The sequence below is a fragment of the Juglans microcarpa x Juglans regia genome, chromosome 4D (assembly GCF_004785595.1).
Source record: "Juglans microcarpa x Juglans regia isolate MS1-56 chromosome 4D, Jm3101_v1.0, whole genome shotgun sequence".
NCBI classification, from domain to species: domain Eukaryota; kingdom Viridiplantae; phylum Streptophyta; class Magnoliopsida; order Fagales; family Juglandaceae; genus Juglans; species Juglans microcarpa x Juglans regia.
Genome location: NC_054600.1, coordinates 23,206,140 through 23,261,712, shown reverse-complemented (window position 1 = coordinate 23,261,712; position 55,573 = coordinate 23,206,140). Strand labels below are relative to the sequence as shown.

General features: G+C 36.1%; 5 protein-coding genes across 21 annotated transcripts; 4 read left to right on the top strand and 1 right to left on the bottom strand.

The window, feature by feature from the left end:
- The first annotated feature begins 9,796 nt into the window (after positions 1–9,796).
- Positions 9,797–12,112, top strand: LOC121259689 (NADH dehydrogenase [ubiquinone] iron-sulfur protein 5-B-like). The gene is made up of 2 exons (XM_041161392.1): positions 9,797–10,039; positions 11,847–12,112. The coding sequence occupies exons 1-2, from the start codon at positions 9,890–9,892 to the stop codon at positions 11,949–11,951; spliced, it is 255 nt and encodes an 84-aa protein (XP_041017326.1). The 5' UTR covers positions 9,797–9,889; the 3' UTR covers positions 11,952–12,112.
- A 3,423-nt stretch (positions 12,113–15,535) lies between these two features.
- On the top strand, positions 15,536–21,613 carry LOC121259688 (serine/arginine-rich-splicing factor SR34-like). 11 transcript variants are annotated; one of them, XR_005939620.1, is made up of 16 exons: positions 15,536–15,693; positions 16,054–16,145; positions 16,603–16,668; positions 16,746–16,820; positions 16,914–17,025; positions 17,115–17,161; positions 17,302–17,383; positions 18,117–18,166; positions 18,281–18,337; positions 18,421–18,548; positions 18,631–18,744; positions 19,955–20,042; positions 20,135–20,311; positions 20,602–20,635; positions 20,960–21,048; positions 21,235–21,299. XR_005939620.1 is itself a non-coding variant. In XM_041161388.1 (14 exons), exons 2-14 carry the CDS (start codon positions 16,059–16,061, stop codon positions 21,236–21,238), a joined length of 918 nt encoding a protein of 305 aa, XP_041017322.1. In that variant the 5' UTR covers positions 15,536–15,693; positions 16,054–16,058; the 3' UTR covers positions 21,239–21,613. The 11 variants fall into 11 exon arrangements, 8 of the variants coding, with proteins under 8 accessions (XP_041017322.1, XP_041017319.1, XP_041017317.1 ...); XR_005939619.1 differs by having other exon boundaries at positions 20,135–20,635; positions 21,235–21,613; XR_005939621.1 differs by lacking the exon at positions 20,135–20,311.
- A 2,592-nt stretch (positions 21,614–24,205) lies between these two features.
- Positions 24,206–25,604, top strand: LOC121260911 (phytochrome A-associated F-box protein-like). The gene has a single exon (XM_041162988.1). It carries the CDS (start codon positions 24,464–24,466, stop codon positions 25,454–25,456), a length of 993 nt encoding a protein of 330 aa, XP_041018922.1. The 5' UTR covers positions 24,206–24,463; the 3' UTR covers positions 25,457–25,604.
- Positions 25,605–34,480: 8,876 nt separating this feature from the next.
- Positions 34,481–40,769, top strand: LOC121260382 (beta-glucosidase 11-like). 5 transcript variants are annotated; one of them, XR_005939709.1, is made up of 13 exons: positions 34,481–34,782; positions 34,984–35,047; positions 36,335–36,390; positions 36,633–36,708; positions 36,816–36,887; positions 37,038–37,125; positions 37,239–37,497; positions 37,632–37,747; positions 37,983–38,203; positions 38,475–38,503; positions 38,609–38,696; positions 39,313–39,425; positions 40,272–40,403. XR_005939709.1 is itself a non-coding variant. In XM_041162237.1 (13 exons), the coding sequence occupies exons 1-13, from the start codon at positions 34,639–34,641 to the stop codon at positions 40,513–40,515; spliced, it is 1,548 nt and encodes a 515-aa protein (XP_041018171.1). In that variant the 5' UTR covers positions 34,483–34,638; the 3' UTR covers positions 40,516–40,769. The 5 variants fall into 5 exon arrangements, 3 of the variants coding, with proteins under 3 accessions (XP_041018171.1, XP_041018170.1, XP_041018172.1); XR_005939708.1 differs by having other exon boundaries at positions 38,594–38,696; XM_041162237.1 differs by having other exon boundaries at positions 34,483–34,782; positions 39,335–39,425; positions 40,272–40,769.
- A 672-nt stretch (positions 40,770–41,441) lies between these two features.
- On the bottom strand, positions 41,442–53,556 carry LOC121260564 (E3 ubiquitin-protein ligase RFI2). 3 transcript variants are annotated; one of them, XM_041162497.1, is made up of 7 exons: positions 53,194–53,556; positions 53,059–53,151; positions 50,524–50,696; positions 44,317–44,375; positions 43,054–43,079; positions 42,572–42,953; positions 41,442–42,110 (listed from the first exon to the last, which is right to left on the bottom strand). In XM_041162497.1, the coding sequence occupies exons 1-7, from the start codon at positions 53,261–53,263 to the stop codon at positions 41,660–41,662; spliced, it is 1,254 nt and encodes a 417-aa protein (XP_041018431.1). In that variant the 5' UTR covers positions 53,264–53,556; the 3' UTR covers positions 41,442–41,659. The 3 variants fall into 3 exon arrangements, with proteins under 3 accessions (XP_041018431.1, XP_041018432.1, XP_041018430.1); XM_041162498.1 differs by lacking the exon at positions 53,194–53,556 and adding an exon at positions 50,780–50,916; XM_041162496.1 differs by having other exon boundaries at positions 53,059–53,556.
- Positions 53,557–55,573: the final 2,017 nt, after the last annotated feature.

Genomic DNA, 55,573 nt, shown 5'->3' with positions numbered 1-55,573 from the left:
AACGAACGAGTTTCTAGAGAGAGAGGGTCTGGTTTCTGTCGAGAGAGGCTTTGATTTCTGTCGAGAGAGGTATGGCTTAATCGAGAGGGCATCAAAGGGTTAAAATCAGTTAAAAATTTATGTAATTTTTGACTCATGAGTCATGAGCACTTTTAATACTAAATTTCAGGCGGACATAAAATAAATTAAAGATATAATCAAAATTTAATAACAAAATCAGAAGAAATATTTAAAGTATTGAAAACTCTTGAATAAACCAAATATGTGTAGATAGTTCACTTGTAAAAAAATATATATGTCGCTGATTTCCGAACAGAGGTCAGAAATTTCATTCGGAGTCGGAGCTCCGACCACCGTTCAGAGTTCCGATCGGATGTAGGAGCTCCGACCTCCGATCGGAGTCGGAGTCGGAGGGGCAATTTGACTCTGACTTTTGTCAGAGTCGGAGGTTGACCTCCATCGGAGTCGGAGCCCACCCCTAAAATGAAACGTAAATAACAACGGTAGAAACTCCTGGACCATTAACAAAGAGCCGGCAGGAATATAATTGATAAAACTAAAGTTCAAACTGTTTGGTTGAAAAACGGACGATAATGAGCCAATAAAGTTGAGCAACTGAAACACTAAATACAACCGATTTAAAGAGATAAACGTTATTGATAAATACTATTTATTAAAAAATACCAACAGATAAAAATATAAATTGAATTTTATAGTATTCTCGACCGAGCATAATAGATAAAAATGTAATATATAAAATATTTCATTGTCTATGACAAATAACCTCTTCATAATTTATAGTGAAATTATAAGATTCCGATGATAACATTAACAATTTTTTTTTGAAGTACAAATTTAAATGGAGAACTTAGCAGAAGTCTTATAAAAATAAAATTTACAAATTGATATGTTTAAATCGATTTAAATGGAAAACTTAGCAGAAGTGTTATAAAAATAAATTTTACAAATTGATGTGTTTAAATGGGATACATTAGATTTTTTATATAGTAAAAGGAGATTTATATGATGTATCACAATAAACTATATCAATTTATAAATTTGTTTTTATAAAATCTAATGGAATAGTTTTCGTTTAAATGTGATTTTAAAGAGAGATGAATTAATGATATTTTATATTGATTTTTTTCTATGTATCGTATCGACTTGAAAATATATCAATTGTAACATCTACTGTGATCCACGTCTCATTGCCCTTTAACTTTTCTTATTTTTAAATTGACAAAATACATATCCAATTTTGGGTGTTTTTCATTTTTTTTAAGGTAAATGTTATTTATCATATGTATGTGTTTAGATAAAAGTGATAAATCATATGTTGATCTATGGTATAAAAGATAATACATAGAATTTTTCTCTTTTGAATGATCGGAGAAAACTATAAACTCCCTCTTGCTTTGTGAACCTCGAGCCCTCTTGAAGTCCAACCCATCTCTACGAAACTTCGCGAGAAAATGAGGGATCAGCTTCTATCGCACCTTATACGTTATCATTTTGAGTCATGTTAGATATAGTCATAAATTATACAAGCGCTACAAAATCTTTTTAAAAAATAGCAGAGTCTATTATTAAAAAATTATTTTTTTCATGTAGATCTCATATTTATTTTAAAAAAAATATACATTACCTATACACTCTATAACTATACATATCATTTCTCTAGCCGACATACTATAGCCATTGAGCTATGCGAGGCCCACATGCAAAACACACTTGGTTTTTTTTCCCCTAGCCAATTGTCTCATTTATCAACATGGACTTTATTCATAAGTTTTCCTCTTCTTTTAATGGGAGCTTTGAATACCAAAATAATCTCAATTTATCTCATTTTATTTTATCTAATTTTTATATATTTTTTAAATTAAAATAAATATAATAAACAATTCAATTTTTTCAAATTCTAAAACAAAAATAATATTAAAAAGTAATATTCTGACAATATTTTTTTCAAATTTTAAATTTTAACTTTCATCTCAACTCATCTCATTTCAACTCACTATTCAAACCTCCCCCAAAATCTATTGTTGTCTGCAAATAAGCATAACTTGTAGAGAAATTATATTTATAGTTATAGAGTGCATAAATGCTACAGACTCTTTTTAAAAATATGAATAAATATAAGATCCACATGAAAAATTAGTTTTTTAATGATAAACCTTACTTTTTATTAAAAAGAATGCACGACACTTGCATAATCCATAATTATATCTAGCATTACTCTTACTTGTATTAACCAACAGCAAACTCTAAGGCCCGATTTGGATATAAAAGTCTCTACAACTCATCTCATCTAATCATTATAACATTTTCAAATTTTTACACAAAATATAATAAACAATTCAACTTTTTCAAATTTCAAAATAATAATAATATTTAAACAATATTTTATTTAACTTTCAACTTCTATCTCAACTCACTATCAAAACTCCCATTAAATTCTTAAGGCCTCGTTTGGATATTTAGTTGAGTTAAGATGAATTGACTTTTTTATGAATAGTACTGAGTTGAAATGGTAGAATGAGTTTTGTGGGGTCCATCTAAGATGAGTTTAGACGTGTTTGGATGTTAAGATGAATTTAAATATATTTATGAAAAGTTAAAAAAGATTATGGGTCCCACATGTAAATTGGTTTTAAGCTGAGATGAGTTTAATAATTTGAGAGTTAGGTGTTTGGATGTTAGACTCATCTTAAAATTGGACCGAACTAAGTTAATTTCAGTTGAGTCTAACTTCCAAACGGGGCTTTGGGGTTTGGATTGAGAGGGGTTCTCCACTTATCTCATATCATCTCATCTCATCATTACAACTTTCACAAATTCATACACAAAATATAATAAAAAATTCAAGTTTTTCAAATCTCAAAATAATAATATTAAAAAATATTATTTTAATAATATTTTATTTAATTTTTATTTCAACTTATCTAATCTCAATTCACTATCTAGATCTACTACATTTTCCGTTCAACGGAGTAATCACACCTCCAACTTACTCCACCTTAAGAGTTTGTGGATGTCACATGAAAGTGATGATATCACATTGCAGGATGAGTTTTTGTCCTTTAACTGGGGGTGATAAATCGTGTTCTCGAGTCGTGTTCGTATCGTATCAAATCATTAATATTCAATTATATAAGTCAATCCGAACCTAGCCAGTTAAGCTAAACGTGTCAAATTTTCAAACTTAGAACTCATTTTGACCCGTTTAATAATTAATTAGAAATATGTTAACACAACACAACTCATTTAAACTCATTTATTTCATGCAAATGGGTTTGAACTAAAATGCATAACTCATTTCACCTGATTAACATAATTTTATATAAAAGTTAAAATTTATATTTATTAATAACCACAATATCTTAAAAAATATATACCAATATTTTTCAAAATTTAACAAATAATAAAACTAATATTATAAACTATATAATAACAAATATGAGTATAAGTCTAAAATTACAATCTTAACAATAAAAATATAAGAATACTAAGAAATATCAATATTATAACTTAACAATAATAAAATTTTAATTTTGAAATAAATTATAAATAGGTTAAAATTAGTTGATTTCATATTAAGAAGATATACTTGTTATTGACTCGTTTATAAATTATATTTTAATGAGTCAACTTATTTTAACTGGAATTGATTAATATCTAATTCAAACTCGTTAATTTCAAATTATGTTTCACATATTATCATCCGTACCTTTAACTATCCTCTGTCAAAAGCTATTTCCAACACCTGCTCTTTCAGTCCCACAAGCCTACAATCTAATCCATATATAGCATCACTTACCCCGGCCTGTAGTCCCTCAATTCCTATGTCAGATAGTGGATGCTATATAAATTATTTATTACTATTTTTCTCAGCATATTCATTATTATTTTAATTGATTGTCAACTAAAATTAGTGTGACGTGGTATTTTTCTTAGTCAAAATATAGCAATAAGGGAAAGAAAATTAATGCTATATACAGTCATAAAATATATAAATACCGTACAGTCGCTTTGTAAAAGAGTAAAGTCTACTGTTAAAAAATTAATTTCTTTTCATGTGGATCTCATATTTATTTATTTTTTTTAAAACGACTACACGGTACTTGCACACTTACGATTGCAAGTATCATTTCTCAAAAAAAAAAATAGGGTCGGGCAAGATCTTCTTTTAGGTGTAGTTGGGTCTAATGCCTCATCCTATTCAGCTTCTCAGCTTCTCAACTTTTCAAATATCTTTTATGGTGCATTTTTGCTTGATAAATCTAGCTTGTGAAACTTTAATCAAAGATGATTTGTCTTTTTATAGTATATAGTTTTTTTTTTTTTTTTTTGCTTAGATTAGATAAATGTATGGTATAATATAACGATCCGATTCAATATTATTAGAAATGATATGAAAAATCTAATGGGTCTAAAACAAGTTTAATAGGCCATATTGGAATAACCCACGTGCAATTAAAATTTTAGTTCCACTTCTAACTGGTTGGGTAGATATTGGGCGTTTCAGCCCCCAATCCAAACAGTACACATAGGAAGTTTTATAATAGATATAGTACATTTGATCTCATCTAATTAAACCTATGAAAGTAAATTTTGAGAACGTGAAGAACTGAAAACATTCGAACAAGTCTTGTGAAGAACCAGTCTGCCACAACACGAAACCCAGACCACCGCTAAATCAAACCAGGTTCGTCGCCTCCACAATCGGAAGACACCGTAGCACCACCAAGCTCCGTCGCCCCTATGAAGCTCTTTCTCCACTAGCTTGCTCCATCACCCATCACATCCTTCGCCCATCACAACCGTCGCCACCATCATCTAATTTTCTCACAATAATAAAGTTGATAGCTTTTATGTTCTTCGAAAGTTATTGTGGACAGAAGAGAGAGAGAGAGAGAGCTCTTCTGACTACTATCATACAACAGTGGTTACATCCCGCATAAGGTTCTATGTATTTGTGTATTGAAACTATAAAAAAAAAAAAAAAGAAATAGATAAACAAAAGATAAAAATCAGTGAAGAAGAGGAAAGGGAAGAGAATCTCATAATTTACAATAAATAACAATCACCACAAAAGAAAGAGTTCGTGAAAACTTAGAGTGGAGCAAAAAAAAAAAAAAAAATCAAAAAATCTAGAAGATTGGTGTTTCTATGAAAATTGGTGTTTGTTCAAGGAGGGTAAGTTTGTGCCATTTAATGATGGGTCGGTGATACTTTTTGTGTGAACTAGTTGGTTTGTTGGCAAGTGGTGGTTATTTTGAAGATTTTTGCAGTGCGTTGGGGTTGATTATTGTTTTGGGAACATTTTGCGATTAAGGTTGGGATTCCTTTTGTGGGAAAGTCACTGGGGGATAATTTGTATCAGCCAGCTTCAATGCTAGGTTGATGACAGTTTTTCTTTTCCATAAGATCCTTGGTGGATTTGTTGTAAGTGGGGTGGTGGTGGGTTTGAGTTAATAAGGCATTTTATCGATCCTTAAAGTATAAAAATTGGGAATCTCTTCCTTTGAGTGTGGATTATCTGTCAAAGAAATTGAATTGTATAGTTTTTGGGTGTTTCTGCTCTAATTGAGAGCCTGCTTCGACCATTTTTGTGATTTGGGTGTTTCTAGTTCTGAAAGGGAGAGAAAGGGGCTTCGAGGTGGAAGAGGGGGAGGGGGAGGGGAAGGGGAAGGGTTACGGGAGGGCGGGGTCATGGCTCGGGGTCGAGGGACGTCGTTGATGTTGGTTTTGAGAGAGGAGGAAGGTCAACTGGAAAGGAAGCAAACCAGGAGCTTCGGTGGAAGAGGGGGATGGTTTTCACGAGGAAGGAAGATATTTTTTTTTTTCTCCGTTATCAGCTGTAAGCAAGCATATGGGATGTGTAATGGAAGAGCTATATGGCAAATACTCATTGGGGGGTTGTTAGTTGAGGGATAACAGATGGATTGGTGAGAAGATTTTCTCTTAAAATTTTTGAAGTTATCGGATTTTTATGGGCCATATTAGATAAGCTGCTAGTTATTATTTATTAGGGTTTAATTAGGCCCACAAAATTTTATTTTTAAGTCGTTAAGATTAGTTGAAAATTTTAAAGAAAATTAATGGGCCGATATTTTAGAAACCCAATTGAAATTACTGAATTTGTATCCCATGAAATGAACCCAAATTCGTTAGGTCCAATGGAATTCTCTCCCAACAATGTTACAACTTTACAAGTCATCTTCACGTTAAATTTCTTATATTGAGTCCAACTTGAACACTTTGGTGCCCTCTCCCAACATCTCTATATATATACCTCCTGTTATTCACCTAGACTGTAGCACATCGTCTAAGTGCAGTTGTTGTAAGTCCTTTTCTTCCCTAACCATCTCATTTCATGCATATGATCATCTTCCCCTAGAAGTGGGGTTCTGTCTGCCTCCTTCCAAGCTACAATCGTTGTCACACCAGACTCAAGAACATCCCCCCACGTTAAACCTCTATGAGCGCCACCCCACGTCCTCGGCTAGAAAACAAAACGAGAAGCCTAGCCTTCCCCAGCATACGAATTGTGAGCAGTAGCCCGACCACCATGATGACACCGTGAAATCCACTGCACGAACAACCCTGTTTCACACTACTAATCGTGCACTAGCACCCAGGCGCCAAGCCAACCACTGTCGCACATCCTCTCCATGACACAATACAAGTAGGTTGTGTTTGGATAGTAGAATGATCTGAGATCACTCCACTACTATTCAATATATTATTACTTTTCACTACTTTTTATTACTATTCAATATTTTATCATTACTTTTTCACTACTATTTACAGATCATCTGAGATCAACCACTGCCCAAACTTAGCCGTAGAGGATGTCAACCGCACCCCTGTTTTGTACACCAAAAGATAGAGCATGACCAAGGTATAACCACCCAACACTCACCGTAGGTCAGCCTCAAAGCCCACACCGGAACAAGCTTGAACCACCCAAAAACCATGCCCAACAGACGTGAACCTTCTCCACCTGTGTAAGCTCTCTCCATACCCCTTAACGTCAAGCTCACTCTACCTCGGTTAACCTCCCTCCCTCTCCCTCCCTCCCTCTCCCTCCCTTCTAATTTCCCCTAGCCAGTGCCGAGTGTCTAGTCTTTAGGCATCATGAACAACTATCATGCCCACACCTCTAGTGACTACTCACCATCGTCGGAAGCACACAGCCAAAACTCCACTACCCTCGTTAAGGCTATCCTCTACTCTATAATGTAAAACTTGTACGTGAAAAAACCAATGATGTGTTTAAGGCGAGAATAGAAAATTACCCATTTCCAAGTCAGTGTTGACCATAGAATTTAGTATTTATGATTATTTCCTATGATAAAATCAAGATAATTAGATGGTTGGGGTGGATAATATTTTGGAGTTTAATCCATTAGTGGGAGAAAATAAGTGGATATCAATTACTTGGGAGGTGATGATATTTTAGAGTTACGAGGATTCTTTATTTTATGCAAATATACATCATCTAATCATCCCAAGTTTAATTATGAATTACAGGATTTATTAGAGAATTTATGTAAATTATGTGTATTTTATAGGAAATCAATCGTGCTCTGAAAATATTGGATTAAAATTAAGAGGTAAGTAGCATGATCACACCCTTACACATATGTAAGGTAAACAAAATATCTTTTATAAAAGTACGCTCCCATTGAAAACTCTTTTTTATGTACTCAAGTTACGATGAATTTATAAATGTCATGATTTATCACAAGTTCCACATTAGTTGCAGAATATATGCATTAATATATTTTATGAAAAGCCATGCATGATTTATGTGAAGATTTATGTATTAAAATATTTCTGACAAATCATGATTTTATGTGAGGAAATATGTATCACGATATTTTATGAAATAATGCCATTTGATTTGAAATCTATGATATAATAAGGTACGATTTCACTTGAAATTTATGATATGACAAGTATGCAAGTATGATTATGACGAAGTATGAATGATAAGATACGTAACGACATATGCTATGATATGGTTACTATATGTTTTGTGCATATTACATTGCCAGGTTCACGTTGGTAGGGCACTAAGCGTGTCTTTCTTATGTATAAATTCCACAACCTGTAGCCAATGGCAAAATCAAAATCTATTTAGATTCGCTAATCCTAACTCACGGGGGGTCAACAATTAATACCGACCTATGAAAAGTGAAAGACAAATTAATGCATTTCATGTACACATTAGGTCATGTTCATGTTATTTATGTATGTATCTATAAGTATGCATATTTTTCAAAAAACCTTATGTTTATTATATTTACTGTATGGTGTGTTGCTTATTGAATATTCAACTCATCTTGTATGTTTTTATGTTTTAACCTCCCCAGGTAAAGATTTTTATGAGAATGGAGTTGCATGGCAGGATTTGGCTCAGAGAAGCGAGACAGAGGTCTAAACAGTTTATGTTATGTTTAGTTTTATGATTTTTAGTTTAATAAGTTATTTTGATAAGCGCATGAGATTTTATTGATTTTAAACAAGTGCTTCCCAAACTCTTACTTATATTTTAAGTATTTAATAAAGATTAACTTTATTTATTTATGAAATTTTTCGTATCTAACGTTTCATTGAGAAGAAATGTTGTTAAGACAAGTTTAGTAGTACATTGCTTCTGAGATTTCTAAAAATGACTTTATTGGAAACATGGTGTTACACATCATTTGCTTACGTTAATATTTGTATGGTTCTGGTTTTGAATATTAAAAATTTAAAATGGCATTACAAATCGGCATTCTTTTGTGACAAACTAGGGTTATTTATTTAGCAAAAAATTAAAACTAGAGTTATTTGTAAAAGTAGTATATTTTTTTTACAAAAAATAATTTAAATAATGTCGATTATAATATGAGAAATGCTATTTTTTTTATAGATAATTTTGTTGTCTTCAATTACACTTATCATTTTAAGTTACCAACATATAAATTACTTAAAATATGACTAACCAATAAGTATAATTGAGAATGATAAAATTAAAGCATCTCTCTTACAACTATTTAACAATCAATTAATACTATTGTGTCGTTTTATTAAAAATAACTTTAATTTTACATAACTATCACTTATTAAAAATAGTTATAAAATAAGAATAAATTTATATTTTTCAAAAGAGTAATATTAGGTATAAGTCTCATATATGTCATTTATAGGTAGGTCACACTAATAAATAATATTTTTTTTACACTTTTTTAGACGAGATCCCTTTTCCTACAATAACTTGAATGAAACTTTTATATTTAAAACTTGTACAAATAATTTCTTTTTTAAAATGAATATTATCGTGACAATAGGAAACGTTATTAGAATGAGGGATGTCTCTCATCATCCCACACTATACACTTTATATATTTTAAAATTATTTTTTATTTTTTTATTTTTTATTTTATTCGATTATTGTTAAACTAATTAAGTTATTCTACTTATCATCCATACACCACATATTTATTATAGGAAAAATGAAAAAAATAAGTGTGGTGTGTGGAGATAATAAATATAATAATAAAATACTCTGACACAGACCCGACCCATTGCCGTCTGTTTAAAAAAAAAATTGCTTGTCACTTTTTATGGCATTGCGGTAATTTAGGTCTGTTTGGATAGTAAAATCATTTCATCTTATCTTTATAACTTTATTAAAATTTTAAATAAAATAAAATAAATAATTTAATTTTTTAAAATTTTAAAATAATAATAACGCTAAAAATTAATATTTTTCTCAACTTTAATCTATTTTAATTCACTATTCAAACGGCACAAAAGAATCACAGCCGGAGGCTAGAGCTTGTTTACCCCTAAACACCGTCGCAAAATCCAAGTTTGAAAGGGAGAGTGAGAGAGGATGGCGTCGGGATGGGGTATCTCAGGGCACAAAGGCCGATGCTACGATTTCTGGGTGGACTTCAGCGAGTGCATGTCTCGCTGCCGTGAGCCCAAGGACTGCACTCTCCTCCGCGAAGACTACCTCGAGTGCCTTCACCACTCCAAAGAGGTTTGCGCTATTTCCCTTTCTACCCTTTCTTTCATTCATCAAATAATGCTCATCATAATGGCCCTTTCCATTCACCGATTGAAGTACGAGGCTCAAGGAGCCTTAGATCAATGTGCTTGATTTACTTGTCTGAATTTGGTCTTGTTTGATCTGTCGTGTAAACCCTAAAATCAGTGCGTTCTATTCAGATTCTAATCTTATTTTAGCTCATATCTCTATTTAAAGCATAGAGTAGTTTTAGCTTTGTACGCTATATTTTTCTCAAAATACGCGTGCAAGGGCTTTTCTGAATCGGATGGGGGATTTTTTTTTTATTTGCAAATTGGCAATACAAGTTTTGGAGAAATTTGACAAGCCTGTTCTGGAAAGCCTTGTGTTGCTTAAAACATTTTCTTTGTTTTGGTGCTAGGCATTATTTACGGTACTATAGCTAGTCAATTTAAGAAACGAAACACACATTGATGTTTGTATATGATTTGACATGCCTATGTTCTGCACACTAACATTGTTGGGCTCTTAAGAAAACAATATTATTACTAGTTGATTACTCAGTACTTTCGTCGGATATTCTACGAATTTCCCATTTAGTGCCTTATGTTTATAGAATGCCTTGATTTGGCTTCGTTAGCGTTGATTAGGAGAGTGGAGAGACTAAAAATTATGAATATCAGAATAAACTTCTGTAAGGATAATTCTAACTACAAGAAAGATCTGATATGCGTTCTGGGAATCGAAAACAGAGGATAATGCCCATTACAGCTGCCACTGAATTAAATCCTATTAAGATCCAAATTTGTCAATTGTCATACCATCTGCATAACTTTATCAACTGAGCTGTGCCTTTTGCCCCCCACCCACATCTTGAGAGTGTTGAACTCTTAGTTGCTCCTTTCTGCTCAGTTTTGTCATTGTCAAGGTCATCATGGTTGATTACATGTTTTTTTGTCAAACATTGTTTCTCATCCTCAAGGGTTTATATTTTCCATATATCACGTCTTTTTAAAATGAAACCTTAAATCTCAAACATAGCTAAAATGTTGCTCATCCCCCATTCTTTGTCATGACTAGAACTTGTAAATCCTGCATCATACAGTAGCTAGTTTCGTTTTCTACGTAACATCTCAGACCCCTCTCAGGTAAAACTACACAATTTTCTGTTTGTAGGAATAAATTCCACATTTCATATCATCTGGCTTAATAATTGCGTTTATATGCCATTCAAAGATTAGGAGTTGAACATTACTTGGAACACAATTTTTTACTTTCAGCATTAAAGGGTCCAATGATATTTCAATCAAGAAATTTCTTCAGGATAATTATTGCAAGTTCAATAACTGAAAGTTAAAAATGATAAGTGGGCTCTACTTTACCTTCTAACATTTCTTGTTCCTGTTCTTGTTTCGTTCAATAGTTCCTATTGAATTATAGATTTTGTTCAACGGGTAGGATAATGTGGCCAGTTAAGAAGCTTTATTGATTTATCCTGAAAATTACAGCAAAGGAAATACTAAATGTCATACACATGAGCGACTACTACTAGCTTCACCTTGATCATTAAGAAAATAATTTGATCCAGTGGCCCTCTATTATTTTGTGCAGGTCTAATGCTTGCATTTAGTAAATGTTTAGTGTCTTATTGATTTGCTATACGATCTTAACATCTGAATGAAGGAAGAATAGATGATTATTGCGACCTGGGAGGACAAGACATGAAAGACCAATGAATAACAATTTGACTCATATGGTCACATGTCACCTTGATCTGTATTATCTCTTTTGAGTCCCATTATCTGGAACTTTATTGCAGTTCCAACGAAGAAATCGGATCTATAAGGAGGAGCAGCGCAAACTGCGAGCGGCTGCACGGAATGCCAAAGATGGTAAAGAGGGTGTTGACAAACATCATCATTAATTCTGCCCATAATTGGTCATTTTCGTAGATTCAAGAATAATGATCGTACGAAGATGTTGTATCCATAAGTTGCTTATATTATTTTGTTTTTGTTCATCCCGGATGCTGTGCGCTTCTTTGGTACGTGCAACAAGATAAATATCAACTTGTTTTTTGCTTGAGCTGCATATTGGAAACTGATTTTCTTGGTGAATCTGGAAGGTCCTGTGTTTGAGTAATGAATACACCCTTGCTACGCACTCTAGTATTGCGACTTCATTGGTGATCCACTGATCAGGTAAAGTGAATCCCGAATCCTAATCTCAAGAGTTCTAATCAATTTGCTTTCCACGATGATATAATTTATGGCCAGCGGGGTGAATCATCAGGTAGACAAGAGAATGGTACTTTTGTCATCTTTCTGCATCGTGTAGACGATACATGATTATCACATACGTTTGTTTTTTCTTTCTTTCCTTCTGGTAAAGTGAAAGATATGTGGAAATAAATAATTTGTACAAAATCTAGTCATGATTCATGCGATAGATAAAAGAGTAGTTGTTAAAAGACCTAGGGGTTGGCTCAAGTGGCAAAGGTCTTGAGCTTGGGGTATACTCTCTCTAGGTCTAAGGTTCAAATTCCCTTAGTGAAAACAATTTCTAGGGGTTATTGGATTGAGAGATTTTTTCTTTGAATTATTCGAGGTGAGTTTATGCACCATCGGGATTAATTGGGACGCTGTTCCGACCACCCGGTGTCAATAAAATAAAAAGAATGCTAATAACATTTTTATAACTAATTAAGTACATATCACAACTTGAATTAAGTAATTCTTATATAATCTTGAAGTAACAATATTTTAATAAATAAGAATATATTTAATAATAATCATAAAAGCGCAACCCAAGGATACCGATTGTATGCAGGAAAAGTTAAACTCATAAAGCATGTAAATTACATGTCGCATTCAAATGGCTCACATCTTTCATATATTTTCACATTTTATAGTGTTTTGAAAGAACTACAAATTTCTCCTAAATTTAATTTAACTCAGTATCCCGTAGTATCCCGTAGCCCACGGCTTCGCCACACTCACGGCACCACTCTTGGCCTCTTCACTCCGTCCAGTTCTCTTCAAGCCGTCTGTTGCCCACGCAGACTCAGAGTCACAGACTCATGCTGCCCGTCACCCACTATAAGTCAATCTAGCTGAGATTTCTACTCTACCTTTACCTATTGTTTGGTTGCCGAGAAAAAAGAAAAAAAGATGGGATTCTCATGCGATTTCTTCTCTGATTGTGTAAATTGGATGTGTAAATTAGTTTGCCTATTTTAGAGTACCCTAATCATTTGGATTTGTAACTCAGTGGCTAGTCTTTTAATAATGAATATTATTACAATTTGTGTGGATCATATTTATTTGGATTGTAATTTTAGACTTGTAGTTAGTTTTATTTTATTTTATTTTTATAGATATTATTTATATTTCAATGTTTATATAAAATCAATCAGATCAAAAGGGTCGTATCGTGTATGTTCAACCCATTAATATAAACGAGTTGAAACGGGTCGGGTCGGCTCGTATCGTGTCAATTTATTTATTTTCACTAACGGGTCGTGTCGTGTCAACCCGTTATTTTATCGTGTTGCGTTAGGATTTGAGATTTTGACACGAAATTCTTAATGAGTCGTGTTCGTGTTAACCCATTAAATATAATGTACATACCTTGACATGATATGAACACGAACCGTTAACATGATTTGTCACTCTTGGTGGCAATTTGTGTTTGTATCGTGTCAAGTTATGGATAGTGAAAGTGAAACTCTCATCTCATCTCATTATTACAACTTTCTCAAATTCTCACATAAAATATAATAAATAATTCAAAATTTTCAAATTCCATAACAATAATAATATTAAAAAATAATATTATAATAATATTTTATTCAATTTTCATCTCAACTCACTATCCAAATGGCACCTATATGGCTCAACCCGAACCAACCCGTTAAACCGAACGTGTAAAATCTTCCCTAACACGATCTATTTAAATAACAGGTTGTGTCGTGTCACTTGTTTTGACCCGTTTAATAATTAATTAGAAATTGATCAACGCAACATTACTCATTTCAACATGTTTAATGTAAAATAAATTGAACTAATCCAGATAATCCATTTAACCTACTTAACATAATTTTATATAAAAATTAAAATCTATATTTATTAGTAGCTACAATATCTAAACAAACAATTAAATTACTTATTAACAAAAAATATCAATATTTTTTAGATTTTAACTTGTAATAAAATCAATATTACAAACGAGTATATGTTTAGAATTACAATCACAAAAATAAAAATATAAACATATTGATAAATACCAATATTACAATCCAACAATAATAAAATTATGATTGTGAATACAAATTTAAACGAGCCATAACGAGTTTGTTTTGTGTTAAGCGGGTTGGCCCGTTATCATTTTTTTTAATAAATTGTATCTTAATGGGTCAACTCATTTTGACTCGAATCCGTTAACATCAAGTCCAAATATATTAATTTCGTGTCATGTCGTGTTGGATTCATGAGTCGTGTCACATATTGTCACCCTTAGGACCAATCCTTCCTCCGATGTCCAGATGGGCCCCTCACGAGAGGAAAGGGCGAAGGTAGCCCCGTCTAGAGGGTGTGGGTAGCACCCCTAATGCAAAGTATATTTTCCCTCATATATTTTTATACATTTAGTAAATGATTGAAAATTAAACTAAGGCTCAGTTTGGATAATGAGATGATATGATTTTAAATAAAAATTGAAAGTTGAATAAAATATTGTTAGAGTATTATTTTTTAATATTGTTATTATTTTGAGATTTGAAAAAATTTAATTGTTTGTTACATTTTGTATAGAAATTTAAAAAAATTGTAATAATGAGATGAGATGAAACCGTTTTTATATTTAAAACTAAAAGAACCATATGAAAGTTTAGTTATTTATTATATTTTGTATAGAAATTTAAAAAAATTGTAATGATGAGATGAGATAGAACCGTTTTTATATTCAAAACTAAGAACCGTATGATCTGCCAAACACATGGGCGGGGTGGGATGAGACACAAAATTCTCATATCATCTTATCTCATAATTACACATTTTTCAAATCACCATACAAAATATAATAAATAATTCAACTTTTTCAAATTCTAATTCACATTTTTCAAATCTCAAAACATAATATTTTAAATTCTCAAACAAAATACAAAATTCACATCTCATCCTCCAAACCAAATGAATCATGAAAAAGAATATTCATCGTCTTTTTAATTATTACTATTTCATTAATCTATATTGTAATATTAATTAATTGATAGATAAATAAAAAGTTATTTAAAATATTGTATTTGCCTGGTAGACATATATATTTATCATTATTATTAGATGATAAAAAAATATATAATAAATAATTATTTAATAATAATAAATATACCATATCATATTTAATCGGATGAAAATAGAATGGTTGTATAGTATATTGAATTTTTAGTTTTCCATATATATATATATATATATATATATATATATATCCGTAATTAGATCGCGATCAGAACACATCGAAGGCGCACAACGTATAAGCGTACATTTGGGTAACACATCATCTTTGCCTAACCACAGTTCGTTTACTTATCCTGCATTGTTTGTACCTCTCCCTCTTTCTCCCGACTCAAAACCCTAATCAGGTCCTTTCGTAGCCTCTGCGCTGTGAAGGTTAGTCATCTCATACGCCATATTCGAACCTTGGTAACCCCGATTCTCAGGTCGCTTTCCCCTGTTTTATGGCCGAGAAAGGCATGGGAAATCGAAAAGGAAACTAAGTTTTGAGTTTTAGATTCTGCGTTTCTAGATGCCCTTGTCTCATCGATGTTTGATGTATTTCCTAAGCTATTTATCTCTATATTAGGTTTCTTTGATGAAAATACTCAGACTTGTGACTTTTATGCTGTTTTCTTTTACTGAAATTTCTGAACAACCAAATGGAGCCGTTTTGTTATATATCGTCATTGCTCCTTTTTTTTCGGTGTTTAATTTTTTTGGGCTTATGGTTTTTGATAGATTTATTTGTCTTAGGAAAAATGAGTAGCCGTGCGAGCCGGACTCTCTATGTCGGCAATCTTCCAGCTGATATTCGTGAGAGAGAAGTGGAGGACTTGTTCTACAAGGTAACTTAGTTGTTATTGTAGATCTTTGGATTGGTTGGACCGTGATATGTTTTTAGCTTTTCGCATTACTGGGCGGAAAATGGACATGTAATTGTAATTAGGTTCAATATTTGCATGCTTCCTACGTACTTGGCTTTGCCTTGTTACTTGTCTCAATAAAAATTTTCTTATCCATCAAAAAGAAAAAAGAAAAAAAGAGAGTGTGTATTGGTGTCGTGTTTAATGAACCTGAACTTAAAATCTGTAGGCTTTAAAATAGACATGTAAAGGTAAGGCGAGAATTATATAGCTCTCTCTGAGCTGAGGTCTGAATGCTTTTACTGAGTTATGGTTTATGTATCTTTTATTAATAGATTGATGTATGCGAGTTGCAGATGGACTTGAATAATTTGTATATCTTTGCTTTGATTAATGAGAATGGTTGATCTTGGTTATTTAAGAAGATTTCATGTCTCAGTATGGACGCATAGCCCACATCGATCTGAAGGTACCACCTAGGCCCCCGGGTTATGCATTTGTTGAGGTGAGTTTAGTGCTTCTTGAATTGATATGGTTTCTTTGTTTTGTTTTCTTTCCCTTTATTAATAATGTTTGTTACAGTTTGAAGATGCTCAAGATGCTGAAGATGCCATTCGTGGTCGTGATGGCTATGATTTTGATGGGCATCGGCTAAGGGTTAGTCAATCTTATTTGTGCTTGCATGGTGCTCGTTTGACTGCATGATGTTCATGCTCTCTGCTTATCTTGTATATCCTCATATCTTTATAGGTGGAACTTGCACATGGTGGCCGTGGGCATTCATCATCAAGAGATCGTTATAGTAGTCATAGTAGTGGGCGGAGTGGACGTGGTGGAGTATCCAGGCGCTCTGAATTTCGTGGTGTGTGTGTATTTTATTCAATACTATGTTACTTTGTTATTTATTGTGAATTCTATGTCATCTGAAGTTGTTTTTGTTCCATCATATAGTTCTTGTCACTGGATTGCCCCCTTCTGCTTCATGGCAAGACCTTAAGGTGAGCATTAATGTTGAACAATTCGCAACTGCTTCTGATTATAACTATTCTGCTGTGTGTATGTGCATGTGAAGTGTTTGGTAGAGTTAAAAATTTCCTGAAATGTTTAATTTTAAATTAATCTCACTGCTTTGTATCAGGATCACATGCGACAAGCTGGGGATGTTTGTTTCTCCCAAGTCTTCCGTGAGAATGGTGGTAGAACACAATCAACACTTAATGGTTTTGTTTGAAGTTTCATATGAGATGGTGTTTACAGAATTTGATATGATTCTACTTTTCGATGGTTCTTGCTTTCTATTGGTGTTCATTATCTTGCCTTCATTTTAATATGGAGGAAGAGTTTGAAAGAGAGTTAATTTGCAGTTAGAAATTTCTCTGTCCAATGGGAGCTGTGCCAAATTCGTTGTTTTTAAAATACTTTTTTTTTATTTTTTTTATAAAGATTTGTGACAGGAAGTGATGAGCTTTTGTGATTGTTGTCTGCCTTTATATATATATATTTTTCTTTATGAAGCCATATTTCTTCATTGTGAAGTTTTATGGAAATTGATTCCTTTTTGCCTAAGGTGGTGTCTAGGAAAAGAACAAAATGATCAGTGCTTTGAGGACTGTGAGCAATCAGTGGACGCACCTTTTGTTTCATTTAAAAACCTATTTCTTTGTTTGGTCACTCGTGTTTGTATTATTGATATTCAATATTAGGATTTTCTTCTTTTTCTTCCTTTTCTTAGGTCTAGCTATTGTATACTGTGTTCTTGGATGTCACCACCTTGTCAGATTGAATAAAATTACATTTTTCTTATTGAAAAAAATGCTTATATCTTAAATTTGATTTTGTTTGGTTTGTATTTTGATGCCGGTGTTCTAGCCAAGATCTTAAAAGAAAACATGGGATTAACCTTTTATTTGTTTTTTTATTTCTTTCTAAATCTTTGTTTTGATTCTTTTATAGGCACAACAGGGGTTGTGGATTACACAAACTATGAAGACATGAAGTATGCAGTAAGTTAAATCTCTTTCTTGATTGTTGATGACCAATGAGAATGGCCTCCAACAAGCTTGAGTTCACTCAATGTTAAGTAAATGTCTGAATTTTTTTACTTCTCTCTGATGCAGGTAAAAAAACTTGATGACTCTGAGTTCCGAAATGCATTTTCTAGGGCATATGTCCGTGTATGTAATATCTTTGATACTTTGAATATTTTAGTTTCCCTCTCTTTGTACTCATCTTTGTTTATTATTGCATTTGTTTACAGGTTAGGGAATATGATTCAAAGAGGGATGCCTCTAGGAGCCCTAGTCGTGGTCGATCTTATTCGAGAGGCAAGAGCCATAGCCGCAGTCGTAGTCGTAGCCGAAGTATCAGTCATGGCAAGAGCAAGAGGTTTGACTGCTATAAAGTTGTAGATACCTTAGTATGTCTTGGAGTTATTATCTTTTTTGGTAACTCTCTGATTGTAATGCAGCAAGTCTCCAAAAACCAAATCTTCTCGCCGCTCACCTGCTAGAGAGCAGTCAAGATCGGTCTCTCAATCTCGCTCCCGTTCTCCTGCTGGATCAAAGTCTCGTTCTATGTCAGGGTACGTATTTTTCTCTCCCATAGGTGTTTTTTTTTTAAACCGGACATATCACACTTGATGCTAATAGGTGTCATTTGTTTATTTTTAAAAATGGAAGATATTCATGATATACTGTCATCTTGTTGACTGATTTATTGATCTGTCTGGGGGCTTGTGACTTTTTGGGGCATCTTTAGGGATGAAATCTTTTGATTTTTTTGCCCCCCTTTAGGCTTGTGTTGCAATTGTCGACTCTTTGAATGTGTCTTTGCATTTCTTTGGGCAAACCTTAGTTGCACCTGGTTCGCCTTCAGACATAAATTAGTCACTAAGGTGTCATTTGGATATTGAGATGAGATGAGATGAGAAAACTGTGAATATTAGTGAAATAATTTGTGAATAATAGTGAAATGGTTTGAGTTGAGATGCTTTATGAGATTTTGGGAAAGTAGAGAGAAAAAGTTGAATAAAAAAATTATAAAGTTAAAATATTGTTAGAATATAATTTTTAAATATGATTTTGTATTGGGATTTTGAAAAAATGGAATTGTTTTTTGTGCTTTGTTTGGAAGTTTGGGAAAGTTGTAATGATTAGATAATGATTAGATGAAAAAGTTGAAAAGATTATAATTTTTTAATATTATTTTTGTTTTGAGATTTGAAAAAATTGAATTGTTTTTTTGTGTTTTGTTTGGAAGTTTGGTAAAGTTGTATTGATTAGATAATGTTTAGATGAAAAAATTGAAAATTTGAAAAGTTAAAATTGAAAAGTGTTTGTGTTTGAGTGGTGTTTGGATGTTGAGATGAGATGGAGATGGGTTGAAACCATCTCAATATCCAAATGGGGCCTAAGTTTGCAATCTTGACTCTCCACTGTCATTACTGAATATGTGGTCATTCTTATTTAGGCATGCATTGATGTGCATGCTATTTATAGCAAATGCAATTTGGTTGTGTTTCTGTCACATTTCAAGGTATAATTTCAAGTGGGGGGAAGAATTACTTGTGTTTTCTTTAGATTGATGTGGTATTGTGCTGGAAAACTTGTTTGGGTTTTGAAACAGGTATTTTTGGTTGTCATACACGTTCTTTCATTTGTTGTTTTAGTTTCACATTAATATCTTCACTATTTCTGCCTTCAAAGGTTGGGGTGATGGAGCAAGTGTACGTCAATGTTCATTGTTTTTCTTCTTTCCTTTGTTTGTGTGAAAATTGCCTTTTTGTTTTTTAGATGTGGATACATGCAGCGAAGTGGGGATTGGAAATTAGGATCTTGATGGGATATGGTTCAGTTGCCTGCAACTCTTTTGGTTGTGGAGGTATGCTGTTTTTTAGATGGGCAGCTTTGGAAACCTTGATGGTGCCTCGTTGTTCTAATTCTTTTAGCATTGCAAATGTCCATGGGTGCTAGATTGGGAACAAAGGAGATCATGGTTGCAATTTTTAAAGCTGGATATCTGTGAACTAAGTGCCATTGGGATTTGAATAGCACCAACAATGAGCAGTAGAGACGATTTCATTATCATTTTCTGCTCCAACATTTGCCAAGCTAATAGGCCGCACTATCTGGCTTCTCTGGATTTTTGTGGTACAGTAGGGACAAATTCTCTTCCCTGTCAGTCCACTGGTGTCTTGAAAATACCTTGTGATGCTTTCATTAAGATATTGTCTGTATGAATTTAGGTTGTATTTATAGGCTGGAATTATATATATATTGGCCTGATATTTTTCTTTGTTGAACTGCTAAATATTTATGGCTTTTCCATGTATCCATTTGGATATGGTAACTCCGTGGAAGAGGCATCAAGGGCTCTTGGATCAAATTTGGTAAAAGGAACGTGTGGATTTTAAAATGGGTTGTTTCTGGAACTTTTGCAGATCTCGATCAAGATCCAGATCTCCAGTGCCTTCGGTATGTTTTTTATTTCTGTTTGACAATTTTTTTTTGTGATGCTGAATATTAATAGGCTGATTAGAAATGTTGCAACATGCCCTCATTTAATGGTTGGCTGGATCATTGGTACAGAGATATGGTACTGGGATATTTTAATTATTAGAGCCTCATCTAACTTGATATGTTTTTGAAAGTATTGTGATTGAATAGGTATCTACCTGCCATTTTAACAGACCTGTTCTCTGAATTAATGTCCAGTCCTAGAATCTTGGTATTGGATTTAGTTCGACCTTCTATTACATATTTTTTTAAAGAATTCACTCCATATTACCTCTTTTTCAGCGTCAGAAACGAAAGAGTAAAAGCCCAAAGAGGCACAGTGCAAGCAGGAGCCCGAGCAGGAGCAGGAGCAGGAGCAGGAGTTTATCCAGGTCTCCTTACCCTTAATAATCCTTTTCTGCTCATTGATGGAACCATATTACTATCTTATGTCAGCATCTTTGTTTTATTGTTCTTTGTTTATATATGTGATATTTTCTACTTGTATATGTGATAGTTTCAACTTGTATATGTGTGTTGGCTCCGACCAGAATCCTGATTGCAAACTTGTTTGGCAGGTGAGATCTGATTGCAGCTGATCTGTTGATTCCTGAAGATTCTATGAGTGTGCCTTTTTATTGTTGAAAAAGACTTTACCAGTAAAGTATCCTAGGCAAGCAATAGCAGACATATCATGGGCAGACTTCAGACTGGATTTTGTGGTGGTTTTCTAAACTGTCAAAATTATTTCTAAATCTTTTTGAAGCCTCTAGATTGAAACTTGCACATTTGTCATTCACCATATTTCTATTGCATATGAGATTGGCTAAATTCCAGCTTTTCATAAGTTTAGGGTGTTGGATATTGATACCTCGTCCTCTTTTCTTTATACTGTAATCATTATCATTTTGTAAATTTTGTGTGTTTACGGGTAAAGATTTATTGATTGCTGTAAAATGTTCCATGAAATTACTCTCTGCTTTGTAGTGGCCATGTTTGCCCCAAACATTCTATAGGGCGGTTTTAGCGTGGACAGAATTTTGGTTTGCCGTTTTCAACGGTTAAAAAAAGGAGAGATTTTTCTTGTATCAGTAGAGTTATCCAACCATTTCTTTAAGAAAAATTCTATCTATCATCCCCACATTTTTTTAGCAAAGCTCTTAATAGTTTTTATCAACATCTGTGTACGATACGTGCCTGCCCATAGAATTACTATTTTTTTTAGTAGCCGCATAGTGTAGTAGTTCTGAAAATGCTCAAAAGGCCTGCCCATAGTCAATTGTTTTTCGGTGGCTTGGCTTGAAGGCTTGTGGAAATACGCATCATTTTCAAGTTTAGAAGCCTTCTTATGCTTGGGCAAATCTCATTTATTATTATGCTGTCAGGATTGTGTCGAATCTTTGTGAAAATGGTATGGATACAAATATAGTCACTAACTTATTGGCGTTGTTGATGTCTGTCCTTGTCCTTCAGTTTACTCAGCAAGGTGGTAAAGGTAAGGTATTCGGCTGTATATGGAGCCAACTTAAAAGAAGTGTGTAGGAAATGCCAATTGGAAGCGTCCTTTGACGGCTTCCTTTGTTGCCCATTCATTACGCATCCAATACGAAAGCAACCCTTGTCTTCTGATACTCTGCCCCACCCCAAATGCCCTCTTTCTGGCTATTTCTAGCCCTTGTTGCTTTTACTTTCTAAAGAAGATTGTCTCTTCTTTTACTTATTATTATTTGGCTGTTTAAATGGTATCAACCTCGTCCAGATCTATCACCGTAAATAGTACCTACACGATTTGCAATTTTTTTTTTCTATCTCAGGAGGTTGACAAGTGGATTTGAGAGGCTGAATCGACAAGGGGATTCTAGCACCTCCCATGTGCTACCAGGGGTGCAACCCCACCCTCCTGGATGGTGACCACCCTTGTCGCGTCCCCGTCCCTGCATTGTGGGGGTGGGGGGAGTTGGGCCCTTGGCCCCACCCCCTCCCCCTTTGGGCGGTGCGGGTGCCTCAGTTTGGATGTCGAGGTGGATTGGCCCCATGATCGTCTCCATCCCAAACCACTGCCCAAAACCAACCAAAAAAAAAGTCAAATCATCTAAAACCAAGTTGTAGAGTGTGCGAGAGAGAGAGGTTGGGGGTGATGGTGTGAGGAAAGAGAGAGGGCAACAGATCATGGGGTCTAGGCGAGGTTGCGAGAGGAAAAGAGACTGAGAAACGAAAGATAGAGAGGAGAGAGAAATAGTGGCTGGGAGGTATGGGATGATGGCGTGAGGAAAAGAGAGACGGTGAAGAATGTTGGGGGCCTAGACGAGGCTGCGAGAGGTAGAGAGATTGAGAAAGAAAAGAGAGACGTTGGGAGATAGGGGGTTTAATATTTTAAATGGAATTTAATAAGAAACGATGTCTTTTGTTAAACAATAAAACATAAGATCAAATTACTTCGTTTTATTAAAAAAAATTATTATTTTTAATATATGTATATATACATGGTGGGCTAGGTCGGGCGGAAGGGGTAAACCTCGGGTTGGCTTGGGCCCTGCCCGAGCCTTGTCCCTGCATGGCTTCACGGGTAGATGTCCTGCAGCTCACATTTGACAGGCGATGGCCAGAGGAGCGGGGGTGGAGGGATGGATGGTGAGGCATGTTGACCGCCTCTAGCATTGACTAGGGAAACATGGAGGAGATACCGGTTTCGTCTTAAATTTATTCGTAAACTAGTTTAAAATATAATGTGTAACACGTTGCTCAAAATTTTAAATAAGAATATATAATAGATATTCCATCAACTTTGGTTTACTTGTCCTAGGTGGCAATTTGTGTTCGTGTCGTGTTAAGTATGGATACTTGACTATATGGATCAACTTGAACATGATCCATTAAGCTAAACATGTTAGACCTTCGAATCATAACATAATGCATTTAAATAACGTGAGACGATCCATTTAATAATTGATTAGAAATGGATTAAAACGGTACGATCTATTTTAACTCATTTTATGTAAATGAGTTGAATAGATCCACATAATTCATTTGATCTGATTAACATAATTTCATATAAAAATTAAAATCTTTGTTTATTAGTAGTCACCATATCTTAAAGAAACCATAAGACTACCAACTAATTATAATTTTGAAATAAAATTTAAACTGGTTATTGTGGGTTGACTCGTTTATTAATCTTGTCTTAACGGGTCAATTTGTTTTGACTTGGATCCAATTATATAAAATACAAATTTACTAATTTCGTATTGTATTCGTGTTGGGTTCAAAAATCATATATTGCCATCCCTACTTGTTCACGTCAAACATTATAAAGAAAATATGAAAAAGAATGTTGGTAGAAATGTGCAAGCTTTTTTAAAAAATTAAAACCTAAAACTACTCAAACTTTTCTATTACGAACTTTTTGAAAGGTTACACGAGTTTGGTATGTTTTAAACTTTATTTAGCCTTGTTGGTAAATTAATTAGACCTATAGTAATAACAAATCATAAATTCAATACAGGCGTCTATCCCTCTCGATTTTTTATTTTTTATTTAACTGAAATGGAAACTCTAATCCTCGTCACTCGCGGGTTGCCCATAGAATTATACAACTTGGTCCCTCGACGCCACACTATTTTCGCACACAACGATCGAGCCCTCGTCTCTCACTCTTGTTCTCTTCAAAACCCGCGATTCATAATTTCATACCTCCTGAGAATCTCCACAAGATCAACTCCCTTTCTTTTCAGGAAAAAATCCATACCTATCTCACAGTTCTCTATAAATCCACACCCATTTAACTAGATCCATAGTAACCAATCAATAATGACGGACACCGTGTTCTCAAAGCTCTCGGAAGACATCGTGCTCGGCATCTTCTTCAAGCTTGGTGACGACCCGCGCAACTGGGCCCGCCTCGCCTGCGTCTGCACCAAGTTCTCGTCTCTGATCCGCACCGTTTGCTGGCGGCACAAGTGCTCCAACGCTATCCCCTCCGTTGTCTCCGATCTCCTCTCCTCCTCCGTCGCCAGCTCCTCCTGCCCTCCCGGCGGCTGGGCCGCGCTTCATAAGATCTCCGTCTGCTGCCCGGGCCTCCTCCACACCGGCGTGCTCCTCGAGAACTCGGATTTCGGCCTCGAACGAGAACTCGGTCAGAACAAGATTTACCGAAGCACGTATCCCATTGCACGATCAAATATCCCAACATCCTCCACTGACCCTTGTCCTAGCCATCATATAGATAAGGCTAATCCAACAGCTGCTTGTTCCTGGTCACTCTTTGACGACCTGTATTATGATACTGTTTATAACGTTTCGGATTCCCAAGATGTTTCCCACGCTGTTGGTGGTGAAGAGGTTGGTGGTGAAGTTGTTACGGTGGGAGGAGAATTCACGGTGTCGAAGAGGAGGAAGATTTATCGGTCTATGCGCTCGCATTTGGCTTCTGGGGTTTGGAATTTGAGCCGCGAGCAAGGGAGCAAGCTCCTCGCTAGACAGTTCCGGGATGATTGTCTTTACATTTGTGGTTGGCCGGGGTGTGTTCACATCGAGGAGAAGCGGAATTATATGCTTTTCAGAGGAATTTTCAAAAACTTCAAGAGGTCAAGGGTGTGGAGAACCGTAAGCGATGGGAATAGGAGCAAGGTCGGTGTGAATTGCGCGTTCTGTCCCTGCAAAGAGACTTGGGATCTGCACTCCGCGTTTTGTTTGAGACGAACTTTCGGGTACTACGACGATGGTGAGCCGGTTGTTCGAGCTTATGTCTGTGAGAATGGGCATGTCTCTGGAGCGTGGACGGATTTGCCATTATACACCTAGTGCTGTCAAACATTTATTTCTATGTTGTGGGTATCTTTATTGTGGTTTCTTGGTTATATCATTTCTCATTCGCATACGTAATGATTGAAGAATACGTGGAACCAAGGGATCCCCCTTGTGTTTTAATGAATATGAAGGTTTTTACGTATGTGCTGATTGTTATGTTTGTTGTTGAGTTATTATATCTATGACATGTTTCTCAGATTGGATTCAGGTTTTATATATACCATATGTCTTTAACTTTCAAATTAGTTTATGTTGTGGTTGTGAGATTTTTGTTAAGAAAGTTCTCGAGCATAGAATTTACATTGTTTTGGCGAAGATCCAACTCAAACTTGGGATTCAAAAAATACTGATTTAGATATCATCTTGTGGATCAAATTTGTGATGAACTCATTGGATTGTCTTAACACAATTGTGGTGATATTATGTGTGTTTGATATGTTTCTGATATACATATATTGTGACTAAAAAGGATGTGAAGAAATCCCATGCGTCTAAAAAGCAAAGGACTAGAGGTGCGTTTAATGTGAAAGGTGTCATAATTTGGTTCCTGATTAGCTTCCTAAAACGAGATGTAATTCCAGTAAAGGGTTTTGCACCTCAAGCTCTTTAGAATCAAGTGATTAGTTTTGTTTTTCACTTACTCCATCTCAATATCAGCATGCGGGTTGGTTTCTCTGTTGTTGGCAGTGAACACGAGCAGAGGTATGTATGTAAATGAAGCTGGTAATGGATTTATATATATATATATATATATATATATATATATGTATCCCGCTTATGCTTTCAAAATACTGCTTGGAGTAGCAGAAAGCTTTCTCTCGTCAGTTAGTCTTTCCCTACTCATTTACTGGTGGTTTCTCATAGTTTATAGAAGTTGCAGCTCTGAGTAGTGAGTGGAACGCCAATCATGCTTGATCGATATTTCTCTTTGATTATCCCGTATGATTAAATATAGAGTTATACAACTATATAAAGACACTTGTTAGAGAGCTTATAAAATGGGAGGAGGATGTTCCTTTTCAGGTTATTACGGCTATTGAAAGAAATTAAAAGTGTTCTACTAGTTTCGAGTCGGTGTATAAATGCACCACTTGTTGTGGAATATATTACAGTTAAAAAGGTCAAAATATCAGTACTTTTTATGTTAGTTGATGTGAAATGTTTCTACATCAATAATGGGTTAGGTGTGTCAAACCGGGCTTGCAAATATATTTTTTAATCTTAATCTGTTTAGCATCATGCATCAGCTGGGGTCTCAATGAATTGCAGGAGTGTGCTTCATACTCAGGATCTCAAAGTTTACTCTTATTAGATAATGGAATGTTAGGATTGGAAGATGCCTCCTCCAGTCTAGTGGCTCTTTGCCCCACGAGATAACTTCAAATGAAAAGAGGGAAGGTAAGACGATGGGAACTTGAAGAAAGGTTGATGAATGGATGTGATGCTTTTTTCATTTTCTTTGTTTCTTGATAGGTTCCAAACACAGATAATGCAAATGCTAAGATAATTGGTTTTCTCTTCGGGTGAGAATGTACCACAGTTTATTGGAATAATTTTTGTACCCTTTCATTGATAACCCATGGCTGCTTAAATAGCGGACCATGTTCATAAAATTGAAAAACAGAGTATGCTGAAAACAGAGGAACAACCTAAGGCCACTACCAATAACCGATGCCTAACAAATGAAATAATGGATAACAAATGAAATAATGGAAATTGACTCCACGTACTAACTGAAATAAAAATGCAACAAAAAGATAACATCAAGCAGAAATTTCTCCAACTGCTATGACCCAGTCTATGCACCTATGCACACCATTCCCATGCACCGCGTCTTTACGTACTGTTTGCGTAGCATGTCTAACCTCCTCCCATATACTTGGGATTTGGCTTTAGGCCTCTCTTCGAACGAAGTGGCGTAATAATAGCCCCCTCCCTTAAAATGAAGTGGACTCTTGTCCTCAAGGTCCACAGATGGAAATTGCTCAAGCAACGACTGGTTTGTCTCCCACGTGGCCTCTCCTGGTAGACGCTTCCATTGAACCAAGCTCTCTTCTTCAAATTTATTTCCCCATTTGACCAATATTTGGTGAGGTTCCAGTATAATTATGCCTTCATCGATCACTGGTGGCAATTCCTTAAAAGGCATCACCAGATCTTCCACAAATTTTTTTAGCAGTGAAACGTGGAAGACCAGATGTATTCAAGCTCCTTCCGGCTAGGGGTGATAAACGGTTCGCGGACCGACTGTTTCGGACCGGAACGGACCGAGACTGAGACCGATGGGTCTCGGACCATGTTTTAGAGGACCGAAAAGTTTCGGTTCGGTCCACGATCTAGGGTTTTTCTGGACCGGATCGGACCGAATGAAAAATAAAAATAAAAGAATATCTTATATATATTATTTATATAATAATTTTACAATTAACAATATAAAATTTTAAATATGTTATTAATACTTGTTACTATTCTATAAATTAACAATATTTTATATATATCTTCATCTAACCTATCACCATTAACAATATAAAATTTTAAATATGTTATTAACACTTGTTAATATTCTATGAATTAACTAATATATAATATCAATTAGTTAATTATATAGTAATTATAAAAATTAATAATGTAATTTTCATCTAATTTATTATCATTGACTATATAAAATATTTTTTAATTGAGTTTGTTACATAATCCACATTAATAAGTCACTTAGTTTAATTTAGTATTTTAAATAATTTTTTTATTAATTAATTTAAAAAAAGAAAAAAAAAGCTGGACCGATATCTACTAGTCCGGTCTGGTCCCTATGGGTGTTCAGTCTGGTCTAGTATGGAAAAATGATGGGTCCATTACCGAACCGGATTGGCCAATTTGCACCCCTACTTCTGACAGCTAAAGCTTATATGCAACCGCTCCGATTTTCTGCATGACTGGAAATGGCTCGTAAAATTGACTAGCAAGCTTCTGGCGGACACGTTTGAAAATCAATTGCTGCCGATAGGGGTGCAACTTGAGAAACACCATATCGCCTACTTCGAAAGTCACATCCCACCTCTTTTGATCTGCTGTATGCTTCATGCGATTAATGGAAGTCTCCAAATTTGCCTTTAGTTGACGTTGCAACTCATTTCTGGACATGAGACTCTGGTCCACCTTATGCATTGAAGAATTACCATTATGGTAATTTGGAAGGAGAGGAGGCAAACGACCATACAATGCTTGGAATGGAGTCATTCCAGTGGATGCATGGTACGTCGTATTATACCATAGTTCAGCCCAGGGAATGTAGGTGCTCCACTTGCGCTTCCATTGATGAACGCATCGAAGATACTGCTTGACACATCGATTGACCACTTTCGTCTGTCTGTTAGTTTGCGGATGATAGGGGAGCTGAGTTTCAATTGAGTACCTGACATTTGAAAGAATTTGTGTCAAAATGGACTATTAAAGATTTGATCCCGATCGCTAACGATTGATTTAGGAAGGCCATGCAACTTAATAACCCCTTCCACAAATTTTTCAACCACACCGTTAGCAGTAAATGGATGGATTAAAATTAAGAAATGTGCAAATTTACTTAACCTGTCAACAACTACTAAGCTTGTATCCTTGTCGTGGGATGTCGGCAAACCTTCAACAAAGTTGAGAGTAATATCATCCCAAACTTGGCATGGAATGGGCAAAGGTTGTAGGAATCCAACAGGGGGAAGTGTCTCGGACTTCATTTTTTTGGCATACCTCATAGTGAATGTCCATAATACGATTGAGTGCCCTCCAATTTTGGTGTTGTGCGCCTCATGCAGCAACTTAGTGCGTAGAGTCCCACACGAAGAAATAACCACCCTTCCTTTAAATAACCAAAGTCCTTGGCACTGTGAATATGGTCCTTCGGGTTGAGCCTTAGCCACCCATTCTATAGATTGAATGTAAGACTCCCCTTTGTAAGCATCTTTAATCTCCTCCCACAATGTTATAGCGGTTACATGTAGATGATGAAGTACTGGACTATTTGGCTTGATTGAGGGGGCGTCTGCAGCTGAGTTCTTGCGGCCTGGACAATAAATAATTTCATAGTTGTAGCCCATTAATTTGGCTACCCACTTTTGCTGCTCCGGCGTTGCCACACGTTGATTCAGAAAATACTTCAAGCTGCACTGGTCGGTTTGGATGAAGAATTTCCTTCCCAATAAGTAAGGTCGCCACAAGCATATGGCCTTTACAATTGCAAGCATTTCCTTGGCGTAGGTTGACTATGATTTTTTAGTAACTCCAAGTGCACGACTCATATAGGCAATGGGCTTACCTTGTTGAGTTAAGACTGCTCCAATCCCCTCTCTTGAGGCATCGGTTTCAATGGTGAAAGAATCATTAAAATTAGGCATAGCCAGAGTGGGAGTGGTGGTCATTGCTTGCTTAAGAGCCGAGAAGGCTGTTCAGCCTTTTCATGCCATCCAAACTTCCCATTTTTGAGTAGGTTGGTGAGGGGTTGAGCGATGATGCCATAATTTTGAACGAACTTCCTGTAGTATCCAGTCAAGCCTAAAAAACCACGTAATTCAGAAATATTAGTAGGTTGTGGCTATGCGAGCATGACCACAATTTTTTGGGCATCAATCTTCACTCCTTAAGGTGTGATGATATGCCCCAAGTACTCCAATTATTGCTGGCCAAAGACACACTTGCTTGCCTTAGTAAAAAATTTATGCTGCCTCAAAATCTCCAAAGTTTGTGCAACGTGCATCACATGCTTATCCCAAGTAGAGCTATATATGAGAATATCGTTGAAGAAAACCAAAATGAACTTTTGAAGGTAAGATAGAAATATAGAGTTCTTGATGGCCTGAAATGTAGAGGGTGGTGCATTACAAAGGCCAAAAAGCATTACAAGGTATTTGTAATGGCCATTATGAGTGCGAAAAGCAGTCTTAGAAATATCAAGAGGATTTACTCTTACTTGGTGATATGGTGATATCTGGCTTGTAGATCCAGCTTCGTAAAATATGAGGCACCATATAATTCATCTAGTATGTCATCCATTGTTGGAATGGGGAAACGATTCTTGATGGTGGTGTTATTAAGCGCGAGGTAGTCCGTGCAAAATCGCCAACTACCATCATTTTTTCTTTACGAGTAGTACCAGCAAAGAAAATGGACTGGTGCTAGATGAATATGTTTGGAATCTAGCATCTCCTGAAACTGCCTTTCGATTTCTTCTTTTTGGAAATGGGCATATTTGTAGGGGCGTACATTAATCGGTTTGGTGCCCTCTTTAAGTGTAATGCAATGATCTACCTCGCGCACAGGTGGTACACACAAGGGGTCTTGGAACACGTCCTCATACTCCTGTAATACCCGCTGCATGTCTTGATGCTTTACGTTGTAAACTGCACCCTATAAGGTGTCCTCTGTGGTTGACAGAAAGCATACTGCAAACAACGTATGGCCCCGTCGACAATCCTTTGAGATCTCTTTTAACGTAGCCTCCTGAATATCTTGCTCGTCTAGTCCTTGCAGCCTTTGGGCTTGATTATTCTAGATGAAGTCCATGCCTAATTGCTTCCAATTACACGAAACCCAATATTTCTAACCATTGGATGCCCATCACTAGATCAAGGCCCGATAAGGGTAGAGAGAAGAGGGTGAGGTAAAATTCAGTGCCTAGTAAATTCACCAATACCTTATCAAATTGCCCTTGACATTTTAGCCGTTCGCCATTAGCAACTTGAACAATGAACGGTTTCGTTGGTACTACTGGTAAACGCAGTGTGCTTTCCAAGCGATCACTAATGAAGTTGTGCATGGATCCACTGTCGATCAACACCATCACTTCGTGGGAGCCCATCGATGCTGTCATACACATTGTTCTCGGGGCAGTCCATCCCATCAATGCGTGTAACATGATTTCGAGCTCCAATTCAGGTTCTTGCACCTTTCCCGTGTCTCCATCTTGGTCAGCCTCCAATACTTGTTGATCAGTAATTTCTTCACAGACCATGGTACCTGCACCAACAATTCCTTCCAAGAGTAATAAATGTGGTTTTTGGCATTCATGCCCAGCTGTGAAATGTTCGTTGCAATTAAAATAGAGGCCTTGCACTCTCCTTCTTTGCACCTCCTTCCATGACAAACATCTGATCGGGGCCGCAAGCGTAGCAGGAGCTACACAGGTGGCTTGTGGAAGAGCTCGAGGAGCTCTTGCAGGTGGTAACCACACAAACCTTCTCTGCCGTGTGAGTTGATCGTCCCTCATTTTGCCAAGTTAATGGCATCTTTGAGAGGCTGTGGTTTAAACATCTAAATCTCATCAACAATTTCAGCCTTCAAGCCGCCCATGAATGTCCCTACTAATGCCTTCTGATTCCATCCTTGGACCTTGTTGCCGAGCTTTTCAAACTCGAGCTAATATTGCCTCAAAGTTGCTAGCTGCTGACTCGGGAGAGAGCTTCGTCGAAGTCTTTACACTTTGATGGTCCGAAGCGAGCCCAGAGCTCTTCTTCGAATTTCCCCCACGAAATCACGTGTCCTTCTTCCCGAAATGTTCTGTGAATCCACTACCACCACTGGTTAGCTTCTCCTTCCAAATGATATGCTGCCATGGCAACTTTTTGGGCTTCTGCCGTGCCCTGGTACTCGAAGAATTGGTTCACATGGTTGAACCATTCTGTTGGGTCGTCCCCTTAGAATCGAGGGAACTCCAGTTTTGCTGTTTTGGAGGAGACAACCTATTGTATTCCGTCGTTGCCTTCTTGGTGATGGTTGCCGTGGTTGGGGTTCTCTTGGTTTGTGAGCAAAACATCAGAGAGGTGGTTGAGAGTTTCTTCCAAATGGTGAAACCTGTCAGCCATGCCAAACTCCATCCTGTGTAACCCATCTTGAACTCCACCGAGCCCAACCTCCAACTGTTCAATACGTTCTTTATTGGTTCCCATAATTAACCTAGCTCTAAGGCCAATGATAGGTCCCAAACACAGATAATACAAACACTAAGATAATTGGTTTTCTCTTAGGGTGAGAATGTATCACAGTTTACTGGAATAATTTTTGTACCCTTTCATTGATAACTCACGGCTGCTTAAATAGTAGACCATGTTCATAAAACTGAAAAATATAGTATGTCAAAAATAGAGGAACAACCTAAGGCCACTAACAGTAACCGACGCCTAATAAATAAAATAATAAATAACAAATGAAATAATAGAAATTGACTCCACGTACTAACTGAAATAAAAATGCAATAAAAAGATAATATCAAATAGAAATTTCTCCAACTATTACGACCCAGTCTATGCAAGTATGCACGCCATTTTCGTGCACTGCATCTTTACGTCACGTCTTTACATCCCGTTTGCATCGCACGTCTAACCCCTTTCCATATACTTGGGATTTGGCTTTAGGCCTCTCTTCGAACGACGTGACATAACATTCCTTTTCGGACAGAGTTGTCAAGTTAGCCGTCGCCTTGGTAGGCAAAGCTGACCATTATAAGGTTTGGTGAGTGGAATGTGTCTGGATCATTTATTTATTTATTTATTTTTGATACACAAGATCACAAATTAGCTGGTAAATTTTTAAAGCTATAGACTTGGTTTGAATCTCACTTTTTTTTTTTGTTGATCTACTATGTCACGAATCATTAAAAGATTTAAAATTTTTTTAAAAAAATATACTAGTCATAATTTTACTCTAAAATTGCAGTGACTTCTTTCTATAATGCTGACAGATGAGATGAGATAAGATGAGTTGAAAGTTTTGTTTATTTTTATAACTATTTTTATCTCATTTCATCAAATTATTATAATTTTCATAAATTTTTCACACAAAATAAAAGAAACAATTCAATTTTTTTAAAAATTTAAAATAAAAATAATATTAAAAAATATATTATAACAATATTTTATTTAATTTTTAATTTTTATCTCAACTCATCTAATCTCTAATAACAAATGAATAAATGTCTAGCCATTATGCGTTATTACTAATTTGGTAACGTTGGTTCTTGGATTTCGATTTTGGATGCAGATTTGTTTGATAAAATTTAATTTTTAATTAAAAAAGAATTATATTTACAAATGGATATAAAAGACTCTACACGACTAATATATAATAATTTTATTTCTAAGAGAGCTCAATTGTCTTAATTATCTCACCAAGTGAAAAATAGAAAACACCCAGTAACAATGAATGGAACATCCATTTTCTTAATTTGAGTCATGCCAAATACAAAAACAAATTAAAATGATTACTCTCTCCAAAAGTTAAAAGTTCTTGAACATACAAAAATCTAGTGATTGATTGAAGTGTTAAGGGTTTTGGTCTCAATGATACATTGTATTCAGATGTGGCTAGTTTAGGTAGTAGAGTATTTTAGAATGCGAGAATATTCTATTATTATTTATTATTTTATTATTAATTTTTATTTAATTTTTATAATTATTTAATATTTTATAATTATTTATAAATATTTGAGCCGCCTAGATATAATCTTAGGGTGGGGCTACTATGCCGCCCCTCCTTTACCGTGGCTTATCGTCCGATCATTCTTTTTTCTATTTTTTTTTATATTTTTTTAATACATTTAAATATTTTTAAAAAATAAAAAAATATATCAATACACTTAAAATTACTTCTTTAATCACTATATAAAAAAAAGTCAAGCAGTCACTTTGAACGATCAAAGTGGAAGGCAAAGTAGTGTTTTCCATAATCTTAATACTCTAATTCGTGGATGCAAATAATTTCTAATGTCACATCGTATCCATTAGACAGACAAGTATGGGATTTTAACGTTGGTAGTAGCCATTTCAATTTTCGTAGCCATTTTTTATTTGTCCAGTTGCGTTACAAACACTGTTTCTAGAGACAACATACTTGGCCGATTTAACGGAATTTGGGAAATGGGAAGGCAAAACGACCACGTTTCTCTCCAATATCTGATCATGTGTATATGTCGCATTGTCGTGCATGCAAAACTTAATACAAGCCGTATATACGTAACAAAATTTGTATGGAAGCAAATGAATTATCATCAATCAGATCGCGACAAAGGACTTTGTTCGCTCTCTCTCTCTCTCTCTCTCTCAGAGAGCGATGATGGAGAACAACCTGAAATAAATATTCTAACACATGCATTATGCCAGTGATAGAAAAAGCAGGTGCAAATAATAAGGTGGAAAATGATGATGAAGCTCATCTCTTTGTTGCTAATAAATTTAGTGGTGATGAATGTAGCAGTACTGGGAGTTTATAGCTCCAATTACTTTAGCAGGGATGACTTCCCACCTGCTTTTGTTTTTGGTTCAGGCACCTCAGCTTATCAGGTCAGTTCATCTCTGCATGTCTTTTTGCAATTCATGGCTTCCAAGGTACTACTTACTTGCTTCTGCTTTTTTTATCTATATATCTTTTTTTTTGGTTCTGAGCTAAATCCATAATTAGAAGAATGGAACAAAAAAAGGGGGAAAAAAAAATTATATTTTGATGAATGATTTATGCATGCATGCATGTCTCATGTTTGAAAGGTGGAGGGAGCAGCAAGCGAAGATGGGAGGACTCCCAGCATTTGGGATACCTATGCACATGCCGGTACTCGGTCTTTTTTTAAAAAAAAAAAAAAAAAAAAAAAAGGAAAAATAGAAATTTACCTGTTTTTGCTATTAGACTAATTTTCGGTGATTTTAATTTTAATTTATTTTTGCCAAGACGAATTTTTTTATAGAAATATTCAACCGGGATACAGACAAGAACTGCATGGTTAATTGGAAGAAAAAAAAGCTGCTTTGTCCACCAATTCTTATCGCTCTACTTGACCGCTCAGGAAAAAATTTTTATTTTTTATTTTTACTTAATGATTAAGGAAGTGATTTTAAGTGTATTGACGTATTTTTTAAAAATATTTAAATATATTAAAAAAATGTGAATAGAAAAATAAAATAAAAATGTTGCAAAAGCAACTAGTGGTAACAATGAGTGGTGCTACTCAGGTGGCAGAGTAGCACCGTTCTAATTGGAAACCGGACAAACAGTACCTCCAAATCCATCCATTATTACGGAATAAACAAAACCATGTAACACAGCTCTTTACACAACCTTTTTCACAATTATGTTTTAAATGAAGTGGTCTTTTTTTTAAAAAATTCCATTATTTTCTCAAAATATCCTCTTTTAAAATATAGCTATGGAAAGGGTTATGCAAGGATCATGTGTGTTTCATTTACTGATTCAAAGAAAAAGAACCAGCATGGGAAGTTGGAACTGTTCTTGCAATGCAATATAGACTTGTTTTGCAGCAGCTGCTAGTTAAAGGTGCTCTCTATGGGGAACTGGTCTGAAGCTATAGCCGAGGGATTCCAATTCTATGTCATTAATTAGCAAGAGCTGACAAAATATACATATATAGCGTCATGATATCGTTGGAGGCAGCTAGTGTATACCACATGCTCTGATATTGATGACCATTGCTCTTTTCCTCCTCTCAAGTACATTTAGAACAATCAGCAACATTACTTGATATTCAAATCTTTTGCTGATATTTGAAATCTGTAAATTATGCATTAATGTATATAATTTCGTGGTTGAAAAGCAAATCAATTTTCATAGTATGATCGAAATCATTTTGCATATTATCTATGGACTTATAAACTTAGTAGGCCTATTATCCCCTGCTCCTTATCATGACCATGATGTTCGGTTATACACATAAGACTGGTAATCCATCTTTTTAATTGTTAAAGCCTAAACATGAACTAACATTACTTTACTCGAACTGTCTGCACTGTGCGCATTGGAAAGAGAATAAAAGAAAAATCATCAATATGCCCAAAGATAAAAATTTGGTACTGATGATTGTAATTTTCCTTCTCAAACTTACAGGGAGAGCACATGGTGCCACTGGAGATGTAGCATGCGATGAGTATCACAAGTATAAGGTTTAGTCTACATGTTTCAATTGAAGATCCTTTAATAGGAACGATTCATGGGCTTTTTTTCTTTAATAGAAATGCATCATGGATTTTTTCTGAGGTCAATTAATGCTTTCAATGTCATAGAGGAAAGAGAAATTTCCTTTCATGTTTGTACAACCGTGGCTGAACCAACGCCATCTTCATTTTTTTTTTCTTTTCTGGAGTTCAGTCGACTTGTAATCAGGTTCCTCCTATATCTCGTGCAGGAAGATGTGCAGCTCATGGTGGACACAGGCCTAGATGCCTATAGATTTTCCATCTCATGGTCAAGACTTATTCCAGGTATGATCACCAAACTATGATGCGCTATTAAATAAGAACCATCATATTCCTAGTAATTGTTTTTTGATTATACATTTATACAAAAAATGCTTGTGCTATCCTTTCAGATGGAAGAGGACCTGTCAATCCAAAGGGTTTGCAATATTACAACAATCTCATCAATGGACTAGTTAGCCATGGTTAAAGCCAGTTTTCCTTTATAATGAACTTAAAATATAGTTGCTCAGTGTTCCCAAATTGCTAACCTATTCATACCTTAGGATTTTTTTTTTTTTTTTTTTTTTTTTTTTTTGTTTCCAAAACATTGCTTTTCCTCTTTGATTGTGCAGGAATTCAACCACATGTTACATTACACAATTATGATCTTCCTCAGGCACTTGAAGACGAGTATGGAGGATGGGTTAGTCGAGAGATTGTGTAATGTTCTTAAATCTTGCAAGTTTCAATTTTCCTTTTGTGCTTGGGGTATATTCTCTCGCCAAGTATGGCATAGGAATCAATACTATCAAATGATCTATATCTGGATGCAGGATAGACTTTACTTTTTATGCAGAGGTGTGCTTCCGAGAGTTTGGAGATAGGGTTTTTTATTGGAGCACCGTTAACGAGCCGAATGTGTATGTCCTGGGAGGTTATGACCAGGGATTTACACCTCCTCAGCGATGTTCTCCTCCATTTGGGGTGATTTCCTGCTCCAAGGGAAATTCTTCATCTGAGCCATACACAGCTGCCCATAATATCTTGTTGGCACATGCTTCGGCTGCAAGATTGTACATGACAAAGTATAAGGTATCTATCTAAAGCTTTCCATAAGAGGAGTTTCAATATATGATATGTCAATTACTCAATCAACAGCGTCCATATATTTTACTTTTATGAAACTAAAATTGGGTTTGTTACATAAGACACGTACTTTGATGCAGGACAAACAACATGGATTCATAGGGCTCAGCATCTATGCTTGGTGGCTAGTTCCTCTGACGGATACAAAAGAAGATGCAATTGCGACTCAAAGAGCCATTGATTTCCAAGTTGGCTGGTAACCTCTTTAAACCTTTCTTTTTCCTCATCTCATTATTTGTTTATATAATGGGTCTCTCTACGCTATGCTTTATTGCATTTCATTTTAACTTCTATTAACTGTAATTTCAATTTTATGTGGGCCAAAAACTAGTAAGAGTTGGGGCAATGGAGGAATTCCTCTAGTCAAGTTTCATGATGTTTTTGGGACTATTTAAAGCCTTAGACTGTAGTGCACCTGCTTTGTGTTGCAGGTTTCTAGATCCTTTGGTGTTTGGAGACTATCCAACTATAATGAAGCAAAATGTGGGTTCTAGACTTCCAGCCTTCACAAATCTTGAATCCAAACTGGTAAAGGGTTCATTTGACTTCATAGGGATAATACATTACAACAACATGTATGTCAGAGACAGATCCAACAGCCTGAAAATGGACTATAGAGACTACCACTTGGATGCTGCAATAGAACTAATCCGTAAGTCTCTTTGCTTATCATTACAAATGGACTATTTTCAGTCTACAATTGGTCATGTTCACCGAGTCAGTTTCACTCATTGATTTAATATTCTCTATTTCCATATAGTGGCACATTAATTCTGTATTATTCTGCCTTGATAAATGAGTTTAGATCAATTAATTGTACTCAAACAAGTGATCCAGGCGTTTTCTGATAAATATTATTGCTGTATTTCCATATGCATCTTACGAAAGATGAACAGAAATAACTCCTCATCTGGTTGTGTCAGAAATTCAGGGGAATTCCTCGGCATTTGAGGTGAGAGTTGAAAGATAAAACACAGAGTAGAAGTTTTCAGCCTGAAGGTAGGATTGTGTTGGTTTAAATTGTTTACACTTCACTAACCAGCTTTATTTTATCAAGTTGCCAATTGCACCCTGGGGTCTGCGAGGAGTGCTGGAGTATGTCAAGCAAGTTTACGGCAACCCTCCTATTTACATTTATGAGAATGGTCTCTCTCTCTCTCTCTCTTTCACTCACACACACACACACAGAGTAGGGTAGTTTCTCCTTGTTGAGAATTGTTTTTGTTTTCTTCTCTTGTTCCTTTCAGAAGTGGGCATTGTGTTTGGTCAAAAAGTCTCCCATACCATAATTTTACTACAATCATGAAATGATTTTCGTATTTTATGAAATTTTATGATGATTCCTGTACGGACCAAACTTAATGCAAACCTTCACCCTAGGACAGCCGAAAACATTTGCTCCCAACCCCCTGCGCGCATGAATGGTATTAACAGAACAATAATGTTGAACAAAAAGTTGATATATTTTTTAATCATGCCAATTTGTATGGTCTCTTAAACCCATTAGATGGTTGGCCATCATGCGTTGAGCATGGGATAGCGTCATAGTGATTGATCTCTATGGCCACATGTTTCCTACCTCTAGAACAGCTGCAGTTTGCTGGAAATTATCAAGAATTACTCAACCATCTTATAATTAGTTTTGTCATTGTGAACCGCACTATAAAATTGTTGGTGCAGCTTTTGGTGGGTTGGTTAGGATTGTACACCCATTATGCAATGTCTTTTCATCATGTATCATGCATGACTTATTGGTTGAAGCTGGGATGGCATCTCATGTTAGGTCAGCGGATGAAACGAAATTCAACATTGGATGACATATCAAGGGTGAAATATATGCATGGATACATTGGAGGTGTGCTTGATGCATTGAGGTATGCATTGCCTAGCTAACTACCACTGGATAAAATTATTCCTTCATGCATTCCATAAAGAACTTTCATAAGATGTTAGACTTCTAGATTCAATATTGAGGACTAAAAAAATGGACCTCTCTCCCTAGGCACACATTACTATCTTAATGCATCCATTTGTGACAGGGAAGTAAGGCTTTTTAAGATGCAGAGCACCAACGGTAGTCACAATAAAAAACAAGATCTTTCATTATTTGCACTACCTATATATGCGCACACACACACCCTCTCTTTCCTAATGAATACACACAGACATACAAATTCCCTCAAAGAGAAGTAAGAGAAGTGTAAGACTCGATCACAATTCTTCTACAATGACTTGATGCGCCCTTAATAAATTGGACTCAAATGAATGCATCATGGTTTTAAGGGTGGTTCAGATGATTCTGGCAAAAATTTAGGTCAATGTGAGACCAATTTCTTCTAATCAACTATTAGCTCACATTCTGGAGCGCTCTTACAACCAATATATCCAACTGACCATTATCATTCAGGTACTACTATGGCTTAAATTCATCACTTAGTTGTTTAGAATTTGTCAAACACCTGTGTATACGATCATTAATTGGGTATGCGCACTCATAATCAAAATCTCCACTTTATAAGTTAAAATTGCATAAATATTTGAAAAAGAGCATACATTGAGGTTATTTATGCTTCTTACACTTGAAATAGAACCATCTGTTGTCTCATTGTCGGTCTACTCTTGGTTTATTCAGATTTTTTATTGGATATGATATATTTTTATATATTTTTGTACATTATGTAATTCTTTCCTCTTTCCTTCCATTCATAAAATTCTGGAAGAAATGGATCAAACACAAGGGGGTATTTTGCATGGGCTTTCATGGATGTGTTCGAGTTATTGGATGGCTTTGGATCAAGTTATGGCTTGTACTATGTAGATTTGGATGATCCGGATCTGAGAAGATACCCCAAGCTATCTGCAAAATGGTACTCGCAGTTTTTGAAGGGAGAAAGCATCAGCCTAGATGGAGTAATTGAACTTAAGAAGAATCTATCAACTCCAGATGATGCTCACCTTCAGTAATTTCTTTACGTATATATAATATGGTACACTGGTAGTGGTGTTGGGAGCAAATGCTCTTACCAGTTGTGTACTTACTTGTATTGCTTATGAGGGAACCTACAAATGTCCACGATATGATTATTAAACAATTATTTAACAGATGGGCAGAATGTTATTCTTCCTTCTCATATCTTCTGTTTCAGTAAGCAAACATTCACATACATGTATGAAGAACATGATAGAAAGATTATTCAAAAGATACGCCCTTTTTCTTCTGTTTTTGTGGTGGGAAGGGGTGGAGGTTTGAGAATCAAGAACGTTTCTACGTCCACGGCTCCCAGGTAGCTGGGAGCCACCGTTAGTTATTTTGGTGTATTTTTTTTGGCTTTTTTTTTTTCTTCCTTACATGTATTTTTTTTAACACTTTTAAATATATATTTTTTAAAAAAATCACAACATCATTAACAAACACTTTCTTAATCACGAAGTAAAAAATAAAAAATAAAAAAATTGCCAGCGGGAGCTAGGAGCAGTGGGACTAGCATTATTCGAGAATCAATGACAATCACCTGCATCACTTTTGGGAGCTATAGTCTTCCAAATTTGTGTGAATCGACAAGTTCAAAAACACCTCCACGATTCCTTTTCAAGAAACTCCTGAATTTTTTTTTTTCTAGGCCGTCTTAAGGCAACTTTTTCATTTTCTTTTACAATGCCTAAATAGGCTCAGAATTTCAATGAATTGCCATCTATTTCATAATGGGGGATCCACGTCATTCTTCACCAGTTGACAAAATTGAAAGAGAATACTACCCTAGAATACAAAAGCTGTTTGGAATTACAGCATGTGATTCCAACACGGCGAATCCCTGTACTTCCTGGGAAATTTAACAAAGTGAATGCAATGCAACCACCCATACGAAGTTAAATGAACAAATTTCGGGAAAGAAACTAAAGTTCTAGCGCCACTAGAATGCCAAGAGATTTACAGGATCTGTGTTTACAAGACAAAACAAGTTCTTAAGAAATGTACAAAAAAATGGGCAAATGCTTGGGAATACCCACAGTTAAGTTCCCATCATAATTTAGATTGAATTCGTTTGGGAGTTTCGAAGGGATAAATTGGTTTACAAACTTGTGCAACTACAGTAGGGGAGCACACCCTCTAGGACCGGTGACTACGCCATACACCGCTAGACCTGCTAACAGAATCAGAGTCAGCAGCAGTTTGATGAGATGATCCCCATACTGAGTCCCTGTCTGATACCAATGGTGGGAAATGAGACAAGTGCTCTCTTTCCCATGTATCATATCGATTCGGCAAAAGATTTTCTACTTCATGAAAGTTTGGTACTGAAGGAGGTTGAGGAACGATATGAAAACTGCCACTGCGATCGGGTTGTATGGGGGCAGGCACTATTAGAGGCAAAACCCCAGGACCCTCGATTCTCCTCACCACAGGAGTGCTAGGTGAGGGAATGCCTGGCGAATTGCTAGGTCGTTGCTGAAGATGGAAGGCATGGGAAATATGGATCACTTCATGGGTTTGAGCATTGGATCCTGGATAATGAGGAACACCTGTGGAGACAAATGAGTTTCCCGCTCTAGGACTTGACCTACAAAGATATAGGCATAGAATATTTAGAGTACACTTCATAAAAATAATAAATAAATAAATAATAAAAACAAATAGGGCTTTTTTTTTTAAGTAACGATCTGGACATTTCACTCTGACAATTGTTATGATAGAATATGCCCTTTTATATCTGTTAGAATAGATTTTATTTTCAGAAAGAGAGTGACAAAAAGGACATGTACAATTTGCATTGTGGGAAATACCCTCCACCTTGTTAGCAAAGAGAACTCGTTTCTCACAACTATCAGCACTAAAAGTAACAAGTTATGTCACAAAAAGTTCATTGACTTGCAGAGCAATAATGCAAAACTATTCCCTTTTCCATCCCAAATGGAAAAACCCTAGATATCCATTCTCTGAGCTTAACGCCTTATCCCCACGAAAAGAAAGAAGAAAAAGAGAGAGAGAAAGAAAGGAGGAACCTCAGCGTAGAAAGCTCACCCATGAGCGTAGAGCAGTGGGTATGAATGAAATCTGGACCTTGTAATAGGATCAGAATCACTGTGAGTAGATACCCGTATCACAGGTGGAACAGAAGCTGGATCAGCACCATTGATATGGCTACCAAATTGGGAGAACGGAAGGGAATGATGGCCCCAACCATGGTATTGGATGCTACTGGCGGGAAAAGTATGGGGATTAAATATCTCATTGTGTCCAGATAGACCATTCCAGGGATAAATGAAGTTAGGTTCATCAATGCTATCACTAGATCTCAAGGATGCAGGTGGAATTGGTCCAACGTATGCAACATAATGATGAGCTAGAGATGATGTGGAAATGGGCTCAGCAGGCGTGCCATGGTGTTCCTGCAAGTTGTGATCTATGTGGAGGAGAAATCACATTCATATGTCATATAGTAAGAAAGGAAAGTTCATAAGTTTTAAATGTGGAAAAACCAATAATAATAGTGGGACACTTACAGGTGGTAGACGGAGATTCCACTTCCCTGAAGATAGTATCAACACATCAGAGACAACGATGAATATAAACATTGGGAAAGAAGCTGGCCAAGTTTTTAACCAGAAAATAGATGGTGAAATTGTTCAGAAAAGTAAATGCTATTCAAGTTCCACCTAAAAATCCCAAAAAAAAGAAAAAAGAAAACACGAGATATTAAATCCAATGAGAATGCTTAGCTCAATATAAAAAACGCGATTAATATAAAAAACAACATACCAGTAAGAAGCATTATAATGAATTTATTAATAAAACTTTTGTTTACCTATAAAAAAAAGCATTATAATATAGACTCGCAGAAATCTAATACTTACTTTTGAAGTGATCTAAATCTGTATACTTTTTTTTTTTTTACAACTAATAAGAGAATTTTATTGACAAGTAAATAGGCACAGCCCAAGTACACAAGAAGTATACAAGAGAAAACACCTAAATACAAGCTAGGAATTAGAAAAGGCTAAAAGCAAATCATGAATATTATCTCCATTCAATACAAGAGCCTTAGCCCAAAAACACAAAGTACTAAAGAAAAACTCTCTAAGTTCTCCCATTGAGCGTTCTCTATCTTCAAAACATCGCCCATTTCTTTCCAACCATAAGCACTACATCAAACATGAATGGATCATCTTCCATATGGCAACAATGCGACGACTCCCCTTAAAACCTTGTCAACAAGCAAAAAGATCCACCACTTGCTTAGGCATCACCTAAGCAATACCCGTCCTACCAAAAATCTCATCCCACAAAGTCTTAGCCACCTCACAATGAATAAATAGATGGTCAACAGATTCACCATCTTTCTTACACATAAAGCACCAATCCACCACAAATAATCCACACTTTCTCAAGTTGTCCATGGTCAAGATTTTTCCCAACCACCAGAAAAATGCAACCTTACTAGGCACCTCAGATCTCCAAATACATTTCCAAGGGAATTTAGATCTCTAAATCTGTATACTAATATGAGAGCATTCAGTGCCCTGATTGTACACTCTTTATCCTCCCAATCAAAATTCCTGCTTTTGCTTTTTAGCCAAGTTATAATTACCATTACCAATTGTAGGCCCCAAATGCTAAAAAGAAAGGGACGTGCACCAGTGCAAGAAAAGAGGCTCCTTCACAGGAGTGATTCACGCTAAAATGTATTTGTAACTTGCATAAACTGCATCAGGAATCAAAGAAAAGAATATCAAATATAGAACCACAAAAGGGAGATCTAGCCTTACTCAAAAGATGGAGGAATTCGCTCTAATTCACCAAATGGACACCACTGAACTCTAAATGGCTGCAAAAGACATTTGAAGAACAAAAGTCAGAGATTTGAATGTGGTAAGAGACTGTGCATGTATATGATATGCAAGGAAATGAGTATCTTTCTGCCAATGAGTTTCTTTCATATGTTTTTCATGCCCTTCATCACTCGTATCTTTTTGCTGCCTTGTCAATTGACCACTTTGCTTTTTCACCTACTGCATAAAGCCAACGCCTTATTTTGAAAGTAATTCCTTTCTTTTGTGTCAGATGTGCGCTAACTGCTAACCTTCTGTCTTTTCTTCATTTTGTGCCATTTTTTTTTCAAAAGTAAAAATAAAATATAATAAAATTTTTACATTTGGGGCCTCACATGGGTGGGGGCATTAGGCAATTGCAAGGGCTCTGTGTATGTGACTCTCCATACTTCTTTTGTTTTCTCTCCAATACGTCATCCTCTTCGATGATGGCCTACATTGATTAACGGGGAATTCTTTTCTAAGAGAGATTAATTTAAAGTCAGTGAGAAGCATGGGTCTTTCGAAACAGCTTGTGTTAAGAGTCATGGTGGAAGGCAACTCCATTCACGTCATTGAGGAGAGCTGGATAGTCATGAAGGAGGTGTCTCTAGGGTTGCATACGGTGAAATAGTTCATCAGAATGTTGGAGGATTGTGCAATATCAGGTGATAGAAAGGAATTCAATGTTTCTTTGAGGGATGGAAATAGGAGCTTTATAGCTTAGAGATGCTCCAATGTCCACGGGCGCTTCATGGCATTAGTGGAGTATGGTGGTGGTGGCAGGCAAAAATTTTTATTTATACCAGAAGAAATAGAAGGTAGGGGATGAAAGGAACTGATGGTTACCGTACGAGAAGTTCAAGATAGTCTGAAGGATGGAGGTAATGCTGGTCAATATAGAGGGAGGTTGGGTTCCGGTCGAAGGCAGGAAAACTCTGGAGGAAGGAAGGTGGCCCTGGGGCCGACGGTGGAGGCTCAGCATCACTCCTACAAGGAGGTGTTGAAGCAACCGACGGTAGTGGTCCCAACTCAGTACAAGGGAGGAGGAGGTTATATGGAAGTGGCAGGCGCACCCGTTGCTCATTGGAAGGGTGGTGGTGTTGTCAGGCACGATGGAATTTCGGCAGGGGGTGGTGTTTGTCAAACTCTAAGGGAGATGGAATTGCAGTTGATGGATTTGTAGGAGAAAGTGGACAGTTTTATTTGCAGTGTTGAGAATGGAAGGGGAATGGCTTGGATGCGGACAGAGGCCCAGGTGGAATAAATTATGAAGCCAATCCAATGGCCCAGAATTTAAGCCCAATGACCCAGTGCTATGAAGGACCCTCGGGCTTTGATGGGGCGAAGGGGAAACAAACGGTGAAGCCCAGTGTAGTGGGCCACTCTAATGGGCCTCTAGCAAGGGGCTGAGAAAAAGGGAAAAACAAATCAGGCCATGACTTATCCCAATTTAGTGGCGGGCTTGAGGAGGAGGTGAACTTGCAGGGCCGTTGGGAACCAGCTACCCATGCCGGAAAAGCCTCACGCAACCTCGCGACAGGCCAGTGAAATGTTCTTGGAGGCTCAAATGGTAAAAACAGCAGATGAAATAGCAGTAGAGGTGGTAACAACCACAGCTGCGGGTCAAAACTTACCGTCTGACGTCGGTTCCTCGGCCCAGAAGGAACCTCTGGTGAAGGAGCTTCAGGGAACATAATCCCCGGCGAAGGATCTACAGATTATCGAGCTTACGGAGCGTAGGGCTAAGCCATTGTCCGGTGGTGGTTTGTCGGCCCAGAAGGGGTAAAAATTGACGGTAGAGGGCAGGGATCCTCCATTGGAGTGGATGTCACCTCTGGAGAAGGACTTGCAGAGCGTCAGAATCCTTATGGAGGGTGGCGCTGAGCTTGTGGGTGACCTACGATTGTTGGCAGCTATGAATGAGGATCAAGATTGTGAGGGTAGGTCTATGTTTTCTGAAGGAGAGATGGGGGACTAGACGGAGATGCAGTGGGCACCAAGGGAAGGTATTGAGACGGCAGATGAACCCCCTCCTCTAAATTCTTTGCCGCCATGTTAGCCTAGATCAGTTTCCTCTGGTTGGGTGTTACACAAGGTGAAGGAAATTCAAAATTGTGTGGGGATTGAGTGTGAGGGGTTTGAGGAACAATTTATGGCATTGCTCACGACCATTGAAGAAGGACATGCTTAGTCTAAGAAGTTGGGATCTAAAACACAATGGGAGCTAAACAGATTGACAACGGTCTATTAATTATGAGGGCAAGTCAAGCAGAGGAAAAGCCAAAGGGAATAGGCCGATAGTTTCTTTATGAAGCCAAAGATGGTATCTTGGAATGTCCAAGGACTTAATGAGTAAAACAAGCGTCTTCGGATAAAAAATCTGCTTCAGGAGTGGAGGGCGGACATTATTTGCTTGCAAGAAACTAAGTTGGAAAGTATTTCAAGAAGCATGGTGTGTAGCTTGTGGAACTGTCCATATGTTGATTGGGTGTATCTTGCATCTCTTGGGGCCTCAGGTGGTATATTAGTTATGTGAGATCGAAGGGTAGTTAATAAAATTGAGGAATACATTTGGGAATATACAGTAGCATGTTCGTTTAAAAATGTGGAAGACGACTTTATGTGGGCCCTTGCTGGAATTTATGGGCCGAATCTAGGCAGTCAAAGAAGCCTTTTATGGGAGGGAGTTGCAGGGTTGCATAGTTGGTGGGACATGCCTTGGTGCATAGGAGGCGATTTCAATGTTGCAAGGTTCCAAAGCGAAAGATCGTGAGAGAGTAGGCTTCGACCTACAACGACAGAGTTTTCAGATTTTATATTTGATTTGGGTTTGGTGGACATTCCTCTCATGGGCGGAACATACACATGGTCAAACAACCAAATGTGGTCTAGATTGGATAGATTTTTAGTCTCTTTGGATTGGGAAACCCATTATCAGGAGTTATGTCAGAAAAGGTTAACTTGTCACTGTTTAGACCATTTTCCCATCTTGTTGGATTGTGGAGGAATTCGTGGAGGTACTTCAAGTGCAAGAATATGTGGTTGAAAATTGAAAGCTTTGTGGAAAGGGTGAGGCAACGGTGGTCCTCCTATCTAATCCATGGCACCCCAAGTTTTGTTTTGTAGGTAAGCTGAAAGCTTTAAAAAGATATGATCTCAAGATATGGAATGCACAAGTTTTTGGAGATGTAAGCGATTGAAAAATGTCTCTATTGGAGGAACTCTCTTGGAAGACAAAATTAGTTTTAGAACTTGAGAGAGTTACTTTATTGGAGGAGATTTCATGGCACCAAAAATCTCGGGCATTGTGGCTGAAAGAAGGAGATCGAAGCACGAATTTCTTCCATAGTGTGACCAATTCACATAGGAGGATTAACACCATTGAGATGCTAAACATTGATGGTGCTGTCAACGGAGCTTCCACTGATTCAGGAGCATGTTGCTGGTTTTTTTGAACAATTGCTTACTGAGTAGGCAGAGTGACGGCCAAAACTTGATGGATTAGCATTTGAGACCATTGAGTAGCAAAGTGTTGCCTGGTTGGAAAGGCCTTTTGATGAGATAGAGGTTTATGAAGTGGTGAGAAAGAGGGTCCAAGACAAAGCACCTGGTCCAGGTGGTTTCTCTACGGGATTCTTCCAATCCTGCTAGGAGGTGGTGAAGGATGATATGATGAAGGTTTACCAGGAATTTTTTTCATTTGAAAAGTTTGAGAAAAGTCTCAATGCCACTTTTATTGCACTTATTCCCAAGAAAGTTGGGGCTTTGTGTGTTAAAGACTTTCGGCCTATTAGTCTTGTGAATGTGGTGTATAATATTATATCCAAAGTTTTAGCAATCCGTTTGGGAGAGGTTTTGAGGAGGATTATTTCAAGACCCCTACTTATCAAAAAAAATTTCAAGACCCTAGAACACCTTTCTTAAGGGAAGATAAATGTTGGATCCAGTGTTAATTGCCAACGAATGTTTAGACAGCAGATTAAAATATGGAGAACTGGGTGTTTTATGTAAGCTGGATATGGAGAAGACATACGATCATGTTAATTGGGACTTCCTAATATACCTGCTTGTGAGGTGTGGATTTGGGGAGAGATGGTGCTCATGGATTAGGTATTGCATCTCGACTGCGAGGTTCTCAATTTTGGTGAATGGCATTGCAATTTGTTTCTTTGCCCGTTCACGTGGCCTAAGACAAGGCAATCTGTTGTCCTTGCTTCTCTTTGTCATTGTTATGGGGGCGCTTAGTAGAATGATATTTGCTATGGTCGACAATGGCTATATGGCTGGATTTTTGATTGGTGACACCAATCGGGGGACTCTTAACATTTCTCATTTGTTGTTTGCAGATGACATTTTGACATTTTGTAACGCAGACCAAAATCAGATTTGCTCTTTAAGGGCACTCTTAGTTTGCTTCGAAGCAATGTCTGGATTAAAGGTGAATCTTTCCAAGTTAGAGTTGGTTCCAGTGGGAAATGTTCGCAATCATCGGAGGTTGGTCTATATTCTTGGATGCAAGGTCTCCTCATTCCCCATGAAATACCTTGGTCTTTCATTGGGAGCCTCTTCCAAGGCTAAATCTATATGGGATGAAGTAATAAAGAAGATTGAACGCAGATTGACAGGTTGAAAGAGACCGTATTTGTCAAAAGGTGGTAGGACCACCTTAATCAAGAGCACGCTGTCCAATTTACCAACTCATCTCTTATCTTTGTTCCCGATTCCAGCAAATGTGGCCATCCGAATAGAGAAATTTCAGCGAGATTTTTCATGGAGCGGTTTGTGGGACGAGTTTAAGTTCCACCTGGTCAAGTGGGATAAGGTATGCTCTCCAATTTCTATTGGTGGGTTGGGAATTAGAGAGGGTATTCAATCGGGCTCTTCTTGGGAAATGGTTGTGGCTATATAATATGGAGAGGGAAGCCTTATGGACAATGGTGATTAATTATAAATATGGGTGCATGTGGGGGCGGGGGCGGGGCGGAGTACTAGGGAGGTACAAGGGGCAAATGAAATGGGAGTTTGGAAGCACATATGTAGAGGTTGGGGGATGTTTGCTCAACATAGTAGAATCGTGATGAGTGAGTTCTAAAATAAAATTTTGGCATGATTTATGGTGCGGAAATCAAGCCCTTAAAGACACATTCCCTACAGTTTTTAGGATTGTATGTAAATAGGAAGCATCCATGGTGAATCTCGTGGAGATGTCCGGTGGCTCAATCCACTGGAATGTGAACTTTACGAGGGTGGCTCATGATTGGGAAGTTGGTAACTTTGCTGATTTTTTCAGAACCTTGTATGCTATGAGATTGAGTACTCAAGGAACTGATAAATTGTGGTGGATGCCTGCTATAAAAGGGGTTTTTTCTGTCTGTTCCTTCTTTAAGACCTAATCAACCCACAACACAATTGCTTTCCACGGAAAAGTATTTGGGGAAATAACCAAGGTGTTTTTATTTTTATTTTGCTAGGACAGCATCTCTAGCAAGATCTTGACTATGGATAACTTACGGAAACGTCGAGAAATTGTTGTGGACTGGTGTTGTATGTGCAGGAAAAATGGCGAGACTATGGATCATCTTCTACTGCATTGTGAGGTCGCTATGGGATGATGTCTTTAGAAGATTAGATGTAGCTTGGGTTATGCCTGCTACGGTGGTTGAGCTCTTGGCCAGTTGGAAGAATTTGGGTGGAATTTCACAAATCACAGCTATGTGGAAGATGATGCCTATATGCATTCTTTGGTGCCTATGGAAGGAACAAAATTATCGGACTTTTGAAGATAAGGAACAAACGCTAGAGGAGATTAGATTGTTCTTTGTGAAAACTTTTTTCCTAAGGGAAAATGTTGTAGATTGCAATGGTCTAGATTTTAATGATTTTCTTGTTTCTATCTATCTCTTCCTCATAACTAGGTGTAAACTCTTGTGTACCCCCTGTGTACTTGGGCTATGCCTATTCTCATTAATAAAATTTGTTACTTATAAAAAAAAGTCGCCTACCCCATGAGCTAGAGAGAGATGTATAAGTCCAAATCTATATTAAAACAGACATACAAATATATGGGGGAAAAGTAATATTAGTTGTCTTTGCAAAGATACTGATGAAAAGAATATGTTTCTTCAGATTCACTAAAAGAGAAATGAGTAGTGTTTGTTTTACCATTTCAAAGTAATGTAGGTCATAGGGATCCTCATCAGGATTCCAGTCATCCACGCCAAACTCTGGAAATGAATGAGTAGAGCCATTTGCATATAACCACTGGCCTTTCTCAACCTTTCGGCAATTTGGGCACTGCATTTCTCCTTTCATATTGAATGCAGAGCCAATGCAGTCTGCAGAACATAATACAGAAGAATGCGTAACATGTACAAGCGTGCATGACATAAGTAAGGAACATTGTCAACAGTGGGGATACCATATGCGGTGGTCTTGAAAAGGAATTAGTTACACTGATCTCTTCCAAGGTTTCAAGAAATGACACCATATTTCCTCCTCATAGATACTAACCTTCCTTAAATTGAAAGGTATTATACACCAACCACCATGAAGGCACTAATATCCATAGAAAAATTAATTGCTAGCAGGAAAACATTAGTCAAAGAGTTGTTAAATATATAAATTATTATTTCTCATTTAAAAGTGCATCAAATTTACGCTCACTAACCATTGGTACAACCAGATGTAAATGTGTTGGTATATGTGTGCATGCACATTATATGAGTGAAAATAAAGCCAACCCTTTCTAGACAATATAAGCATATGATTCATTAATTTTTCAAATAAAATCAACAATATGCAACATTTATTCATAATTTTCCATAATGGAAAATTGCATCTCTTTTCAGTTGTATTGATGCATATATATTCATCTTTTGCCAAGGGTAGATATCATTTATATAAATATTCAAAAGTATTTCTTGATTGGCTCAATAAGTCCCATCCAAGAATAGTACTAAAGTGATGAACTAATTGGGCAAACAAAAACTGGTATAATGATGCTATTGTTAGAAAAGGGTGAAATGTAGAGAAAAAAATTGTTGACAGAACAGCAGTAACATTTGAGCTCATCCAATAACTTTACATAACCAGCTGCCATAATGACAGTCAACATACTTTCTCGATAAACTGAAGATGCTGCAGCATGTCAAATGTGTAAAGCCTCATGGAATAACAAATCTCAAAGAACATACTTTTTTTGATAAGTAAATCTAAAAGAACAAACCTTTTTTGATAAGTAAATCTAAAAGAACATACTTGTGAGACATTAAATTAACATGCAACAACAAGGCCCATGCAGTTGGTGATGTCATCAACTCAACATTTCAAAAAGTTGGTAAGTCCAGTTTGTTCTCTAGATTTTAAAGTGGGTTCACTGAATTGATTACTCCCTCCCTCCTTCCCTCCCTCCCTCCCTCCCTCACACACACAGGCCACGAGCAATTCTCCAGTTACCAGTTAAAAAAATATGCATTAATGCCCCGCAATTTCAACCTCCTATGAAATGAGGCTCCCAATTCGATACAGCACAATAGTTTCCCTCCCTTTGAACTCAATCCCCTCACCTTTAGTTCCCAACAACCTTAGAGTTGTGCCACCTTTGCTTTGTGGTGCTTTACGTAAACTCAATATAAATATATATGTAATGAACCTTATGATACAAGAAGGTAAAAAAAGCAGCAAATGATTCTCTGGAACATGAGAATTTGAATGGGAGAAGATTGCTTCAGGCAATTAGTGTGGAAAGAGATTGAAAAATCTATATAATTGCATCAATTCAATATATAAATGATGCTAATAGAAGCTTCTTGTGAAAACCATTGGGTAGCTCTATCTTTTTCTTGCCTTACTAAAGACAGTAGTATATACAGATTGGAGGGAGATACTCATCCATTTCAAAAGGCTGACTACAAAACACTGTTCATTTTATGTACAAGTTTTTGCTTGATGTTTCAACATTTGTATGGTGAAACAGGCCTAGTTCCATATCGCCTAGAAACTAATACAGCAATCACTCTAAGCCCAAAAAGGAAAAGAAAAGCAGTATCAAATTACTGTGCCTTACAGAAAGAATCGGTTCCAAGATAAAGAAAAAATCGTTGGCCCGTTTCTATTACCACAAATTTCTCCGACTATCAAAGCATGAGATCCTTCATCTCTTCCTAAATAATCCGTTCAGGTTCAAAAAATTTTTTCCCATGGTACAGCGATTTTGTACCATTAATCAAAAGCAAAATCTTATATCTCACCTACTGGGCATTAAGATTCCTATTCAATTTTGCTCACGGTTTCCTATGCTTTATTTTTAAAAGATTTTTCCAGCAAGCTCAATTCCCTTAGTAACTCAACCAAGGGTCTACATGAAGTAAACTTTGACACCATGAAGAGGTCCTTTGAAAATCCAAGTAAACAGCCATGCCAAGAAGGATTCTGTCTGAAGCATTCAAAACGCCACAACAGCAACTCCATACAGCCCCTAATTCTAAATTTATAATGACACAATACTCTTCGTAAATTCAATTTCATTTCTCCATAGACCCCAGAGTCTGTTCTTATCCTTCCGTTTTAAGACAAACCCAGAGACCAATTTTGGCCATAAGTTTCAACAATTCCAATCACCGAACAAGTTTTCTTCAACCGACTGAACAAAACAACAAGAACCAAGGAAACAAAAAGAAGAAGACAAATGTCGCTTACCCAGATGGAACTCATGCCCACATTGCAGCTTAGCCCTCGATCTGCCCCCATCATCGGACACCAAATCCAAGCAAATCGAGCATGAAACCCCAGAAGCTTTAGGCGCCACAACCCCAGCAACATCACCACCACCACCACCACCACCACCATCACCATCCATTTGAAGACGATGGTGATGAGCAGTTTGTCGTTCCAAGCCCACCATTTCCTCCACTAACCAAAACCCACAACCTATATTTCTGCCAAAAATCCGAATCTCTCTCTCCCTCCCTCCCTCCCTCTTTCTGTTTTTCCTTCTCTCGTACCTGTCGGATTACGTGGTTTGGAATTCACATTGACTATCTTGGAATCTAATGGGGAATAATTTAACTAACAAGCACCGGAAAATGATTACATCTCAAGAAAACAAGCACCGGAAATTGGTCCGGGTTTCTGGGAGAACGACGTCGCTGCTATTCCATCGTGTTGATTTGCTACTTGTAGTGGCGACGTTTTAGATTGTTATCTTCGTTTATTTCATTAACTCTTCTCAATTCATTATTATAATTTTTTCAAATTCTAATATAAAATATAATAAATAATTTAATTTTTTTAAATTTTAAAATAATAATAATATTAAAAAATAATAATTTAATAATATTTTATTATCTCAACTCAACTCACTTCAACATTCAAACGTAACATAAGCTTCGGAATTCCGAATTAAATACTTTTGGTAATACTCGAGATTGCTACCAGTATCGTTTGTTAAATCGGATGGATTAGTTTTTAAGTCAAGAAATACCGCCTCAATAAGTGTGAATAGAACAACAAGAAAGAATTAACTTCTCAAGGGGTTTTTTTTTTTAAATTCCATGGTTTAATTTAAGAAAATCATATCAATAGTAATATATTTCCTAGCCTCTCAAAAAAAAAAAAAAATACTAACATTGGAAAAATTGTAATATAAATAACTTTCTTTTAGATATACAAATGAGTTAGTTTTGTAAGATTATATATATATATATATATATATATATATATATATATATACACTAAGTCGGGATAACGTGCAAAGCACGTTTGCCTAGTTCAGTAAAATATCGATATTTATAAAATGTTAGTTTAGAATATAACATAATCAAATATATATTTACTGTGATATATCATTCTGTGTCATCTTGTACTGCATCAATAGAGACGACGTTGAAATTCTTGTGTTGCTGTTGGTTGAGTCGATTAGGGTCTACCAAAAGTTCAATCATCTATTTTTTTTGCGAAACTTCTGCTACAAGATTTTCTATATATGGTAGATACTCCTGTAAAAGAAATTTTTAATAGGTTTCCATGATTAATAAAAATTTAAAGAACAAATATGCTAAAAATTGATGTCTTATAAATTAACACAAATCTTTGAATGCAATGTTCTTAATTAAATTACTATGCATGTTATAAATAAAAATAAAATTGGCATAATAAACAAGTATATAAAAATCAATTTAAATGATTTTTGTTATAATTTGTTTTTAATAGTTTTTTAATATAAAGCTCAATGTGCTCATAGATAATGTAGTAAACATGTTAAAAATTTTAAGATGAACTTTTTTACTCACAATGATAAAGACAATGGAAAACAAGAAAACATACATCACCAGTGTGCTTCATAAGCTCAACTGCCGAACAACCAAATGCTTGCTCTACAACTTCACCAAACATAACAGCAGACAGTCTTCCTGTACCATCGTCGAGTTCAACATATGCTCGACAACTATAAATTTAATAGAAATATCATTTTAAGTTAGAATTAACAAAAGTTATACATTAAATCTATTACATCACTGATTGTGTAAAACAAAAAATTTGAAAGATACATACCGTGGCTAGGAAATGCTTTGGTGTTTGCAATGGTAACAAAGGAACGTATCATTGTAATCATACACAGTTCCTTTATTGCAGCCAATGCATGACATATAAAAAAATATTTGGCGCAAGTCAACCACAAATATCTTTGCCTTTATACAAAATCTTGCTTTCTACATTACATTATAAACAATTTTTTCGGTGAATTGATTCTATAAATATTTGAATTTGTTACAAAGAATAGGATTTTACCTGCATGGGTTGTAAACTTTTGATGATCTCAGCAACATCACAATTCTTGATTATTTCTCGAATACCAATAGAAGACAGAGATGTTGACGGGTATGTCAAGCTTTTTGCAATAATACTTTCAAGTAATAAGTCATTAATCACTGACCTTAAAATTCATAAAAACAAATATGACATAAGAAATAAAAATAAAGAGATTTCAATATTCAAGTGGCATGAAACAAATAATGACTTATTTGTGATAATTACCACTCTTGCAATGAAGTTGCTTCAGGAAGAACAAGATTGATCACAAATTTACTTTTTGGACGCGATGAAAGAGACAATCCTTCATTGGAAATAGAGATCATAATTAACGCAAACATATACAATATAAAATAAAATATAATATTGTTAATAATTAAAAATACCATTATAAGAACCAACT

Coding starts and splice junctions, on each gene's coding strand:
- LOC121260911 (XM_041162988.1), top strand. CDS start 24,464: ATGACGGACACCGTGTTCTCAAAGCTCTCGGAAGACATCGTGCTCGGC.
- LOC121259688 (XM_041161383.1), top strand. CDS start 16,059: ATGAGTAGCCGTGCGAGCCGGACTCTCTATGTCGGCAATCTTCCAGCT. Junction 16,146..16,602: donor TGGAGGACTTGTTCTACAAG/GTAACTTAGTTG, acceptor TTCATGTCTCAG/TATGGACGCATAGCCCACAT. Junction 18,745..20,601: donor AAGTCTCGTTCTATGTCAGG/GTACGTATTTTT, acceptor GAACTTTTGCAG/ATCTCGATCAAGATCCAGAT.
- LOC121260564 (XM_041162496.1), bottom strand. CDS start 53,263: ATGGTGGGCTTGGAACGACAAACTGCTCATCACCATCGTCTTCAAATG. Junction 50,697..53,058: donor TGGGCATGAGTTCCATCTGG/GTAAGCGACATT, acceptor TATGTTCTGCAG/ACTGCATTGGCTCTGCATTC. Junction 44,376..50,523: donor ACCTACATTACTTTGAAATG/GTAAAACAAACA, acceptor TGTCTTTTGCAG/CCATTTAGAGTTCAGTGGTG.
- LOC121260382 (XM_041162236.1), top strand. CDS start 34,639: ATGATGATGAAGCTCATCTCTTTGTTGCTAATAAATTTAGTGGTGATG. Junction 34,783..34,983: donor CAGGCACCTCAGCTTATCAG/GTCAGTTCATCT, acceptor CATGTTTGAAAG/GTGGAGGGAGCAGCAAGCGA. Junction 35,048..36,334: donor GGATACCTATGCACATGCCG/GTACTCGGTCTT, acceptor TCAAACTTACAG/GGAGAGCACATGGTGCCACT.
- LOC121259689 (XM_041161392.1), top strand. CDS start 9,890: ATGGCGTCGGGATGGGGTATCTCAGGGCACAAAGGCCGATGCTACGAT. Junction 10,040..11,846: donor GCCTTCACCACTCCAAAGAG/GTTTGCGCTATT, acceptor ACTTTATTGCAG/TTCCAACGAAGAAATCGGAT.